At 34.5% G+C, this 72,089-nt stretch overlaps 2 protein-coding genes across 2 annotated transcripts; both read right to left on the bottom strand.

The window, feature by feature from the left end:
• Nucleotides 1-24,712: 24,712 nt before the first annotated feature.
• On the bottom strand, nt 24,713-27,094 carry LOC107909846 (probable methyltransferase At1g27930). Its single transcript, XM_016837529.2, has one exon. The coding sequence runs from the start codon at nt 26,004-26,006 to the stop codon at nt 25,137-25,139; it is 870 nt and encodes a 289-aa protein (XP_016693018.1). The 5' UTR covers nt 26,007-27,094; the 3' UTR covers nt 24,713-25,136.
• An 11,389-nt stretch (nt 27,095-38,483) lies between these two features.
• Nucleotides 38,484-42,109, bottom strand: LOC121214566 (uncharacterized). The gene is made up of 3 exons (XM_041088342.1): nt 41,569-42,109; nt 39,543-39,678; nt 38,484-38,529 (listed from the first exon to the last, which is right to left on the bottom strand). Exons 1-3 carry the CDS (start codon nt 42,035-42,037, stop codon nt 38,484-38,486), a joined length of 651 nt encoding a protein of 216 aa, XP_040944276.1. The 5' UTR covers nt 42,038-42,109.
• Nucleotides 42,110-72,089: the final 29,980 nt, after the last annotated feature.

The raw sequence follows: 72,089 nt of genomic DNA, 5'->3' as shown, positions 1-72,089 counted from the left end.
GTACTTGTCAAGCAACCACTTAAGCCATTTGTTTACAAAGTGCAATCTTTCATCACTAATTATTGCACTCAGAGTCCCAACCCGTGCTTATGTAGGATTCGCATGACTACCTTAGCATCATTCGTTGGGTATGCCTCGGCTTCAACCCACTCAAATACATAGTCGACGGCCATGAGGATATACCTGTTGCCATATAAAGAAGGAAATGGGCCTAGAAAGTTGATGTCCCATATGGAAAATAATTCTACCTCTAAAATGTTTGTCAAGGGCATCTCGTTCCTCCTTGATATGTTTCCAATCCTCTGGCATCTATCACAATTTTTCACAAACGCATAGACATCGTTAAACACTGTAGGCCAATAGAATCCTCCTTGTAAAATCTTTGTTGTAGTGTGGGAACCACCAAAGTGTCCCTCACTTAGAGATGAATGGCAGTGGTAGAAGATCTCATCAATTTTTCTTCCAGCTACATACTTCTTGATTATGTTATCTGCACATTCTTTAAACAAAAACGGATCTTCCCAAAAATAATATCGAGTATCGTGAAGGAATTATTTCCTTTATTGGTATGTCATTTCTCAATGAATTATTTCACATGCTAAATGACTCACATAATCTGAAAACCAAGGATTTCATGAATTCGGCATACCTCAAAGATATACCCATCTAGAAAATTTTTATTAATTGGAACAAGTGAATGAGTTACCTCATTTTGTTCCAATCTTGACAGATGATCAACTAGTTGATTTTCAAAACTTTTTTTTTATCTTGGATCTCAATGTCAAATTCTTGGAGTAAATGTATTCATCAAATTAGCATCGATTTAGCATCTTTCGTCGTATGTAAGTATTTAATGACCACATGATAAGTAAAAACTATAACTTTGGTACCTATAAAATATGAACGAAACTTGTCATAAGCAAAAACTATAACAAAAAGTTCTTTTTCAATTACCATGTAATTAAGCTAGGCTCCTGTTAAGGTTCTGCTTGCATAATAGATAGGGTGAAATATTTTGTTTCTTCTTTAACCCATCACAGCTCCAATAGCAAAATCCTTTGCGTCACACATCAACTCAAAAGGTGAGTTCCAATAATGTGTAACAATTATTGGGGCTGAGATTAATAGACTTTTCAACTTTTCAAAAGCTTCCAAGTATGTTTTGTCAAGCTCAAAAATAATATCTTTCTCTTATAGCAAACACAAAGGCTTATAACTTTTTGAAATGTCTTTTATAAACCTTCGGTAAAATCCGGCATGGCCTAGAAACTCTGAACTCCTTTCACACTAACTGGAGGTGGTAATTTTTCAACTTACACCTTTGTTTTTTCAACTTCAATTCCTCTTTTGGAAATTTTAAGCCCTAAGGCAATTCCCTCCTTAACCATAAAATGACATTTATCCCAATTAAGAACAAGATTTGTCTCATCGCATCTTTTGATTACCTTAGCAAAATTACTCAAACAAACATCGTAAGTATTACCAAAAATAGAAAAATCATCCATGAAAATCTCAACAAAATTTTCAACCATATTAGTAAATATTTCCATCATGCATCTCTGAAATGTAATACATAAACCGAAAGGCATTCGCCTAAAAGCAAATGAACCGTACGGGCAAGTAAAAGTTGTTTTGTGTTGGTCTTCTGGGGATACAATTATTTAGTTATATCCCGAATATCCATCTAATAAAGAATAGAATTCGTTACTTGCCAGTCGATCAACATTTGATCCAAAAAAGGTAGTAGAAAATGGTCTTTCCGAGTTGCTTTATTCAATTTTTTGTAGTCAATTTTCGCATGTGAATATGATATGCGAATTGTGCAAGTATACACGTTAAATCAAGTAATAAAGTGAAAAGTGAGATCGTCTCCACAGGGATCAGATTAGGTATAGAAATGATCAATTTATGATAATGATTAATGTTATGGCAAAGTCGAGTTAAGTACACAGTGGTAAATTAAATTAATAAAGATGAGTGTGAAATATATATTGACTAATATTGTAAAATGCTAAGGCAAAGCAACAGTAAAACTGTAATGATAATTACAAGAATATTTACATGAAAAAAAATGCAAGTGAATAAATAAATAACTAAGACTGCTATGACAATGATGTTGCGTGTAACACCCCTAACCCGTATCCATTGCCAGAACAAGGCTACAGAGCATTACTGTAAAAACGTAACCTAAAAAATCATTTCTAAATATTACAATAATCATAGCATAATCTAATCATACACATGAACATTGTCCCTTAATCGAGCCCTCGAGGCCTTAGAATCACTTTAGAAATGATTCAGGACTAAATCGAGAACATTTGAAAATTTGAGCAAAAAGTTAGAAAAATTCAAGCTGTAAGGGTCACACAGTTGAGACGCATGCCCATGTCTTAAGATGTGTAACATTCGAAATAGGGACACACGACTGTGTTCCAGCCTGTATAACTCCTTGACTTGGGTCACACGGCTAAGCCACACTCCTGTGTGCCAGACCATGTAACTTTCGAAATTGCCTCACATTCCCGTGTGTCAGGCCGTGTTCTAGGCCGTGCAACTACCTGACTTGTAACCTTTAAAACCTATAAGGGACACACGACCGTGTGTCACACAGGACTGAGACACGCGCCCGTGTCTTAGGCTGTGTGGATAAGAAATTGGACAAAATCAAGCCATTTCTTTCTCCCATTCAAGCATGATCCTACAAGTAATATGCACATATAATTAAGGTACCAAAACATAACAAAACATGCATAATAAGACCAATTAAATAGGCTATTTATCCATCCAACCAATGCCATATAGGAACCTCAATCACAATCAAGCACATATACCTAATCATATACATATTTGGCCAAATTCATCCATACATGTCTAGATTAATTCCATGGCAAATTATACCATAATTGACCACATTGAAACTACACCATCACATGAAAAATTGGTCATTCAAAACATGTATCATCTTGACCATAATAACACCAACCATCAATGTATCAAAATACCATAAGTACTTCAACCATAATAACATTTATACATGCCAAAAACAACTAAATCATTAAACACAAGTTCACCTATACATGACATTATAACCTTGACCAAAACATTAAAATCTACTGATACAATCGTTGGATAGTGTGATAGGTCTCCGACGAGCTTCCAAACCAATCAAGCTTCCAATAATCTATAAAACATAGGAAAGAAAACTACGTAAGCATATAATGTTTAGTAAGTTCGTAAATCATGAACATAGCTTACCATTTCAATGCAAAACCTTATAAATTAAACATGAATCAATCCAACATAAGCTTGGCACAAGCCTAAGCATCACCAACAACATAAGTTAGTACTTTATTACATAACTTAACAAAATCATCACATGGTAAGATAGAGTTCATGAGCATTGTACAATTGAATTCACACCTTTCATAAGTATAGTGATACATACTTTGATCATTATAAATTCATACATTTCCATAATTTCATAATATCGTCGATCAAGACACTTACCGTTCCTTCCCTTTACAGTCCTGTTGAACCACTTAAAATAATATCAGATACGCAAGGAGCTCACACAAAGTGTGCTAAACATATGGTTGAAACCATTCCTTTCCTTTTTCCTTTACATCATTGCTCACTCGAGCCATAAATGGGTTTGCTCACACAAGCTCAAGGTCAGAATGTAGCTACACGAAGATGCTCACAGAAGCTGATGAGTATCCGGAAACATTCATAAAACATTCAGGACCAGCATCCGAAACATGGTGACCCTAATCACATGTCATTTGTATCATATAAATTCCTAAGGTTCAAACAGGGCTCGATAGTCGTCGTACATTATTGGATTTCTATAATTTCATAACATGATATATAGCACAATATATAAATATCAAGATAACATTACAATTTTATATAACATACGAACTTACCTCAATTTTAAGGATGTTGTAATAAGATCACTAATCCGAGGCTTGAGCTTTTCCTCGATCTAGATCCGTACAAGGTTTATCTTGATCTAAATAAGCAAATTCAATCTATTTAATACACATACTATTCAATTTAGTCCAAAGTCATACTTTTGCAAATTTACACTTTTTCTCATAATATTTTAACTTCTTTACAATTTAGTCATTAAGCTCGTAAATGGAAATTTATGCAATTTCATCCACATAACATACCAGCTGATTTACCTAAGGACTCATATCAACCCAAACAAATCATCATTTCATAAATTTATCATGCTATTTTACTATTTTTACAACTAAGCCCCTAATTGATAAATTCATCAAAAATCACTTTACAAAAGTTGTTTATTTAACAACAAAGAATCTTAAAAAAGTTTTGCAACTTAGTCACTGGGCTAGCTAGATGAAGCTATACCGACTTCAAAAACATAAGAATCTTAAATAAGGGGATAAAAGCCACTTACATGCAAGCAAAGAGAAGTAGTCGAATGTTCAAAGCCCTAAAATGGTGTTTTTTTCTTGTATTTTCTGTGGTGTTTCTCATCTACGAAGATGATACCTTTGTTTACATTATTTTTACTTCATTTATTCATTAATTTACTTTATTAACCTTTAACTTAAACTATTTAAAACATCAATTTCATGTCCATATTTGTCCATTAAATATAATAATGGTCTAATTACCATTTAAGTCATTTAAATTTAAATTGTCATAGCTATTTGATACTTTTATCTACTAGAACTACTTTTTCACATTTTACGATTGAGTCCTTTTCATGAATTTAAGTATGCAAACATTAAAATTTCTTAACAAAATATTTATACGACACTACTAACATACCGTAGACCTTAAAATAATAAAATAAATATTTTCACATCGAATTTGTGGTCCCGAAACCACTGTTCTTCTTTCACTAAAAATGGCCTGTTACAACTCTCCCCCTAAAGGAATTTTCATCCCCGAAAATCTTACCAGAAAAGAGGTTCGGGTACTGTACTTTCATAGCTTCTTCCGACTTTCAGGTAGCTTCTCCTATACCGTGTCATTGCCAAAGAACTTTCACTAAAGCTATGCTTTTATTTCTCAATTCTTTAATCTCTCGAGCTAGAATTCTAATTGATTCTTCACTATACGTCATATCTAGCTGAATCTCAACGTCAACAGGTCAAATTACATGTGACGTATCTGATTGATACCATCGTAACATCGACACATGAAAGTCATTATGAATCTTTTCTAATTCTGGCGGCAAAGCTAATCTAAAAGTTACAGACCCAATTCTTTCAATAATCTCATACGGCCCAATAAACCGTGAACTTAGGTTTCCTTTATGATCGGATTGAAGAACTTTCTTCCAGGGTGATACTTTCTAAAACAATTTATCACTGACTTGAAATTCAATGTCTTTTCTTTTCAAATCTGTATAAAATTTCTGTCGATCTAAAACTGCTTTCAAACTGTCTCGTATCACTTTAACATTTTCTTTTGTTTCTCATGTCAAATCAACCCTGTGAAGCTTCTTCTCACTGAGCTCAGTCCAATGCAGTGGATTTTGACACTTTCGACAATATAAATCTTCGTGAAGTGCCATCTTTATGCTCGATTGATGACTGTTATTGTATGCGAATTCCACGAACGGTAGGAATCTCTCCCAGTTACCTTCAAACTCTAGAACATAGCATTGAAGCATATCCTCAAGTATCTGAATCACTCATTTAGATTATCCATCAGTCTGTGAATGAAAGGCGGTGCTAAAATGGAAACGAATACCTAGAGCCTCTTCTAACTTACTCCAGAATCGATATGTAAACCGCGGATCTTTATTAGAAATAATAGAACTTAGCACCCCATGCAATCTGAAAATCTCATCAACATATAGCTCTGCTCATCTCTAGAGTGAATAATATGTAAGCAATGGAATGAAATGAACAGATTTCATCAAATAATCAACAACAACCCAAACCACATCTTTCTTTCTCAGAGATAGAGGCATCCCCAATACGAAATCCATCGTGACACATTTTCATTTCCACTCTGGAATCATCACTAGCTATAGAAAACCAGAAGGTACTTGATGTTGAGCTTTAACTTTCTGACAAACTAAACATCTCGATACTAACTCTAAGATCTCACGTTTCATACCTAGCGACTAGTACATTTGTTTCAAATCACTGTACATTTTATTGCTACCAGGATGAATAGACAAGCTACTACTGTGAGCTTCCTGTAAAATTTTTTGAACGAGATTAGAACTTCTCGGAACGCAAATCCTGTCTTTATGTAACAACCCATTTTCAGTGGAATCAAAACAGTGTTTTCGGGACCACAAATCTGAGTCTGAGAGAAAAAATATTTTTATATTATTTCATGGTTTGCATTATGATTGAAATATTTTTTTTAAAATTTCATAAAAAAATTTTATCGATTATATGTCTAATTAGATGGAAAGGACCAAATTGCATAAAATGTAAAAGTTAGGTTCTAGTAGCTCTAGGTGTCAAATAGCTATGGAATTCAAAATTTGAGGTCTTTATATGGCAAATAGACCATTAAGAGGAGTTAGTAGATAAATATGATGATTCAACAATGGAAAATTAAATACAGAAAAGGACTAAATTGAAAAGTAAAAGATAAAAAGATGATACATAATAAAATAAAGAAAAATATCATCATATTATCATCTTTCCTAAAATAAAAATATGGAAACCCTAGCCATGAAAATTGGGTTTTGAGCAAACTTATTTGGCTCAATTAGATCCGGGTAGACCAAAAAAGGAGTTAGAATGAGGAAAAGAGAAGGTATCAGATTAGTAGATTACAAATATACGAACACTTGTCGAGGTAAGTTCTTGTAACTGTATTATACTTTTATATGTTTTAAATTGAATATTATTGTGTGTGATTTGTACAATTGCCATGTATATAAAATTAATCACATTTCCAACAAATATTAAGTCCCGTTTAAATAAATGAAATTCAATGGATACAAGGTTTCCGAATTGGTTGTGGTCCTCCATGTGTTGTAGACACACCACGGCTCAAAAGAGTGTCCCGTTATTAGCTCTTATGAGCATCTCGATATTTGGCTCTCACGAGTTTCTCGTTATATGGTTCTTGCGAGCTTCCCGTTAATAGCAGGCATCCCGATTGGTTGTGATCCTACATTTGTTGTGGACACATCGCAGATCTTATAAGTGTCCCGATATATGGCTCTTCGGGGCTTCCCGTTTAAAGGCTCTTTATGAGCTTCCTAATTAATTGGCTCTTCGGAGCTTCTCGATATTGGCTCGCTTGAACTTCCCGATATACGGTTCAAATGAGCTTCAGCAAATATATCTCGCACTATCCTTCGACTCATTTCAGTATAAGTAACGAACTAAATTTTGGTTATAATGGCATGTATAGGTTGAATTGGGTCATTGATGGCATGTATATGTTTTGGTTGTAACTAGCCACTGGAATGACTTGTGATAGTACAAAGATGTTTTTATAAGTATTAGGTTAATTTGATAAAAATAAAGACTTGGTCATATGTATTGATATGTCATGCACGATACTTGGTATTGGCTTGCTTTGGATGTATTGTATTGGCTTGTGCATGTGTTAAAGTGTTGATGTAGGTGAAAGACAAATTGGGTGAGAAATAAGGCTTGAAAATGGCCTATTTCGTCCACACGGGCAGAGACACAAGCGTGTGTCTTTGCCATGAGTGATACACGGCCTAGCACATGGGCGTGTGGTTTGGCTGTGTGTCCCCTACATCTTTAAAATTTCAAAACAAAATGCTCAAAATTATTCACATGGCCTAGCACACGCCTAATTAATGCAAAGTCAATATGCTCAGATGGCCCAGCACACAGGTGTGTGGCTTGGTCGTGTGACCCAAGTCAGTAACCTCCTTAATTTAGACACCGGCTAGGACATAGTTGTGTGCCCCTATTTCGAATGTCCACACGGCCTGGCCACACAGGGGTGTGTCCCCTGCACCTTGGAAATGTTTTGAAATTTTGCGAAAACTTTTCTAAGTATCCGGTTTAGTCCCGACTTGTTTCTAATGTATAATTCGGGCCGCTAGGGCTCATTTAAGGGACAATACAAATGTATATAATTGATTACTGATATGAATGAAAAATAATATGAGATGTCAGTATTTAATCTGTATGTTCCGGTAATGCTCTGTAACCCTGTTCTGGCAACGGATATAGGTTAAGGGCGCTACACTTTAAAAATACACACTATCATCGGACCCAATCTAAAAGTCTGAATCAGGAGTCATCTCAACCTATTTCCATTTCACTATCAGCACATCCTCACATTTTTTAGCTTCGTTAATTTGTTGTAAAAATATCGGTCTAGCTTTCAGTTCAACTAAAATAGAACCATCATCAATCAACGTCAACTGCGTGTTCAAAGTTGTTAAGGCAAACAGATACATTCTACTCAAAGCATCGACAACAACATTAGCCTTTTTTGGATGATAATTAATAATCAAATCATAGTCTTTTAATAACTCGAGTCATTTACGCTGTCTCAAATTCAAATCTTTTTGTTACATTAAGTATTTCAGAATTTTATGATCCATGAAGATATGACATTTTTCTCCGTACAAATGGTGTCACCAAATCTTCAAAGCAAATACAATGGCTACAAGATATAAATCATGTGTCGGATAATTCTTTTCGTATGGTTTCAACTGTTTAGAGGCATACACTATCACCCTGCCCTCCTGCATCAAAACATAACCTAAACTGTTTAACGATGCATCACTATAAATTACAAATTCATTCCCCGACTCTACCTGAACTACCACTGGTGCTTGGGTTAACAATGCTTTCAACTGATTGAAGCTTTGCTGACATTTCTTAGACCACTCAAACTTAACATCCTTTTGCAACAGTCTCATCAACGGTGTAGGAATCATAGAGATTCCCTTGACGAATCTTCTATAATATCCGGTTAAACCCAGAAAACTTCTAACTTCAGATATATTTCTCGGAGGCTTCCAATCTACAACGGCTGAAATTTTACTCGGATCAAATCTAATGCCCTCAGACGATACAACATGTCCCAGAAATCTGACTTCTTGAAGCCAGAACTCACATTTGCTAAACTTAGTGAATAATTGTCTTTTGTGCAAAGTTTGCAAAACAATTCTCAAAAGTTTGGCAAGCTCTGTCTCATCCCTTAAACAAATCAGAATACCGTCAATGAATACCACAACGAATTTGTCTAAATACAATTTGAAATTTTTATTCATCAAATCCATAAATACTGCACGTGCATTAGTCAATCCAAACGGCATCACAAGAAAATCATAATGTTCATACCTGGTCCTGAACGCGATTTTCGGTCCATCTGAGTCTTTAACTCGTAACTAATAATAATCAGAACGAAGGTCAATCTTTGAAAACACAGTCGCACCTCTCAACTGATCAAACAGATCATTTATACGTGGCAAAGGATATTTATTCTTGATCGTGACTTTTTGAGCTGTCAATAGTCAATACATAATCGCATAGACCCGTCCTTTTTCTTAACAAATAGAATAGGTACACCTAAAGGAGAAACACTGGGTCGAGCAAAACCCCTATCTATCAACTCTTGCAACTGCGCTTTCAACTCTTTCAAATCTATAGGTGTCATTCTATAAGGAGCTATCGATATCACAGATGTTCCTAGCACTAACTCAATAGCAAATTCAACCTCTCTGATCGGCGGTAATTTGGGTAACTCTTCTGGAAACACATTTGAATATTCACATCCCACTGGAACTGATTCTAGTTTCAACTCAGAAACTCTAGAATCAAATATATAAGAAAGATACACTTCACAGCCTTTTCTAACATATTTTTGTTCTGACATAGCCGAAATAATATTAGACATACTATCCAAACTATCTGATTAAATCTGAAGATTTTCATCGTTCTGACATTTTAATATAATAAGCTTTCGTCTACAGTTCACTATGGCGTCATGCAGAGTCAACCAATCCAACCCCAAAATCACGTCAATCTCATTAAAAGGTAGTAGCATCAAATCGGTCGATAAGTTGTAACCCCGAATCATCAAAGGACAGTTTTTACAGACTTTATCAACTAACAGATACTAACCTAGGGGGTTCGTTACTTTAACCATAAATTCAGTAGACTTGAAAGGAAATTTCTTACTTGACACTAGATTCGTCCATACATACGAATGTGTTGTTTCCAAACCAATCCGCAATGCAGTAGCACAGTGTCATGTGGTGGCTGAGAGAGATCGCCTTCAGTCTCCTCTTTCCATCTCTACTTAGCCGCTACCCATTATTGTTTCCTACGGATCTACACACCTAGGGCTTCCTCCTTTGGCTTTTTATAAGCATTTTGTCCTTGGGTAACTCCAACATCCCATGATATCTTCTCTTATTTAGGCCAATTTTTCTGGTATAAGTAGAGTTGGGCTGAGACTGGTATGCGCTGAATGTTGACTCAGTCATCTTCTTGAATTTTCACAGCATACAAGATGGTAAACTGTCCAACCTTTAGCCTTGACAAACCTTCACTCCTTTATTTCTTTTTCCATAACCTGAACCTTCCAAATCACCAAACACAACTCTTTTAAATGCAAATTAAAGTATCTAACATGTAAATATCGTCCAAGCTCCTAATGCAAATGATAAATACTAGGAAAATATCCTAAAATCCCACTAAATGTACCCAATTAGAAGTAATTAACTAAGTCTAAAGGAATGAAATATAACTCTTTTCTAGAGTTATCACACCCCAAAACCTGATTTCTTGCTTGTCCTGAAGCAAAATATGCATGTATGCAGCAGTATTGCCAATGCATGTACCCATCTTGTACTGTCAATCTATTCGAAGATTAGTATATACATCAGTTCTCAGCCATTTTCTCTCGTCAAAAACCTGTTCAAGTTTCAAAGGTTTTATTTAACAAAGGTAATGAAAAAAATTTCTCCTTAAAAACAAGATTTTCTAAGTTTCATGCATGTTCTGGCCATAGCAAATATCTCCTAGCTTACTCAGTACATTTGTTTCCTAAAATCAAGTCACTCTTGCTCTAAGCATACTTTTATAAACCATTTACATTCATTTTTTTTTAAATCAAATATAATTAGTATATTAGGGGATTTAGCATGTCACAAATTTTTTTGACTTGATAATCACAATGGAGCATACACCGAATTACCCTATACTCAATCATGTCACAATTTAAATAGAAATCACTCTTGAAGCTAATGCTATTGGCTTAGAAGAGGGATAGAGCTAACAACTAATTGTTTAGCTACTCAGCCCATTACTACAGCGGAGTGGCCCTAATTTATTAACTTTCTATTACACACTCTTACTTAAACTCACATTTCTAGTCAACAACACGATAAAGCAAACAAAGTGGTGCTGACTTACTCGATAATTCTAAGCATTGGAGTGCCTACTATCCATTATTTATTAATGCCAAGGCAAAATAACTTAATTTGGTTTCAAAAGTCCCTAAGTTTATTAGAAAATACTCACTATAACCAAAAAAAATGAGTATAGAACATCTCATTTTTAGTAATTAATTTTTAAGCAACCAATCCTAAGCTAAATTCACCTAATCCACTGTCACATGTTCTAGGTGTATTGAAGAATATAAGCTCATCATCGAACATCATAAGTGCAAAACATACTCCTCATAGGCAAATAGTACATAATAGTTACATTGTCGTGGAAAGTAGATTCAACTAAACTAAAATGATTATACTAAAATAATCATACATACTAAATATAAAATGCAACCTAAATGCACAACACACCCCCAAACCTAGGGGATGCATTGTCCTCAATGCATGACCAAATATATAAGATAACAACCAAAAGAGAATTTTTTATAACAACTGCCATAGCAAAACCAATGGGTATAAATAGACTTTCAACGAGCTTTAAGCCTAAAATTGCCTCGATTTTAGTTGAAAAACACAGGTTAGCGTGACACGACACCTTAACACCAATTAATTTTGGCTTCAAAGTGCTTGTGTTGCACCATGGCTTATGTATGTCACGACATGACGTTGGTTTTATCCCTTTGGGATGTGTTGAAGTCTTTCTATCGTATGTTTTTGTCCCCACTTAGCTTGTCCTTGTCCTATTGTGTTTAGAACCCTGTTTGCTCCTAATTTTAACATATAATTAAAAATCTAAATCCTAAAATATAACTAACAATAAAAATAACATAAAATAAAATTTAAAATCAAACCAAATTTAAAAGCGAAATCTTTTATTTTTTGGAGTCGAGATGATCTGTATCGCCCTTAAAGAAGAACTTCCATCTAATCCTCGACATTTTGATCCGTCTTTTGTTCCATATCAATAAATTTAAACCAGTACCCTCGATCGATTCCCATGATATCTCCTTATCTTTGATCGGTGCGACATCCACATCCCGAGCCACTTGGTGCTGAATCTGAGCCAACCCCAAATTATTTTTCAAGGTATTATTGTCTCAAGCTTCCTCCCCTCCATGTCGCGAGAAGCTTTGGTTGCCTGAGCTTTATCTTCATCATTGAACAAGAATAAGATAAACTCGTTGGTTTCTTCGACTAGCACCTCCCCGGTTATAGCTAGAAAGTGTATCACTCATCTACACTTTCATTCAGAATCAGTTGTAACTCCTTTACCTCTAATTCTACTGTTACATCTATGTTAATTAGATCAGAGACATCTTCTATTATATTCAATTCATTCTCATCTCCAATTCCAAACTCTTGTTGACTTTAAAGATTTAATTTCGAATGATTTTCGGTAATACATTGGTCCTTTGGATTGGAATTGGGGACATCATGTACGACCTCTTCCAATGGAGTACTTGCCTGGGATTTTGCTGGAAAATTTCCTCTAACTGATTTGACTGTTGTTGGGTCTGCTTTGATTTGGGTTAGAATTCTTGCTCGTGGCTTTCTTGTTCAGATGTATAGTCATACGAATCACAATGAGTTATGACCAGATACTTGGATACCCCTAAAGGTCACGAATTAGCCAGTCGTACTCCTACACATTAGTTGTCAAAGTAAGTTCATAGTATTAAATTGCTTAATTAAATTTCTTTATGTATTTTTACTCCATAATTTAGTAGAAAACTGTTGTACTTCGGTACCATGATTGCACTTTCATGCCCCTGTTGTACTTCGGTACCCCTAATTGCACTTACGTGCCCCTGTTATACTTTGGTACCCCTGAACGCACCTACGTGCCCCTGTTGTATTTTAGTACTCCTCTTACCAATTTCATGTCGTGTTTATGTTTCGGTAACATTAATTAAGTAAAATAAGAGTTCATTCATTTAATGTTAAGTTAAATAAACTACTATGTACTTACTAAGCTTTATAAGCTTATACGTGTTTGTGTGCCATTTTGTAGATTGCTTTTGCTGACTCGGGACGGATCGAAACTTTGACTCACACTATCCATCTTTGTTAGTAGCTTTTGAACTCTTTTGAGATTGTGGCATGTATATGTGGCTATAAGTATATATGTATATGTGTCTAGTTAATTTTGGTATAAAAATGAACTACTAAGTTATGTGTTTGGACCTTTTTCTTCTAAGTTGTATATATGCATCTTTTGAGCTGTTAAAATGATGTGGATGCAATCACTTGTGAATGGTTTAACGATGATCAAATTAAGTTGTTATGCTTGCATTTATGTTTGAATATGTGTTTGAATAAATAAAGATGAAAGACTAGTTTAAAAATGTATGTTATAAAGGTTATGTGATATGTTTGAAATGTGGTGATTTAGTACCTCTTTGGTGTTTGGTTTTAGGTAATTTAAGTGGCATCTGATGACGTAAACTTAAGTTTAAGGTTAGTGAGTACTATGGTAAATTTAAATACATAGTTGTACATGTTTTGATATTGTAATTGAGGTTCCTTTGGGCATATTGGTTGGATGTGTATATGACATATTGGGATTGCTTATTTTGCTTGGTTTTAATGAAATTTGAATGCTTGTATATATGTGCAATTTTGGATGTAGGTACAATACCAAAATGGGTGAGAAAAATGGCTTGTAAAATGACCTATTTTCGTCCACTCAGGCGGAGACACAGGCGTGTGTCTCAGCCGTGTGTGACAAACGGCCAGGTGACACGGTCATGTGTCCCCTGTAGCTTTAAAAGGGTTGCAAGTCAGGCAATTACACGGCTTAGCACTCGGCCTAGCACTCGGGCATGTGAGGTTACTTCGAAGGGTACACGGCCTAGCACATGAGCGTGTGGCTTGGCCGTGTCACCCAAGTCAGTAAGTTACACGGGCACGGACATGGGCTAGGACACAGTCGTGTGTCCCTACTTCGAATGCCCACACAGCCGTGTGACCCTTGCAGTGTTAAAATTTTCAATGTTTTCTGTATAATTCTCTGAGTTTTCGATTTAGTCTTGACTTATTTTTAACACTTATTTAGGGCCTTGAAGGCTTGTTTAAGGGACAATATGCATGTTTTGAATTGGTTTTCAAGTTTTTATTGATATTATTTGAAAATTTTGAAATTTATGCTCATTTAAATTGAAAACTCTGGTAATGCTCCGTAACCCTGTTCTGACGAAGGATACGGGTTAAGGGTGTTAAAAAAACATAATAATAAATACTAAATTGCCTAGAAAACAAACTCCTTAAGTGTAAAAATAGACTAAAATTACTACTACATTTAACGGTAGGTCAATTTGCCACCAAAATTAATCCGATCAAGGATTGATTAAAAATTTTATGAAAATTCAATAATCAATTATTTAATTTAAAAGTGGTCAATTAAATAATTAATCAAATTTAATAATAAAAATTATCTGTTATATATAAGTCAAATATATATTAATCAAATGCACCCAAAAAAATTATTATGAATTTAACTAAAATTAAAATGTAACAATTAAAAAATATAATATGTTTTAAGTTTAGTGTTTTCATTGTGTTATTTTTTATTTTTGTTATGTTTAAAACTTCTTTGAACTAAAAATAAGGAAAAATAACACTATTATTATAGTTTTATCATGTTTTAAACTTATTTGAAGCAAAAGGAAAAAAAATATGTTACAAATTTGGGTTAATTCGAAAATTGATTTAATTAACCTATATTAATTCGGTTTGATTAATTATTTCCAAAAAAAAAAACAATTCATATGGTTAACAGTCAAGAGTTTTAAAACTTAAGTTGATATGGCAAGCAATAGTTTAGTTTGGTTATTAATCAAACCAATTGCCTACAATTTATCCATTTTAGTTAGTTTTTTTCTTTTTGTTTCCTTTTTTTATTTCTTTTATATCTAGTTATCCATCCCTTCATAGTTTGGCTTTGTTTATAAACATGTAATAATTTTCGAGGGAGCATTACTCTATATTGCATTGATACCAATTGTACCAACCAATACATATCATTTCAATTAGTACCAAGTAATATAAGTTTCATTTTAGTTAAATTTTCAACATCTTTAGATTGTTTCAATTTGTATTGTTTAATTTTAGCCAATACTAATTGTACACACATATCACTCTTCATCAAGAGTCATTAAAACTTGATCCCAAAAATAGGCTAAAGAGAGTTACCTATATTAAATTGCTTGAGAATTTATCTAAGGTTATTCAAGACATGGTCTTAGCTCTGATGATCCCGCTTCAAAGGTTATAAATGCCTAACCTTGAAACTGGAGTTGAGTGACTTGATCTTGAAGCTAGAATGATCTCATTTGTGTTTATACAACTAACTTAGAAAGAGTTTGGTCCGATGGTTTTTGAGACTTGATTTTCGATGATTGACTTCTCTTCAAAGGTCGTCAAAACTTAATCTTGAAGCTAAAATTAGTCTCCTTTAATTGAAAAACTAAAATTAGAGAGCGATTATTTTGAGAACTCTTGAGAACTGGCGTAGAGTTCTAAATAAAAATTTGATTCCTTTAGTGACTTCTTTGGAATTTGGGGAGAGCTTTGGCCTTCAAAATCTTCTCCTCGAGCTTTTGAGTCTTATGAACTTCTTAACTTGTATTGAATGGTTTGAAGGTGACCCATTTCTATAGCGCTAAGTATAGACTTCGTCTACAATATAATTTCTATTGATGAAGAAACCACATGGATTATCTCTTCTATTAATTATTTGTCTTATAATTAATTTAAATTAAATTAAGATAAAATAATTTTATTATTATCACTTAATTAATTTATTTTAGTTAAATACAACAAAAATTTTATTATTTATCTATTAATTAATTTAATTAGATATAAAATATTTTTTAAAGAATAAGACGTCTTTATAAAAGAGTTTTAAAAAGATTTAATTTCTTTATTTATATCTTAATTATTTTAATTTAATTAGAAATGTAATACTGGCATATGATGGATTTTGATTGGTCCAAAGTTTACTCCTACGAATCTCTCCTTCAAGACTTGGTCATTGCATAGTCTTTGTTGAATGTAGAAAGTGGGCAAGTCTTGAAACTTGATTTGCATTTGCACATTTGCATTGTGTCAACAAGATTTGTGAACTTCAATGGCCACCATCAATTTTCTTTTTTCATTTGAATTGCAAATAGTAATGAAACTAGGCTACCTATATACCCTAGTATTTTGAAAGATCAAGTCATTCGTAGTTCTTTTTTTCCTTTTGAATGTGTTATTTAGTCTTGTGCTAGTAGTGATATAGCAATTTAAACTTGTTTTTAGGAGCATCACTTTTGGGGATAAAAAGTTTAAGCTTATATTTAAAAGTATCCATTGTCAAATACACAATTTAAACATGTTCTTAGCAGCATTATTTTTTTTGGGTAAATAGTTTAAACTCATGCCCAAGAGTGTCATTTTTATAGTGGCAATTTGAACTCATTTTTAAGAGCAAAATCATTTTTTATGAACAACTTACACTTATCTTCAGGAGTAATATAAAAATTTGGGCTCGTGCTTAGGAGCAACACTTTTTATTTTCCTTTTTGACATGTGACTGGACTTCAATCATGAGCATTTTGAGACTTCAGAAAAATAAAATTGTCTCCACTCCCTTGGAGATCCACCATATTGCTTATGGTTAAAGTTATCGTGATAAGATCAAAAGAATCAGATTTTATTGTTTTGTCTAACATATTGGATTGAGAGACCATGGTAATTAATGTCAAGTTTGATTATGCTTCTTCTTTTTCAAACTTGATTTTTCCTTCTTATTAAATTCACATGATTTTTCTTTCAAAATAAATCACTACTTCTCAAGTTGTTGACTGATCAAGCAATGATATTTGCTATAATTAAGATCATCTGCTCTATTAGCTTCTCCAAGTTGCTTTATTTTGGCAACCAAATCAACTTAGCCTTTAGAAACTCTTAAGTATGCTCAAAATATTAACACTATCAAATGAGTACTCCTTTTCTAGCCTCCCTTTTATTGTGATTTTCCCTTTGTCTTTAGTTTAGGCAGAACCATGTATGATATCCATAGCCATGAATGGACTAATATCTTCATTATTAAGAACAAGTTTTTCCCTTTTTTGGGATTCTTGCTTATGAGGTTCTTGATTTTTAGTAACCATCATACTCAACCCTATGTTGTGAGCTCAAGTATCTAATTCTTTAAAAAACTTAGAGTTGATGCCTTGCAGAATGTAGCATAAACCCTAATTCATACATTGTATGCACATGTCGATTGATGAGAACTTAGACAAGTTTTATTTGCAATTTAAAATTAGATTCCTCCAATGGTAGCTATAATCGTTTATTGACTCATCTTTCCCTTAACATGAGCTTGTAAGGGCATCATGGTGGCAGTTGACCACTTGCATGCGTGCGCGTAAAAACAAACGATTTTGGAAAAAAACTATTTTAAAAAGCAATTTTAACCGCAAGTGTACAGTGCTAGTTGTAATCTTTTTCATGTCAATGGGACACTCAAGTATCCCAAGGATCAAACCCAAAAGATCGCCAAGTGAGTAAATGTCTTTATCAAGTTAATTACAAGTTAAGCAATTACTAATCTAATCGAGTCGAAAATTATTAGTGCAAGTCTAAATAAAATTGTTTATAAACTAAAATTAAAATATTAATTAAACTAAGCTAAACTTTCTTCCTAATGGTTTAGATAAGTAAATAAATAAACGATGGTCGATTAATTAGTTGAGTTCTAATTAAACTAATGAACCTATACCGATTATATTGATTGTCACTCTTAGCTAAGAATCTTTTCTCAGTCTCATCTTAAACTAAAATATACCACCTAATAGTACCTCTCAGTCTTACCTAGGCATATAGATTACCTTTCGATCTCACTACTCGGCACGATTATATAGAACTATCTAAGGATAAACTTTCCTATCGGTTTCATTTAACTAGGTTTTTCGCTAGAGGTGTCAATTCTAACGTATTAAGCATTTCGATATAATCAAACAACCAATAAATCAAGAATAGACATTAACTTAAGCTAACAAATAACCAAACAATCAACCATCCAACAAATTTAGCACATACTCAAACTCAAATTCCAAACAAACATTTTATCAAACATATTGTAAGCATAAAATGAAAGCAAAGGGTTTAAGAAAATGCTCATTCAATTGATGAAGTTCCATTGAAGGCTAAGAGTTTGTCCATCATTGTTTAAAAAATCGTTAACAATAAGCAATAAAGAAAACAACAAAACTAAAATCTAACCTAAAAAGAAAAGAGAAAACCTAAACTAAAAAAGAAAGTAAAAAGAAAAGAAACCTTAACCCTAACCTAAAACTAAGGAAAAAGATGATAGAAAACCTAAGCAAAAAAGTTCCATTTTCATACAGCCAAAGTGGATTTAAATAGCTTATTACAACCTAAAATTTTGAACCAAAATGCCCTTAAGGGCTTAATTTTGATTGGTGTGGGTATTAGACAAAACCTACCTCTGTAGTCATTTTTTTTCGCGTCAGGCAGGATATCGTGATATCGCAGACAATCTCCAAATGGGGGGTTTCCTTGAGGCTTGCATATTGCGATACCCAAAGAAGATGCCGTGCTACCACTGTAGGTGGTCTTCATTCTCGTCATTTCAGGCCTGTCTAAGGTGCTGTGACTTTCAGGCTTCGATGTTGCAATACCACTGCCTTTGGTGATGTTTTCGCTCAAGTTCGGGCTACCAATAAGCTCCTACAACACTCAATCAACCATTAGGGTCTCTAATGGCATAATTGGCCAATTTGGATCATAAAAATGAGAAAAAAAAAGAGGTATTTACACTTATTCAATTCAAAAAACTAAAATTAAGCTAAATTACTAAAAAAACACTTAAATTGCTTAAAAACAAGCTCGTTAAGTGACACGAGAGCCTAATTTGACACATCAAATTATGGCAGATCAACAATTTGATAACTGTTGTAGAATCAAGTAAAAATCTCCTGTTCAATTTGTTATCAACTATCAATCATCTCAATCTCAAGATCAGTGTAGTGATTGAAGTCATTCCTTTTTAATGACCGGATGAACCATTTTACCATGAGATCTACTATAACATCCTGCCCAGTGAAGTCCTAGTGTTCTAATATTTTTTTTATCGAAATTTGGTGTTTAGAACAAGTTCTAAGTGGGTAAGGTATTAACTCTGACTAAGCATGTAAGTCCGTGAGTGCACATTTGGGCGAAGTCTGTGTTAGGCGAGCTTGGTGGTTTGGTAGACTCCTCTATAGAGTATACACCGCCTCATCTATTAGACGAATATGTTAAGTCCTTATCTTGAAAAAACCATTTACTATATCATTATATTATTATTCTAGTTGAACAATTTAGTTAGACAAATAAGAATTGGTTAGAAAAGAACTAAGTTATTGTAGTAAACAAGAGTCACATTTATGATAAGAGAAAAAGTTCTTAGTCATAGGAATCGAGGAATTTTAGTGGGATAATCAAACTTATCCACTAAACTCAGCTTCCGTGTATAATTTTATAAGGTTAGTATTGGCTTCTTAAGCAAGTTTTACATTTTATCTTACACCTATATTTTTTCTACACCTTTCTCTTGGAAAACCTAATACTAGAGACATGCTTAAAGATTTGGGTTCGTTGTATTAAACCAACTTTTTAGTTGTTTAGCACCTGGTAAATATCGATGAAATTTAAGTTATTTTCATGGTTATTTACATGACCTTTGAGCTTCACGCTTTAGTGTCAGTTTTGAGTATAAAGAAGGAAACTTCCTAAACTTGGGTTTTGTGATGATGTTACTTACAAGTTTGTTTAGTTTCTAGTATACAGTGTGATAATTTTAACTATTTATATTATAGCTCAAGACACCCCTGAAGGTTCTCGTGATAAGGGCAAAGGTCCTGCAATTTAATCTTTTGTTTTCTAGTGAGTTATTTTTTACTCCATGTGCATGTAATGCCTTTGTTTATGTTTGGGTTTAAGATAAGTATACATATTCTATGAAGATGAAATATTTGTGCAAAAATGATTGATACATGTTGTAATTGGTTTGGTTTGGTCTGTCTATGTTAAGGATGTAAGAATCTTCCTTCGTGTTTAAGCCACTACCCCTTGCTTTTGAAATGAACGATATGATATGAAACATGAGAAAAAAATTCATGGTTTTTCCTTCAATGAAATGAGCATTGAACTGGCATATCGCAATACATGAAAATGGTCGTGTAGCCTCTGGTAGGGCAAATATTGTTGCAAACTAGATTGGAAAATCATGATAAAGGAAAATGAATGAATGAATGATATGGCTCTGAATATGGACCAGGGTTTATGGCTAAATCAAGGAAGGTGGTCTGTATGATTGCATGGGCATAGTGTACATGCCCAAGGAATAGTGTCCTATGTATAGCCTATCTGTGTTTGGTATTTGCCAATTGACGAACTGTGTGACTATACTAAGTTGGAAAGGTTTACTTGAATTATATGTGACTATTGCAATGTTTCCTTTAGAACTCACTAAGTTCTTTGATTTTACTTAGTTACTTTTCCTTCTCAGGCCTGCTGACAAAGTAAAAGAATCTCTGAAGACTACGCTAAAGGACTATTGTCGCCATGAGACTTCTTATATTTTGTATTATGCATAACATGGGGGTGGTGTCAAGACATTTACATTTAGAATAATGTATTTTTTTTTATCTAAACTCATGATCATGAATCTCTGGTTCCAATGAAATTTTAGTAAAGTATTTATGGTTTTCAAAGTGTATTATCTTATTTATCCTTGGATGAAAAATAATTTATATTTCATGCTAACTTAAACTGTGGTGTAAATTGGTTTACACCAGATACAATTTTTAAAGATAATGGTTTTAAGACAGTGACACATCATTTTTGGATCCTCTTTAAGAATCGAGTTTGGAGTGTTACATCTACATCTATGTGAACGTTATTGTTGGTTTCCACAAAGTGCATAACATGTTGGCATGTATTTCATTTGTCATCGAACTGTTGGAACATTGGAGGTTAATAAAATTTTAACATCCTCAGACAATCAATCTTTTAAGAGTATGACTTTGTGTATGTGTATGAAGGTGGATAAACAACTTTAGATTGATACTTAAAAAATTTCTTTATTAACACTTAAGCTAAGCATAAGAGACTTTCTGCAGTCCTTCGACAAGTTTGGTAGAAATTGCACCAACTTCTTAAAGAGTTTGATATTGAATTTCGCCAACAGGAATTTTGTTATTTTCACTTAATCTTTCAATTTGTGCCATCATTAAAGCAAGTTGATCATCCATTCCATCAATGCTTGTTGAACTTTTGCAAAGAAGCCACATGGTCCACAAGCAAATAGTGTTAGTCGTTGATATTTTTCCTCTAACTTTTGAGTTTGAGAAGACTTGAGTTAGATTGTTGATGAGGTTTTTCTTATAGGCCATTGCAACTTTGATAAATTTAAATCTTTAAAGAAAAGATATGAAAGGCAAAGATTGTGGCATTAGGCACATATAAACTTTGTACACATTTTTTTTCAAAATAATTTGGAAAATTAGAAACAAATAAAATTAATTTTATTATTAAACTTGAAAGTTAAAATCTCGTGTAGTTTCTTGAATGCAAAGAAATGCTTTGGTACTTTTCTTCAACAAAGCTTATATCTAAAGGTCATTTAGACTTTATCTTGGATGAATGTGGTCTACTTCAATGGTTGTTGAAACTTGATCTTGATATTGGGTATGGAGACATGAACAACCTAGCTTAAGTGGTACCCTACTTGTAGGTAAGTGCCTTATATCCCTTAGGTTGGTGGATCAAGTCCCCCGTGTGTAGGTGATTTACATAATTAACTTTACGCATTTACTAACCGTTATCCTGTGAACCTTACAAATTGTATCTCCACCAACCGAGACATTTCCCTTCCATGGACACTTAGGGCTCTTGGCGGAGACGGGAGACAAAATCCCACCAAGTAAAATACTAACCATTATTGAGAGTTCAATCGGTTACTTGGCAAATGACACTTCAAAAACTTTCTTTAGAAGGAATTGGAAGTTCCCTTAACAAATATATATATATACACTTTATTAAGAAACTAAAAATTAAGGTTTTTTTATACAGACTAGAATCACCTATAACTTTTCTCAACCCTTAAATAGAAGGATAAATGCGCTTTAGCGTGGTCGAACTCATATTCTCCTGTATTGACAATAATAACAATGCCAACCGAGCTAAAACTAAAAATGAAGTTATATATATATATGTGTATGTGTGTGTGAAAATAATATAGAGTATAGTTAAATCCTAATGGTGCACCAAAAGGAATTGATATCAACATGTACTAATACTTAGAATACTTCGTGAAACATAAATATGTTCCAAAGACAGGATTAATTAGTTTAGGTGATAGCAGTTAATAAAGGGTCTTTTATGTTTCTAATAATAAACGAAATTGTTATGAACTAGAGTTATGGGTTTATAGTCCTTTATCTAAGCTAAAAAAATTTGTACAAGGAGTATAAATTATTAGTTTTCTTAAGATATTTGTACAAAGTATATCTGATATGGTCATCAGATTGATCCAAAAAGCATGAATCTGAAAACAATGAAACATGACTAATGAATGAACTATCTATCCTAATAATATTCAATCCCTTTGTTTCTAGACCACCCAACTTCAACGGCTGTTTATTTTTTATTATTTTAGTTAATTTTGATGATTAATATTTTAAAAGGAACCAAATTAAATTTTTAAACCGAAATACTAATTAAAACATCTATTTAACCATATTATCCTGACAACATTTGTAGCAATCTTCTTGTATTTTATGCTGACATGATATTATTTATTATATATGTCGCACTAATAAATAATTTAAAAAATACAAAAGTATCTAATATTCAAAAATTATAAAAAGTTCATAATTAAAAAAAAGCCATAAAATACGTTAATTATAATGGAAGTTGTCATTTTTAAAAGTTTAACATTTTAATCATTTTTTTTGTTTTGAAAAACAATTGACTCTTTTAAAATCTCAATAGTCAAATTTAAATTTTTTTCAAAAAAATTGATAACCGAATTTAGTTTTTAATAGACAAAAGATATGCCAAATTAATAATACATGCAAATTTGAAAACTCATGAATTTTGTCATTCTCCTTGTAAAATTCATCGCTATTATCTTTGTCTAAACATAAAACAGATCCAGTCCTTAGAGTTGGTGTGCTATATTTTCTTGGAGATTTTTCAGAGGGCTGTTTTTGTCAATACCTCGTAAGGTTTTCAAACTACATAATATTGGAGATATTTATTATTGCCTGCCTGCCTGCCTGCAATAATCAAGTGGCGTGGCAGAGACCACACATCTTTTTCCCTAAGTCAAAATATGATATTATAATTTAGAAGTGATACAGTAATGACATTTGATGTAAATATAAATAATTATAGATGTAAAATATTTAAATTTTATTTATGAAATAAAAAATATATAATTTAAATTTATTTTATTTTATTATATATACAAATAAATAACAAATAATTGAAATAAAATGGAGATGAAATATACCAAAAAGATTTGCAAATCAAGCAATCCTTTCTTCTCCTCTATAACATTGCATTCAATATCTCAATTTCTCTTTCACTTTATCACCATCATCACTCACATTTATAGCCTCATCAACCACATCCTATGACTTAAGCCTTTAGGCAAGTCTGATTTTTCATTCATCGCCATCATCTCCTTGAAATTTCACAATTCAAAAACTCATTTTAATGTTTGAACAATAGAATTGGATTTAAAGAATTGTCTTTCCCTGGGTCAAATCTCTTGCCACGTCAACATTTCAACCCTTGGATTCTTGTGTGATTATCTCCATTGAAACAAAAGCAATGAACTTTATAATCTATTTCTCTCCACTTCTCGATATGTGATTTTTACTCCTTGTTTCTTCCGCCATTCAAAGTCACAATAAATCTCTTTTTTAACTCTCAAAAATCTCATCATCAAAATGAGAGCCATCCAATCTCTTTCCCTGGTTATTTCTCTTATATTACCCACTATTTTCCCTCCTTTCAACAGATAATTAGATTTGGTGGAGTCTAATGGATTATTTTGGTATGGGATATTTGGAGGAAAATATTAGGGAATTTTTCCCCAAAACTTTTAATGCTACACTTTGAGGTAAGAAATGAGGTATTAGTCTTAGCTTCCATTATTGGGCATCATTTTTTTAATGTAACTAAATCAAGAACAAAAAAAAAACAAAGTTGGCTCGCGAGTTTTGCAACAAGAGGTATTACTTAAGTGATCACATGAAGAACAATAAGAAATATGCTGAAACAAAGGAAAATTGAACAGAAATGTCCATAAACAAAGTTATCTCCAAGAAACATCAAGAGATATATATGACAACTTTTATTACATTTTCAAATGCTCAACACGATGGATGGAAGGAATGACTTTGCTTACAAAACATATTCCAAAGACCACTATGTTACTTTACCAAAATTATCTCATTTACTCAACTAGGACAAGAATTTAAACAGTACGAGGAGAAAAAATAAAGTGAAATGACTTGCCTCACCACTTTAGCAGTGGCAACCCTAAACCATGTCCACCTGTCTTTTAATTATATTAAACGTATATCTCATCATTACAACTCCGGCAATATCGCCGTCCATATTTTCTTTTATCAGGTAGTAGTACAAAGTAAAATTAATATTGAAATATTAATTTTATTAATAACTAAATATAAGATTTGTTTTAATTTTTTTTAAAAGGCGCATTTTAGCAAAACCCGGCACTGTCATCGCTGCTACTGTTAGAAGCTGGTGGAATCTCGAAATGCCAAAGTCTCCCCTCGCTCTTCACCAAGTACTTCCGGCACAAAAATTCCTCGGCAAAAACTTTCTCCACTCGCCGATTAACATCGTGCAAGAACACGTGCGTCACACCCGATCCTTTCCTGTTCCTCGCCATCACAGCCGCCGAGAATATCGCCGCCATCCTCCCTGGTGCCTCCGGGAAGTATCCACGAGGCGCATCGATCATTATCAAATCCCACTCGGTATCGTAAAACTCATCGGGAAACCCCGTTAACGCAAGCCTGCACTTTTCGTTTCCGCGTAAGTAAGCTTTCGACGGGTAACAGCTCGGTTCCGATCGATAATGGATGAGTAGATCGTCAGCTTCCTTGAGCTCCGTACGGTACTTTACCGCGTGAGCTTGGAGGATCGGGGCGTCTTTGAGCACAGACTGAACCCATTTGGGATCCTCTTCCAGGAAAATAGTGTTGCCATTGGGATTGAGGGAGGTCCACATGAGGGAGTCGTAGCCGAGCCCAAAGACGAGGAAATTACAAGGAGAGCGTTTCTTGAGTACGTCAAAGGTTACGGAGATCTCCTTGAAGTTCTGCTGCGGGACTATTGATGAAGTGGCGTAGTGGATGATAGCTTGGAGTTGGACCGGCGAGGAGGAGTATTCCTCTACGGCTATGGATCTGGTTTTGGCGAGCGAACATAGTATGGAGTAATCGGCGGTTTTTATGAAGCTCGAGATAAGTATCGTCCCGGCAATAAAGCCAGCTATGGTAATAGGCATAAACCATCTTTTATCGGCGAGGAAATGCCGATTCTTTGTAGTCTCTTCTCTTTTCATTTCTTGAGTTTTTTTTTTAACTAAAACAACCAAAAAAAGAAAAAGTGGCTTAAGGTCCGGCTGATTGGCTTACTATGGTCATATAGGAGAGGAACAAAGAGACATAAAAGGGCTAACGCGTTTCGCTTTGAAAAAATAAGGTTTGAAAATTAGGATTTTCTTAAAAAAAAGTTAAATATAAAATTAGTATCCAAATTTGTCTATATTTCTTAAATTGGTACTTATAATTTTTTTTTGTTCCTAAATTTTTTTAGGTCAATTATATTAATACTAGAATCTAATATTATTACTTTTTTTGTTGACGTAGCAACATTGACCACTCGTACGGTCCCATGTGTCATTCTCTTTGTACATCTTTTTTCTTTTTCTTTTTTTTTTTTATTTTTCCTTATTTTTTTTCATTTTTTTCTTACCTTGGCTATCACACTGTCTTCTTCATCTCTTGTTCCTCTTTTCTTCATCACGATTCCATTCCTTTTTTTTTCCGTTTCTCCTCCTTTCTATCTTCTCTTCTTCCTCTCCTTATTCCTCTTCTTCTAACCCTAGTTGCTGTCACCATGAGTCGCCACCATCAATGGCCTTTCCGACAAATTCGACCATCAAAACACTTCTCTTTTCCTCGTCTTCTCAAATTTTGCCTTGTATTTTCAAGAAAATCTCTTTAAAGCCAAAAAAAAATCAATGCTTGATCCTTGAGTTTTCTAAACTATACTCTTCGCTTGTTGATGAAAGGCAAAGGAGGCTTCTAATGAGGTTGAGAGCAAGTTGAGGAGTTAAATGAAGCAATAGCAGCGTCGTTGCCAATGCAACAACAAAGAATTGGTTTTCTTGGAGCCTAGTAGAAGTTTTTCAGGTCACAGGTTAACAAATTAAATAGAGGAATTGTCCTTATTGTTCATTAGATCCATAGGATTTTTAGGGTCTTCTAAATTATTGTAGTTTTTTTTGAGTTATTGCTCTCTTTCTAGGTTGTAAATTTCTTATTTTCAAATAATTTTAAATTCTTTTAACTTTTTAGGTTCTTGCTCTTATTTTGGGTTTTTGTTATCATATTAAGTTGTTATTTTTTTCTAATTGAAATGGTTTTGGGTTGAAAATGTTAGGTTATTTGTTTGTTGCTGAGATTGAATTTGAGAATATATTGGGTTCTTTTTTTTGTTTTTGTTTTTTTAAGATTTTGAGTTCTTTGTTTGTTATTTGTTCTTTGATTGTGTTGGATTCTTTATTGTTTGTTATTTGTGTAACATCCCGAGATCGGGTCTAGAAGTTTTAGCCTTGCAAGTGAGAGTTCGTTAGTGCTTCGGCGAACTAGGGAGTTTGCTAAAAAAGTATCGATAAGGAGTTCGCTAGTGTTTCAGTGTTGCAATAAATGCCAAAAAGTTGCGGTAAGGGGGTTTGCCAGATTCATTGAAAGCCAGGTTCGCCAGTCTGTTTGGTGAGCTGGAGTTCGCCAGTCTATTTGGCAAGTTGGAGTTTCTCCAGTTTGTTTAGCAAGCTAGGTGTTAGCTAGGTAAGTTGCGAACTAGGGGTTTGCTAGTCAAAGCTAAAGTCAGACTCAAATTAGGAAACAAATATATTGTGTATCTAGTAATACTCATGAGAATTCTCTTATTGATATTTTGTTGTCAAGTATCTATTTTGAATCAAGTTCGTAGCAACCAAGGTAAGCCTCTATTCTGTTTAGGTTGATTGTTCAGAAAGCTGGGTTCGCTTGCATGTGTGAATTCTATAAGCTTTGTCTGTTTAAGTAATTCGTGTGTTTATGTATTTTGTGAACCAATCCGACCATCTACTAGTAAGGACAAGGGAAAAGCCAAACTTGTTTAGTTTTTCAGTCAAATCAGTGAGTGCTTAAGAATTGCCATGGGTGTGCAAACTTTTATGTTTTTTTTTCTAAAACTTAAGGCTTTCAAACTAAGCTCCAAGAACAAAGTTTTTTTGAAAACTCTATTTTAAGTTCTGAAACTCTATTTTGAAGATAAGTTTTCAAGTCATGTTTTTAAATTTATGTTTTAAAGATTAGTTTTACGTGTGCTCCTATGTGAGCCTATGTTTCAAGATATTCTTTTAAGATACGATTTTATAAATTGTGTTTTTACGCACTTAGGTGCGAGCTCTCTGAACAAGTGTTTTTCAAGCAAGCTCCCTATGCTAGCTCTATGTGATAAGTTTATGTGCATTCTTATTTGCGAGCCCTTATGTTGGATATATTGGAATACCAAAGGATTGTCAGTACTAGCTTTTAAGTTTTGTGACTTTTGGAGTTGAGGCCCTGGCACATTTGGAGAGATAAGGGAATGTCGAGCTGTGCTCCATTCAACAGGACATGTTGGTGTATAGGAGAGTGCATTGCTTCGCGCTACACTTATGAGACATGTTAAGGACTCTTTGAGTTATTCTGAGGCATTATAAAGAGATTCGCATATCCAATAGATTCTAATAAGTGTGGACAAGAACATGTTTTATGTTTCTCAGCCATTCTGATAAGACAAGTGTGTAAGCATGTTTCACGCTATTTGAATATCTTTTTTCAAACAAGTACAAGTTAAGTTTTTAAGTATGATTTTCAGTAGGTATACGCGAAACTGTTTTCAAACTTATATGTTTTTTGACAAGCAGGATCTACGAAATGGTTCTCGCACCTGCATTGCGAACCCAACACGCAACACGACACGCAACATGATTTTTAGACTAAGTCCTTTTTCTATTTTAAACTTTGTGTTTTTAGCACACTTTGCTGATTCCTGATTATTCATTGGGTTCTCAATGAACTCACCCACTCTTCCCTTACTTTGCAAGTAAGTAGGTCGTGGATGGCAAGGGCAAGGTAAATGACTTCGTGAAGCTCATACCTGAATAGATATCGGCGAACCTAGGAAAATAGGTGATAGGGTTTTATTTATGTGGGTTTAGACTTATTACGATTTAATTCAGTTAATGGAACAATTTATTTAAAGGTTTAAGTTTATTTTCATTCTGTGAACCTTAAGTAAAATCGTTGTTATTAATCTCTTCTCAACCTGAATAAAATTTGATGTTTTTTTAATTCTCCTTGCTTGCCAACCATGTTATATTATTTAAGTTTTGCTAAGTATGTAATAGTATTATTATGTGAGCTCATGCCTTGTGATTTTATGTAAACATTATATGTTACTTTGGTATGCGAACCTGTAACACCCCTTACCCGAGACCATCTCCGGAATCGAGTACGAGATGTCATCCAATTTAACTTACCGATTCGGAGCATAAAAATTTGCTTTTAAAATTAAATTCACTGTTCATAACAACACTGTCCACCTGCGCAACTGTCACTAATTTAATTATAACTTGAGTTACGAAACTCAAAATTTAAATCCGTAAATTTTCTGTGAAACTAGACTCATATTCCTACTTACCATAAAAGTTTCAGAATTTTTGACTTAGCACATTAGTACAGTTTATTCATTAAAGTATCCCCTGTTTCACAGCTCGACAGATCTGACCTCTTGGCGCTAAAAATCAAATATCTAATTGTACAGAATTCATATAAGGTTACCATTAATTTATTTTGAAAATAGACTCACTAAGGAATCTAAACATATAAATTATGACCTATAATTATTTCTGTACAATTTATAATGATTTTCTAAAGTTAGAACAGGGGACTTCAAAAAACCATTCTGACCCTGTCTCACTAAAATTTAAATATCTCAAAATATAAAATTCCTTTGCCTACACCGTTTCTTTCATGTAAAAATAGACTTGATAAGCTTTAATTCTATATATCATTCACCCTCTAATTCCATTTCTACTATTTATGGTGATTTTTCACATTCACGTCACTGCTGCTGTCAAAGAAACTGCTTCTTTGAATTAGTTACCATTTAAACATACATAACTCCAAAACATATTCTTTAATAACTACTTCAATAGCTAACATTAGCCATATCATTTGGACATGCTCAAAATGATTAAGACTCTATACATGCCATAGTTTAAACATTTTGAAAAGCACATAATACCGAGATGGTTATGATAGTGTGATACGAGCTCCGACGGTCCACTATTCGATCAAGTTCAAATCACTATAAAACAAAGGAAAGAAAGAGATGTGTAAGCTATAAATAGCTTAGTAAGTTACATGTAAACAATAATTACTCAATTAATAATTAACACTTTTAACATATAACTAATCAAAATATTTCTTAGCAATTTCAATCACTTACACATACACAATCTTACCAATTCACTTGCATATACATTTTCACACTTAACATTTCATATTCACTTTAATTCATTATTAATCCCGTTGAACACTTGGAATATACACGGATACGTAGAGATTTAGCACATAAGTGCCACACTGATATGTAGCCGAAGCTACCACTGATATGTAGCCGAAGCTACCACTGGATGTAGCCAAAGCTACCACTGAAATGTAGCCGAAGCTACCACTGATCAATAACACTGGAAATGTCCACGGGTCTGCTCACACAAGCTGTCAGGTGTCTGCAACACATGCTAGATCACCCAGCACCCGGGACTCACTGTAACACTGTAACACTGGTCTCTAGTGACATGTCACTTGTATCCAATTCTATTCCTAAGTTCAACCGGGAATTTACACTTAACACTTTATTTTCAACACTTTATCACTTGAATAATTCATGAACAACTTTCCTTCCACATTCAATATTAATTCACATATCAAATATAATTCACAATTTATACAAATATAACTATTATTTACATATAACTTACCTCGGATGCAAAACGACTATTTTTGTAATTTAGTCGATAACTTTCTCTTTTCCCCGATCACTTGCACTATTTCTTCTTTCTTGATAATTGAGCTTAGGAAAATCAAAACCCTTAACTATGGTAACCTGAAACTTTCGGCAGCAAGCTTCTGATTTTTTTGAAGAAGATGGACACTTATTTTCTTTTTATTTTGTCTTTTACCCAATTTGGACAAAAATGCCCTTGACCCATTACTTAGATATTTTTCTAGAAATACCCTTTTGTGTCCATAACACTAATTTATGGTCTAATTGCCACATAAACACTTCCAATTTCATGCAATAATTCAATTAAGTCATTTAATCACTAATTAGACACACTTTGCATTTTTCTCAATTTAGTCCTAAAATTTCAATTAAGCACTAAAGTATTAAAATTTCCTATTCATATTTTCACACAATATTTCAATCAATCAGTAACTAATAAAAATTTATAAAATTAAACTATTTCACTTCGGATTTGTGGTTACGAAACCACTATTCTGATTAGGCCCTATTTCGGGCTATCACAATTCTCCCCCCTTAGGGATTTTCGTCCCCGAAAATCTTACCAGTGAATAAGTTGGGATACTGTTTCCTCATAGCCTCCTCGGTTTCCCATGTTGCCTCTTCCACCCCATGTCGTTGCCATAACACTTTCACTAAAGCAATTTCTTTGTTTCTCAACTGTTTCACTTCTCGTGCCAAGATTCGAATCGGTTCTTCTTCGTATGTCATATCCGATCGAATTTCCACTTCAGTCGGTGAAATCACATGTGATGGGTCCGATCGATATCGCCTCAACATAGAAACATGAAACACATTATGAATTCTTTCCAATTCCGGTGGTAAAGACAATCGATAAGCCACTGGACCAATTCTTTCTATCACTTCATACGGACCAATAAATCTTGGACTTAATTTGCCTTTACGGCCAAATCTCAAAATTTTCTTCCATGGAGACACTTTCAAAAATACTTTATCTCCCACTTGAAACTCAATCTCTTTTCTTTTCAAGTCCGCATACGACTTCTGTCGATCCGATGCAGCTTTCAAACAATCACGGATTATCTTCACTTTGTCTTCGGTTTCTTTTACCAAATCGACTCCATGTAACTGATTTTCATTAAGTTCAGTCCAATATAATGGAGTCCGACACTTTCGTCCATACAACGCTTCATAAGGTGCCATTTTTATGCTTGACTGATAACTATTATTATAAGCAAATTCCACCAAAGGTAAATATCTTTCCCAATTACCTTCAAATTCCAAACACAACATCTCAACATGTCTTCGAGTATTTGAATTACTCTTTCAGACTGTCCATCGGTTTGGGGATGGAATGCTGTACTAAAATTCAATTTAGTACCCAATGCCTCTTGTAATTTCTTCCAAAACCTTGAAGTAAATCGTGGATCTCTATCAGATATAATAGACATAGGTACACCATGTAATCGGACTATCTCAGCAATATACAATTCAGCTAACTTATCAAGTGAAAAACTCATTCGCACAGGAATGAAATGAGCCGACTTAGTCAATCGATCAACTATAACCCAAATTGAGTCTTTCTTTTTCGGTGACAATGGCAATCCAGAAACAAAATCCATAGTAATTCTATCCCATTTCCACTCGGGCACCATAATAGGTTGAAATAATCCTGAAGGTACTTGGTGTTCAACTTTTACTTGTTGGCACACTAAACACTTTGTCACATACTCGGAGATATCCCGTTTCATACCCGACCACCAATAAAATTTCTTCAAATCATTGTACATTTTTACACTACCGGGGTGAACTGCCAAATGACTATCATGTGCTTCTTGCAAAATTTTCTGAATTAAATCAACATTTTTCGGAACACATATTCTATCACGAAACATTAAACATCCATCTGAATCAATCTGAAAATCAGAATTATTGTCCACTGCACACTGAGTCTTTCTTCTTTGCAATTCATTATCCACTTTCTGAGCCTCACAAATTTCTTGAAGAAACAATGGTCTAGCTTTTAACTCTGCAAACAATGATCCATCTTCAGTCAATGTTAATCTCGTATTCAAAGCTCTCAAAGCAAAGAGAGACTTTCTGCTCAAAGCATCAGCAACTATATTAGCTTTTCCCGGATGATAATCTATCACAAGTTCATAATCTTTCAACAATTCCAACCATCTTCTTTGCCGCAAATTTAGATCTTTTTGTGTCATAACATATTTCAAACTTTTATGATCTGTAAAAACACGACATTTCTCACCATATAAATAATGACGCCAAATCTTCAAAGCAAAGACAATAGCAGCCAACTCTAAATCATGGGTAGGATAATTTCGTTCATGCGGTTTCAATTGTCGAGAAGCATACGCTACCACCTTTCCTTCTTGCATCAATACACATCCAAGCCCATTTAGTGACGCGTCACTATAAACAACAAATTCCTTTCCTGACTCAGGTTGCACTAACACTGGTGCCTCAGTTAAACACTTCTTTAATTTCTCAAAACTTTGTTGACACTCCTCGGTCCATTCGAACTTAACATCTTTTTGCAACAATTTTGTCATCGGTAAAGCTATCATCGAAAAACCTTCTACAAATCGACGATAATATCCGGCTAAGCCCAGAAAACTCCTAACTTTAGATACATTTCTTGGAGGCTTCCACTCAATTATTGCCGATATCTTATTCGGATCCACTCGAATGCCATCTCCCGAGACAATATGCCCCAAAAATCCAACTTCACTAAGCCAAAATTCACTTTTGCTAAATTTAGCAAACAATTTCTTTTCTCGCAGCGTTTGTAGCACAATTCTTAAATGTTCAGCATGCTCGGCTTCACTTCGGGAATAAATAAGAATATCATCTATAAACACCACAACAAATTTATCCAAATAGGGCCGGAAAATTCGATTCATCAAATCCATAAAAATAGCTGGAGCATTAGTCAGACCAAAAGGCATTACAAGAAATTCATAGTGGCCATATCGGGTTCTGAAAGCAGTCTTTGGCACATCTGACTCTTTAACCCTCAATTGATAATATCCGGATCTCAAATCAATTTTGGAAAACACTGTGGCATCCTTTAACTGATCAAACAAGTCATCTATTCGGGGTAATGGATACTTATTCTTCACTGTCACTTTGTTAAGTTGACGATAATCAATACACAATCTCAATGTCCCATCCTTTTTCTTCACAAATAGCACGGGAGCACCCCACGGAGAGTAACTTGGTCTAACAAATCCTTTATCTGTCAGCTCTTGTAATTGCACTTTTAATTCTTTTAATTCAGTTGGTGCCATTCTGTAGGGAGCAATCGATATTGGAGCAGTACCTGGCATTACTTCAATACCAAACTCTACTTCTCTAATCGGAGGCAAACCTGGCAACTCTTCTGGGAACACATCTACATATTCACATACCACTGGCACTGATTCGATCTTTATTTCAGACACTTTTGTGTTCAACACATAAGCAAGATATGCTTCACAACCATTTTTCAAACATTTCTGAGCAGATATGGCAGAAATCACAATTGGCATCACATTTGACTTATCTGTTTCAACCCGAAGAACTGTACCACTACCACACTTCAACTCAAGAATTTTCTGACTGCAATCTATCTTGGCCTTATGTAATGTCAACCAATCCATTCCCAAAATAACATCAAATTCATCAAATGGCAACAACATTAAGTTGGCAGGGAAACACTGACCTTGTATAATCAAAGGACAATTTTTGCATATTTTATCAACTATCATATGCTTGCCTAAAGGATTCGACACTTTAACCACATACTCAGTCAATTCAACACACAAATTCTTATCAGACACTAAATTCATGCATACATACGAGTGAGTAGAACCAGGATCAATCAATGCAAGAACATTAGTGTCGTAAAGAGAAAATATACCAGTGATCACATCAGGAGAAGATGCTTCCTCTCTAGCTCGGATGGCATAAGCTCTTGCTGGAGCTCCCACTTCAGATCTTACAGTCGTGTCTTTTGTTACGCCTCTACCACTAGTTCCAATCCCCACATTTCTCTGTGGTCTTCCTCTAGTAGTCACACTGCTCGATCTCACATTCTGAAACTTTTCTATCTCTTCTCTTTCCGGACAATCTTTCACAAAATGATCTTGAGATCCACATTTAAAACAAGCTCGGCTGATTAAATAACATTCCCCCAAATGTCGTTTTCCACAATGTTGACATTCCGGTCTAGTAGGTTTAACACTACCTGTACTTGCCATAGAAGTTGCCTGAGCTTTAGAACCTGAATATTGTCTTCCTCGATCTCTTTGAAAATTCACACTAGAAACATTCGATCGAGTATTCATTTCTTTAAACTTCTTCGCTTGAGACTGAAATGGCTTGCCCATTGATCTTTTTCTTTCATCTCTTGCTTCACTTTCCACCTTTCTTTTCTCTTTGCTCAATTCTTCAGCCTTGATAGCTCTTTCAACTAGTACCACTAACTCTTTAATTTCAAGAATTCCCACTAGCAATCGGATATCCTCGTTTAATCCATCTTCAAACCTTTTACACAATGTAGCTTCATTAGATACACACTCTTGGGCATACTTGCTTAATTTGACAAATTCTCGCTCATATTCGGCTACCGTCATGCGCCCTTGTTTCAATTCAAGAAACTCTTTTCTTTTTGATCAATGAAACGCTGACTCACATACTTCTTCCGGAATTCTTCTTGAAAGAAGTCCCATGTAACTTTCTCTTTAGGCACCACTGACACTAAAGTTTTCCACCAATTATAAGCCGAATCCCTCAGCAATGAGATAGCACATTTGAGACTTTCTTCTCGAGTACAAGATAATTCATCCAACACTCTGATAGTATTATCAAGCCAGAACTCTGCTCTTTCAGGATCATCATTTACATTAGCTCGGAACTCTTCGGCTCCATACTTTCGAATTTTGTCCACTGGAGGCTTTGACAATTTTAACACTTCAGTTTGTTGAGGAGCTATGGGAACAGCTTGAGGAATAGGAGGGGCGGAGGAGGTTGAGCATTAGGATTAGTTCTAACAAACTCAGTGTACCAATTGTTCATCATTTGGAGAAAAGCTTCTCGAGCCTCATCTCCTTGACCCTGAGTCTCGAATCGACTTTCAACAGGCACATTACTTTGAGCATCATCAGCTGTATCTCGGTTAGAATCCATTACTATAAAAAAAACATTTTAAGATGTCAGGAGTCGTCACACTATCATTATTCAATTATGGCATGTATAGATAGTCTATTACACTCGCTACGTTAGTCCGAGAATCGACTAAACCGTAGCTCTGATACCACTAAATGTAACACCCCTTACCCGAGACCATCTCCGGAATCGAGTACGAGATGTCATCCAATTTAACTTACCGATTCGGAGCATAAAAATTTGCTTTTAAAATTAAATTCACTGTTCATAACAACACTGTCCACCTGCGCAACTGTCACTAATTTAATTATAACTTGAGTTACGAAACTCAAAATTTAAATCCGTAAATTTTCCGTGAAACTAGACTCATATTCCTACTTACCATAAAAGTTTCAGAATTTTTGACTTAGCACATTAGTACAGTTTATTCATTAAAGTATCCCCTGTTTCACAGCTCGACAGATCTGACCTCTTGGCGCTAAAAATCAAATATCTAATTGTACAGAATTCATATAAGGTTACCATTAATTTATTTTGAAAATAGACTCACTAAGGAATCTAAACATATAAATTATGACCTATAATTATTTCTGTACAATTTATAATGATTTTCTAAAGTTAGAACAGGGGACTTCAAAAACCATTCTGACCCTGTCTCACTAAAATTTAAATATCTCAAAATATAAAATTCCTTTGCCTACACCGTTTCTTTCATGTAAAAATAGACTTGATAAGCTTTAATTCTATATATCATTCACCCTCTAATTCCATTTCTACTATTTATGGTGATTTTTCACATTCACGTCACTGCTGCTGTCAAAGAAACTGCTTCTTTGAATTAGTTACCATTTAAACATACATAACTCCAAAACATATTCTTTAATAACTACTTCAATAGCTAACATTAGCCATATCATTTGGACATGCTCAAAATGATTAAGACTCTATACATGCCATAGTTTAAACATTTTGAAAAGCACATAATACCGAGATGGTTATGATAGTGTGATACGAGCTCCGACGGTCCACTATTCGATCAAGTTCAAATCACTATAAAACAAAGGAAAGAAAGAGATGTGTAAGCTATAAATAGCTTAGTAAGTTACATGTAAACAATAATTACTCAATTAATAATTAACACTTTTAACATATAACTAATCAAAATATTTCTTAGCAATTTCAATCACTTACACATACACAATCTTACCAATTCACTTGCATATACATTTTCACACTTAACATTTCATATTCACTTTAATTCATTATTAATCCCGTTGAACACTTGGAATATACACGGATACGTAGAGATTTAGCACATAAGTGCCACACTGATATGTAGCCGAAGCTACCACTGATATGTAGCCGAAGCTACCACTGGATGTAGCCAAAGCTACCACTGAAATGTAGCCGAAGCTACCACTGATCAATAACACTGGAAATGTCCACGGGTCTGCTCACACAAGCTGTCAGGTGTCTGCAACACATGCTAGATCACCCAGCACCCGGGACTCACTGTAACACTGTAACACTGGTCTCTAGTGACATGTCACTTGTATCCAATTCTATTCCTAAGTTCAACCGGGAATTTACACTTAACACTTTATTTTCAACACTTTATCACTTGAATAATTCATGAACAACTTTCCTTCCACATTCAATATTAATTCACATATCAAATATAATTCACAATTTATACAAATATAACTATTATTTACATATAACTTACCTCGGATGCAAAACGACTATTTTTGTAATTTAGTCGATAACTTTCTCTTTTCCCCGATCACTTGCACTATTTCTTCTTTCTTGATAATTGAGCTTAGGAAAATCAAAACCCTTAACTATGGTAACCTGAAACTTTCGGCAGCAAGCTTCTGATTTTTTTGAAGAAGATGGACACTTATTTTCTTTTTATTTTGTCTTTTACCCAATTTGGACAAAAATGCCCTTGACCCATTACTTAGATATTTTTCTAGAAATACCCTTTTGTGTCCATAACACTAATTTATGGTCTAATTGCCACATAAACACTTCCAATTTCATGCAATAATTCAATTAAGTCATTTAATCACTAATTAGACACACTTTGCATTTTTCTCAATTTAGTCCTAAAATTTCAATTAAGCACTAAAGTATTAAAATTTCCTATCCATATTTTCACACAATATTTCAATCAATCAGTAACTAATAAAAATTTATAAAATTAAACTATTTCACTTCGGATTTGTGGTTACGAAACCACTATTCCGATTAGGCCCTATTTCGGGCTATCACAATTCTCCCCCCTTAGGGATTTTCGTCCCCGAAAATCTTACCAGTGAATAAGTTGGGATACTGTTTCCTCATAGCCTCCTCGGTTTCCCATGTTGCCTCTTCCACCCCATGTCGTTGCCATAACACTTTCACTAAAGCAATTTCTTTGTTTCTCAACTGTTTCACTTCTCGTGCCAAGATTCGAATCGGTTCTTCTTCGTATGTCATATCCGATCGAATTTCCACTTCAGTCGGTGAAATCACATGTGATGGGTCCGATCGATATCGCCTCAACATAGAAACATGAAACACATTATGAATTCTTTCCAATTCCGGTGGTAAACACAATCGATAAGCCACTGGACCAATTCTTTCTATCACTTCATACGGACCAATAAATCTTGGACTTAATTTGCCTTTACGGCCAAATCTCAAAATTTTCTTCCATGGAGACACTTTCAAAAATACTTTATCTCCCACTTGAAACTCAATCTCTTTTCTTTTCAAGTCCGCATACGACTTCTGTCGATCCGATGCAGCTTTCAAACAATCACGGATTATCTTCACTTTGTCTTCGGTTTCTTTTACCAAATCGACTCCATGTAACTGATTTTCATTAAGTTCAGTCCAATATAATGGAGTCCGACACTTTCGTCCATACAACGCTTCATAAGGTGCCATTTTTATGCTTGACTGATAACTATTATTATAAGCAAATTCCACCAAAGGTAAATATCTTTCCCAATTACCTTCAAATTCCAAAACACAACATCTCAACATGTCTTCGAGTATTTGAATTACTCTTTCAGACTGTCCATCGGTTTGGGGATGGAATGCTGTACTAAAATTCAATTTAGTACCCAATGCCTCTTGTAATTTCTTCCAAAACCTTGAAGTAAATCGTGGATCTCTATCAGATATAATAGACATAGGTACACCATGTAATCGGACTATCTCAGCAATATACAATTCAGCTAACTTATCAAGTGAAAAACTCATTCGCACAGGAATGAAATGAGCCGACTTAGTCAATCGATCAACTATAACCCAAATTGAGTCTTTCTTTTTCGGTGACAATGGCAATCCAGAAACAAAATCCATAGTAATTCTATCCCATTTCCACTCGGGCACCATAATAGGTTGAAATAATCCTGAAGGTACTTGGTGTTCAACTTTTACTTGTTGGCACACTAAACACTTTGTCACATACTCGGAGATATCCCGTTTCATACCCGACCACCAATAAAATTTCTTCAAATCATTGTACATTTTTACACTACCGGGGTGAACTGCCAAATGACTATCATGTGCTTCTTGCAAAATTTTCTGAATTAAATCAACATTTTTCGGAACACATATTCTATCACGAAACATTAAACATCCATCTAAATCAATCTGAAAATCAGAATTATTGTCCACTGCACACTGAGTCTTTCTTCTTTGCAATTCATTATCCACTTTCTGAGCCTCACAAATTTCTTGAAGAAACAATGGTCTAGCTTTTAACTCTGCAAACAATGATCCATCTTCAGTCAATGTTAATCTCGTATTCAAAGCTCTCAAAGCAAAGAGAGACTTTCTGCTCAAAGCATCAGCAACTATATTAGCTTTTCCCGGATGATAATCTATCACAAGTTCATAATCTTTCAACAATTCCAACCATCTTCTTTGCCGCAAATTTAGATCTTTTTGTGTCATAACATATTTCAAACTTTTATGATCTGTAAAAACACGACATTTCTCACCATATAAATAATGACGCCAAATCTTCAAAGCAAAGACAATAGCAGCCAACTCTAAATCATGGGTAGGATAATTTCGTTCATGCGGTTTCAATTGTCGAGAAGCATACGCTACCACCTTTCCTTCTTGCATCAATACACATCCAAGCCCATTTAGTGACGCGTCACTATAAACAACAAATTCCTTTCCTGACTCAGGTTGCACTAACACTGGTGCCTCAGTTAAACACTTCTTTAATTTCTCAAAACTTTGTTGACACTCCTCGGTCCATTCGAACTTAACATCTTTTTGCAACAATTTTGTCATCGGTAAAGCTATCATCGAAAAACCTTCTACAAATCGACGATAATATCCGGCTAAGCCCAGAAAACTCCTAACTTTAGATACATTTCTTGGAGGCTTCCACTCAATTATTGCCGATATCTTATTCGGATCCACTCGAATGCCATCTCCCGAGACAATATGCCCCAAAAATCCAACTTCACTAAGCCAAAATTCACTTTTGCTAAATTTAGCAAACAATTTCTTTTCTCGCAGCGTTTGTAGCACAATTCTTAAATGTTCAGCATGCTCGGCTTCACTTCGGGAATAAATAAGAATATCATCTATAAACACCACAACAAATTTATCCAAATAGGGCCGGAAAATTCGATTCATCAAATCCATAAAAATAGCTGGAGCATTAGTCAGACCAAAAGGCATTACAAGAAATTCATAGTGGCCATATCGGGTTCTGAAAGCAGTCTTTGGCACATCTGACTCTTTAACCCTCAATTGATAATATCCGGATCTCAAATCAATTTTGGAAAACACTGTGGCATCCTTTAACTGATCAAACAAGTCATCTATTCGGGGTAATGGATACTTATTCTTCACTGTCACTTTGTTAAGTTGACGATAATCAATACACAATCTCAATGTCCCATCCTTTTTCTTCACAAATAGCACGGGAGCACCCCACGGAGAGTAACTTGGTCTAACAAATCCTTTATCTGTCAGCTCTTGTAATTGCACTTTTAATTCTTTTAATTCAGTTGGTGCCATTCTGTAGGGAGCAATCGATATTGGAGCAGTACCTGGCATTACTTCAATACCAAACTCTACTTCTCTAATCGGAGGCAAACCTGGCAACTCTTCTGGGAACACATCTACATATTCACATACCACTGGCACTGATTCGATCTTTATTTCAGACACTTTTGTGTTCAACACATAAGCAAGATATGCTTCACAACCATTTTTCAAACATTTCTGAGCAGATATGGCAGAAATCACAATTGGCATCACATTTGACTTATCTGTTTCAACCCGAAGAACTGTACCACTACCACACTTCAACTCAAGAATTTTCTGACTGCAATCTATCTTGGCCTTATGTAATGTCAACCAATCCATTCCCAAAATAACATCAAATTCATCAAATGGCAACAACATTAAGTTGGCAGGGAAACACTGACCTTGTATAATCAAAGGACAATTTTTGCATATTTTATCAACTATCATATGCTTGCCTAAAGGATTCGACACTTTAACCACATACTCAGTCAATTCAACACACAAATTCTTATCAGACACTAAATTCATGCATACATACGAGTGAGTAGAACCAGGATCAATCAATGCAAGAACATTAGTGTCGTAAAGAGAAAATATACCAGTGATCACATCAGGAGAAGATGCTTCCTCTCTAGCTCGGATGGCATAAGCTCTTGCTGGAGCTCCCACTTCAGATCTTACAGTCGTGTCTTTTGTTACGCCTCTACCACTAGTTCCAATCCCCACATTTCTCTGTGGTCTTCCTCTAGTAGTCACACTGCTCGATCTCACATTCTGAAACTTTTCTATCTCTTCTCTTTCCGGACAATCTTTCACAAAATGATCTTGAGATCCACATTTAAAACAAGCTCGGCTGATTAAATAACATTCCCCCAAATGTCGTTTTCCACAATGTTGACATTCCGGTCTAGTAGGTTTAACACTACCTGTACTTGCCATAGAAGTTGCCTGAGCTTTAGAACCTGAATATTGTCTTCCTCGATCTCTTTGAAAATTCACACTAGAAACATTCGATCGAGTATTCATTTCTTTAAACTTCTTCGCTTGAGACTGAAATGGCTTGCCCATTGATCTTTTTCTTTCATCTCTTGCTTCACTTTCCACCTTTCTTTTCTCTTTGCTCAATTCTTCAGCCTTGATAGCTCTTTCAACTAGTACCACTAACTCTTTAATTTCAAGAATTCCCACTAGCAATCGGATATCCTCGTTTAATCCATCTTCAAACCTTTTACACAATGTAGCTTCATTAGATACACACTCTTGGGCATACTTGCTTAATTTGACAAATTCTCGCTCATATTCGGCTACCGTCATGCGCCCTTGTTTCAATTCAAGAAACTCTTTTCTTTTTTGATCAATGAAACGCTGACTCACATACTTCTTCCGGAATTCTTCTTGAAAGAAGTCCCATGTAACTTTCTCTTTAGGCACCACTGACACTAAAGTTTTCCACCAATTATAAGCCGAATCCCTCAGCAATGAGATAGCACATTTGAGACTTTCTTCTCGAGTACAAGATAATTCATCCAACACTCTGATAGTATTATCAAGCCAGAACTCTGCTCTTTCAGGATCATCATTTACATTAGCTCGGAACTCTTCGGCTCCATACTTTCGAATTTTGTCCACTGGAGGCTTTGACAATTTTAACACTTCAGTTTGTTGAGGAGCTATGGGAACAGCTTGAGGAATAGGAGGGGCGGAGGAGGTTGAGCATTAGGATTAGTTCTAACAAACTCAGTGTACCAATTGTTCATCATTTGGAGAAAAGCTTCTCGAGCCTCATCTCCTTGACCCTGAGTCTCGAATCGACTTTCAACAGGCACATTACTTTGAGCATCATCAGCTGTATCTCGGTTAGAATCCATTACTATAAAAAAAACATTTTAAGATGTCAGGAGTCGTCACACTATCATTATTCAATTATGGCATGTATAGATAGTCTATTACACTCGCTACGTTAGTCCGAGAATCGACTAAACCGTAGCTCTGATACCACTAAATGTAACACCCCTTACCCGAGACCATCTCCGGAATCGAGTACGAGATGTCATCCAATTTAACTTACCGATTCGGAGCATAAAAATTTGCTTTTAAAATTAAATTCACTGTTCATAACAACACTGTCCACCTGCGCAACTGTCACTAATTTAATTATAACTTGAGTTACGAAACTCAAAATTTAAATCCGTAAATTTTCCGTGAAACTAGACTCATATTCCTACTTACCATAAAAGTTTCAGAATTTTTGACTTAGCACATTAGTACAGTTTATTCATTAAAGTATCCCCTGTTTCACAGCTCGACAGATCTGACCTCTTGGCGCTAAAAATCAAATATCTAATTGTACAGAATTCATATAAGGTTACCATTAATTTATTTTGAAAATAGACTCACTAAGGAATCTAAACATATAAATTATGACCTATAATTATTTCTGTACAATTTATAATGATTTTCTAAAGTTAGAACAGGGGACTTCAAAAAACCATTCTGACCCTGTCTCACTAAAATTTAAATATCTCAAAATATAAAATTCCTTTGCCTACACCGTTTCTTTCATGTAAAAATAGACTTGATAAGCTTTAATTCTATATATCATTCACCCTCTAATTCCATTTCTACTATTTATGGTGATTTTTCACATTCACGTCACTGCTGCTGTCAAAGAAACTGCTTCTTTGAATTAGTTACCATTTAAACATACATAACTCCAAAACATATTCTTTAATAACTACTTCAATAGCTAACATTAGCCATATCATTTGGACATGCTCAAAATGATTAAGACTCTATACATGCCATAGTTTAAACATTTTGAAAAGCACATAATACCGAGATGGTTATGATAGTGTGATACGAGCTCCGACGGTCCACTATTCGATCAAGTTCAAATCACTATAAAACAAAGGAAAGAAAGAGATGTGTAAGCTATAAATAGCTTAGTAAGTTACATGTAAACAATAATTACTCAATTAATAATTAACACTTTTAACATATAACTAATCAAAATATTTCTTAGCAATTTCAATCACTTACACATACACAATCTTACCAATTCACTTGCATATACATTTTCACACTTAACATTTCATATTCACTTTAATTCATTATTAATCCCGTTGAACACTTGGAATATACACGGATACGTAGAGATTTAGCACATAAGTGCCACACTGATATGTAGCCGAAGCTACCACTGATATGTAGCCGAAGCTACCACTGGATGTAGCCAAAGCTACCACTGAAATGTAGCCGAAGCTACCACTGATCAATAACACTGGAAATGTCCACGGGTCTGCTCACACAAGCTGTCAGGTGTCTGCAACACATGCTAGATCACCCAGCACCCGGGACTCACTGTAACACTGTAACACTGGTCTCTAGTGACATGTCACTTGTATCCAATTCTATTCCTAAGTTCAACCGGGAATTTACACTTAACACTTTATTTTCAACACTTTATCACTTGAATAATTCATGAACAACTTTCCTTCCACATTCAATATTAATTCACATATCAAATATAATTCACAATTTATACAAATATAACTATTATTTACATATAACTTACCTCGGATGCAAAACGACTATTTTTGTAATTTAGTCGATAACTTTCTCTTTTCCCCGATCACTTGCACTATTTCTTCTTTCTTGATAATTGAGCTTAGGAAAATCAAAACCCTTAACTATGGTAACCTGAAACTTTCAGCAGCAAGCTTCTGATTTTTTTGAAGAAGATGGACACTTATTTTCTTTTTATTTTGTCTTTTACCCAATTTGGACAAAAATGCCCTTGACCCATTACTTAGATATTTTTCTAGAAATACCCTTTTGTGTCCATAACACTAATTTATGGTCTAATTGCCACATAAACACTTCCAATTTCATGCAATAATTCAATTAAGTCATTTAATCACTAATTAGACACACTTTGCATTTTTCTCAATTTAGTCCTAAAATTTCAATTAAGCACTAAAGTATTAAAATTTCCTATCCATATTTTCACACAATATTTCAATCAATCAGTAACTAATAAAAATTTATAAAATTAAACTATTTCACTTCGGATTTGTGGTTACGAAACCACTATTCCGATTAGGCCCTATTTCGGGCTATCACAGAACCTATGTATGAACTCATGCTTTTATGGTATACAACGAACTCATGTGTTATTCTGTTAGGTGAACCTATGTTGTTTGATGTACGTAAGTCTAAGTCGTGGTGCAACTGTAATAATAGCTTTCATGTACTTGTATCTATTTTTGAAAGTATGTACCCTAAACACCCTGTTTATATCTTGCATGTGAACCCATAAGTCTTTTTATTAGTTGACATGCGAACCCTACCTGTGTATATTTACTAGCTCACATGTTTTATACTTTATGTATGAATTATTTCCGCTGTTGTGCTATAACTTAGCATAATATATAAGTGGTGTGTTGGAGGTTAGGTTGGGAGTTAACGGAGAGTCACTTCGGTGGCTAATGTAGCTCGCCAAATTAGGGTTGAACCTACATGGTTGGCTTTGGGGTGTTACAATTTGCTCTTTGAATGTGTTGGGTTCTTTGTTCATTCTTTGTTCTTTTAAGATGTTGGGTTCTTGTTTTTAAGATTCTGGGTATAAAATCTTTTTTGAGCACTTGATTTTCTATTTGTTGAAGAAGACATATTCGCTTCTTTTCTTCCTTTAAAATATGTTTTATGAACAGATAAAACAAAAGAGATAGAAAACAAAGAGCTTAGGTAGAAAATGAAACAGATGGAGAAAGGAAAATAATGAAAAACGAAAGAGATAAAAGTGAGGTAGAAGACGATGGTGAAAGGAAAAATAATTAAAGGGGGTCCAATTTGCAGCCACAGAGAACGGCATGTGGCGATGCGCAAATGGCTAGAGCTGCCACATTAGCAAAAGAGTAACGACGTTAGGCTCATGTACTAATATAATGGATGGAAAAAAATTTTGGGTACCAATCTGGGATAAAAAATTTATACGTACCAATTTGAGAGAAATAGATAAATTCGAGTAATAATTTTACATTTAACACTCTTGAAAATAAAGTTTTCAAATTTGAACTAATGAACATTTTAATGAAAGAACTTCTGAAGTTTTTTTTTTTCAAATACTTGACTTTTGTAACTTGGACTAATAGTAAAATATATTATACTTTTAAAAAAGACATGAATTTAAATTTTAAAAATAATATTATTAAAAAAGTAATCACAAATATTAAATATAAATAATAAAATAGATGTAAAAAATTTTAAAAATTACAATTTATTGGGTGAAAATTATTGAGATTATTTAACTCACTCAACTATTCGAAATTTTTTATTTAAGTCACTAGATGCTAAGTTTTTTTTTCTTTTAAGTTCGGCTAGTGAGCTCCAAGCAACTATTTGATTATCAGTACGGTAGATCAATACCCTTCGATGAGTAGAAAGCATACATTAGATCCAAGTTAACTTGACTATCAATGTTGGAGATTGAAGAAGAAATCTATTTGAATTTTTGTTCGCAGATTCATAACGTTTAAAACTGTTTCAAAAAAAATTGAACTATAAAAGAAATGAAGAAGGAAAGCTTTCAATTGGTGCAGGTGATGCAAATAGAGAATGTCATACAATAGTATTTTTAGTAGTCTAATAATTTAAATAAAAACTTTCAAATAATTTAATAATTATTTTATAACTTTTTAAAATTAAATAATTTAAATATAAATTTATTAATAATTTAATGAATTTAAGTATAACTTTTGAAGTTGGCACATTACGAGGACTTCCAGTAAAGTCGGTTCTTAGAGATGTCGACTGAAAGTCAAGGTGCGAACTTCCATTTACACTGTAGTACATGACAATGGCAGTAGCAATGAAGAAACATGCTGCAAAATTTTTCATGGTAGCAGCAAGCATGCTGCAAAAATTTAAAACCTGCAGAGAAATAATGGAGACGTACGTAGGTCACGGGTTAATAATTTTTAGTGGTTTTATTATATTCTTTTAGAACATTTTTAGTAGGTATTCAATTTAGTCCCTTAATTATCTTGACGATATAAAGCCACATTCTTTCCATTCTTCCACATTCTTTTCATTCTTCCAACAGCTTCTCTCGTTTTATATTTCTCTCAAATGCTTAATATATATTTACCAATATTTTTTTCTTATTGTAAAATATTAAATGTAGAGATTAGTTGAAAGGTTTGTTTATTGTTGTTAGTATTTTATTATATTGTTTATTTATTTAAAGGTTGATATATTATTTTTTTTATTGTTTATATATTATAGTTTAGGGATAATTACCATGTTAGTATATTATTTTATTAAATGATACTATATTTTTATAATTTATAAAGTGTTTTTAAAATATTAGTTTATTTTTTTTGTTTAGGGTTTAATATATTTTTACATTTTGTACTTTTGTAAATTGTTTCTTTGATTTAAGTTTTTTATGGGTTTTTTTAACAAATTATAAGAATTTTTGAAGGAAATTTTTTATTTTAAATGTTAGTTTATTGTTATAATTTAGATTATTGTTAGTTTGAATTTTATTAGATTGTTATATTGATATAAATTATTTTTAAAGTGATTGAAAAATATATAGTTTATTAGTTATTTAAATGTTATTATATTGTTATATTTTAGTCATTTGTATTTTTTTCTTTTTTTAAAGTTTTTATTTCACTATGCTTGATAAACTGAAAAATTAAATGATGAAAAATAAGCATTGAAAAAATAAGTACTAAAAAATCAAGTATTGAATTTACATTATAAATTTTTTGTATACTACTTAAAATTAATTACTGAGTATAATTAGATTGTTTGATTAAAGATAATGTAATCTTAAATGAAAAAGAATAAAATAAAAAAAATTGAATTTATTCTCTCTCTTTTTTTGTGTGTAAAAACTTGCATAACTAAAAATACCTAACTATACTACAACTATTTTATTATACCAATACACCTCCTAATGTTCTTTCAGAATCTAATTTGCGTTCTCTAGATGGGTCCCACCTTTGAGTGTCAATATACTATTTTGCCCAGCTTACTAAAATCTTAATGGTTTCCATACAGCTCCATGGAACTCAATGGAAAACAAAAAGGTTTCTATTCTTCCATAAACGCCATACTATCAGGCCAAAGAGAGTGGCCTAAGGAACCTCAATCCTTGGCACCTACTCTCGATTTCCCAAATTTTTCCCAACTCACTCTCAAAGATTTCTGGAGAAAAACTTTGGTTGACGATCTTTAGGGACTAAATTCGGCCAAACTTCTTTAGCAGCTTGACACTCACTGAGGACATGCAGGGCATCTTTTATATTATGATGGCAAACTAAACAAGATGCATTTTTGCCAATTCCCCTTCTAGGTTAGTAAGCAACCGTTGCCTGTAAATGAGCCACAGAAAAAAAAACCGTATATGGTGTGGTCCTTGATACTTCCATATGGTCTTCCACCTCTTGTCTCGTGTGTTCCACGTACTTTCTCTTAGCATTTAATAAGCACTTTTAACCAATAAGCCTCCATTCGAAGTTCTTACCCAAAAGATTTTGTCTGACCCCACTAAAGGATGTGGGGGAGGTAAACTCACAATCCTTCTAATGATTTCTTCTGGCAATTTTTCCCTAAATGTTTCAAGATTCCATTCTCCTTCTTCTGACACCATATCCCTAAGTTTACAATCAGTTATTAGTCTATCCATGAGGAGTACATGTAGTATCAATGGCCTTGTATTTGGAACCCAAGCATCTTTCCAACAATGAATCGTCATTCCCGTTCCAACAGCCCAACAAAGATTCTCTTTTAGTAGAGACCAAACCTTCGCAATTGCTCTCCACACTGCTGAATAACTCCCCATTGTAATGCTTTCAGGAATTATCTCTTTTATCCCATATTTTGATCGCAAAACACAAACCCATAGCACATCATCGTTGAAAACAAGTTTAAACCTCAATTTTAATAGAAATGAGGAGTTTTGATCTTCCAGATGCCGGAGACCTAAACCTCCGCATGCACATGATTGACATATTGACCCCTAATCTACTAAAGCCATTTTCCATCCTCTAGTGGTAGATCCCCAAATGAATTGCCTTGCCAGACATTCGATCTCTTCACAAACTCCTTTCGGAATCCGCATGGACTGCATAAAATAATTCGGAATAGAAAGAAGAACTGATTGTGCAAGGGTGAATGTTTCTGCCATGGAGAGCTGTTTCGCATCCCAATTACATAATTTGGATCAAATATTCGCATCCCAATTACATAACTTGGATCAAATCTTCTCAACCAAAAATCGCACCATAGAGTTAGTAATTCTTTTGTGGAATAGCGGAACTCCAAGATACTTTCCTAGTTCTTGAACCTTTTGAAAACCCAACGCCAACTTAATCTGTCACTTAGGTTTTCTCCCACTCCTTTGGAGAAGAACATGTTGGTTTTCCTTGCATTAACATGATGACCTAAGAAACTAAAGAATTGATCATGAATGTTTTTTAGTAACAAGCCATGCTTTATATCTATTTTTAAGAAAAGCACTAGATCGTCTGCAAAAAACAAATTGATAAAGCTGGCATTATTCTTGACAGCCTAATAGGACTCTATTCACCAGAATTTATTGTTGATTGAATGTTATGCCCTAACCACTCCATGCATAGCACAAACAGGTAAGGTGATAGAGGACATCCTTACCTTACTCCTCTTACTGGCTGAAACTTCTCAATAAGCACCCCATTCCATAGGATTTGCATAATAGAGGTTGATATAGCAGACATGATTACTTTCTATAGATAATCTAGTATACCGACTGCTTGCATAGGGCTATCAATGAAATCCCATCTAACTCTATCATATTCTTTTTCCAAATCAATTTTAACTGCCATCCACTTTTTGTTCTTTCCTCGCATAGAGTGAACGACTTCTTGAGCAATGATAATATTAACCGAGATGTTTCTCCCAGCAATGAATCCAACCTACTCTTGTGCAATAATTTTGGGAATGACAATATTAAATCTGTTAGCTATAATTTTCATCACCAACTTATAAAGGATGGTACAGAGCCTGATAGGTCAAAATTGAGAGATTTCTTTAGGTTGTGCCATGTTTGGAATAAGAATAATGAGTGTATTGTTTAGTCAGTAGTCTATAGGTTGTCTATTGAACACTCCTTTGACCCAGTCACAAATTGCACTCCCAATACTATCCCATTGATTCTGAAAGAAAAACGCATGGTATCCATCACTTCTAGGGGCTTTTAATGGTGTTATATCAAAAAGTGTCGTTATGATTTCATTGTTTGAGACCTTTTTCCCTAAAAATTCTTTGTCACTCTATTTCATTTAAGAAAAGCAATGCTGGGGTAACTCCTCCATCCTACTTGGCTTTTCCCTATACAACTTCTGAAAGTAGCTAAATGCTTCTAATTGTATTTCATCTGGTTCATATAACCAATCCCCATTATTATTACATAAAACATTAATACGATTAACCTTCCTTCTGTATATTGTTCTACTATGGAAGAATTTGGAGTTTCTATCCCTAAGTTTGAGACAGTCACACCTAGACTTTTGCTTCCAAAGTATTTCCTCGTGAGTAAACACTACTTCAAGCTCCTCTCTAATGCCCATCTCCTTCCTATATAAGGCGTCTGAATTCGGCTTCTTTAGCTCCTTTTGAACCCAACTCAAGGATTTTAAAAGTTTTTGTTTTTGAACCCCACTATGCCCATATACATTTTTATTCCACTCTGTAAGTCTTATGGTGAGTTTTCCTAAGGTGTCACACATATCTCCATTATACCTCCAAAATTTCTTAATGGTACCTGAAAACTTTTGATGCTGTGTCCAACTGGCCAAAAACATAAAAGGACATCCTTTAGGTAAGTTTAGATTGGGACATAAGTTTATGAGAAGAGGCTGGTGATCTGATTTAATCCTCACTAAATGTGTGAACAAACACATTCGAAAATTTTGAACCAATGTCGTATTCCCCAACATTTGATTCAATCTCTCTAAGACCCCTTTCCCATTACAAAGTGAAAGAAGGACCTAGATACCCCAAATCATGTAAGTCGTTGGACTCAACAAAATCACCAAAATAAAGACAACATCTTCTTATGGAATCACCGTCTTTTTTATTATCAGCGGAAAGAATAGCGTTAAAGTCCCCTACTGCCATCCAATGGGTCGACTCAGTAAACCTTTGTTAATATAACAGACTATAACAGATTCCATACGAACACCACAGTAAACTTTTGTTAATATAAACTGGGTATGATTTTGAATAACTTTCAAATGAATCGTTTCTTTCCAACCAATCCAAATACCACCAGAAAATCCCCTTGCTTCAACTCGATGTGAAAAATGAAACCCTGACTTTGCAATTATTTTATCCGCCTTTTCACCACTAACCTTTGGCTCAAAAATGCTAATAATATCAGGTTTTTACTCCCCACTATATTCTTTAAAAGTGCGAGGGAATTTCACATTCGCACATCCTTGATAACTCCAAACAAATATTCATAAGTTTGAATTCATCATCATTAATTTTAAATAAATAAATTTGAGGAGCAATAAGACAAGCCCAATTTAATGTTGCGGATTTTTCGGCCTCTTGAATTTGCCCTTGACTCTTCACTAATCTTTCTCACCATTTCTTGATGAAACTGATCCTTTAATAACTCAACTATATTATTGACTGATTCAATTAAAGGAACTCTATTTGTTTTCAATTTAAAGGGATTGCCTTTGTCCCTTATTATCTTTTTAAGTTTTTGACTATTTTTGGTTTCATTTAATTATTCCCCTCCATTGTGCAGAGCTAAGGAATCGCCTCGATAACCCAGCCCTTCTTTTTGAGTTTTACACAAATCCTTCTCCTTTATGTCGAAACCGTTTTTTAAAAACAAAAAATTTAGTTGTCGACTTTAAAAGCAAAACTGGAGTCGCCACCAATCCTTTATTAAGGTGTGATCGGGTCACCTTAAAAATAATTTTGGTCTACGAATTTTGAGAAAACGAGTTCGGGAGTCGGTTACGCACGAGGAAGGGTTAGCACCCTCGTGACGCCCAAGATCGGTACCAAATTGATCATTTAATGTCTTAGTGTCGAAGGTTAAAAAGATTTAAAAAACAGCTTGAATGATGGAATTTGAAAAAGGATACTCAATTGTTCAAGTCATGTAAAGAAATCGAGTCCCAATACGTTAGGGTAAATTTCCTCATAATCCCCGAACTTTGAATATCACTGTTATTTTATGTGAAAATCTTCATTTTGAGAAAGTAACATGCCACACCCAATACGTTAGGGCGCAACAAGTTAAGTTCCCAAAAATGATTTTTATACTCATGCATTTTGAATAAAGAATATTCTCGGTTATTTAAGATTAACAAAGAAAATCAGAACCCAATACGTTAGGGCTCAATTTCCCTCGAAAATCCCAAACTTCGAATATTGCTTTTATTCAAAAAAAAACCTTTGAATCAAGAAAATAACCTCGATGTATGGTTAAAACCAAACTATATTTTCAAAAAGGGTATGTTAAAGAATTAATGTACAATATGATACAAATACTTTAATTTAGAGCATATATGACTAAATATTTACAAATATATATATACGAGTACAATATACAAGTAAACTTGCAAACATTTGTACACATATATTTAACACGCATATACAAAGATACATATAAAGAAGGACAAGGAATGAGATATATAAAACAAAAAAACATATAAAAATTTCTAAAATATGTACGTATAAATGTATATGAAAATTATGAAAATAAGATTTTTAAAAAAATACAAAAATATGTATATGTGTATATATTTACAAAAAAAGTATAAGTATATGTATAAAATATAAAGTATATAAAAGTTTTAAAAAAATATAAAAATATATATATAAAAAAACGTATGAATAAAAGATATGCATGTATTCATAAAAGCTTAATATATATATATTAAAAATATGCATATATACTATATATAAAAAATATGCGTATGTACTATATGAAAAAAATGTATATATATTATGTAAAAGCCCTGCGTGACTGAATATAGTAATAAGAATAATGACAATAGTAACACAAAAAAAAATTGTATAATATAATTATAATAATAACATGAAAAATAAGATAGCTAAAAAATGGGCCAAATTGAATGAAAAACGAAGAAGGTGGGGCGGATTTGAAATAAATTTGAAGATAGGACTAAATTGAATGCGCGCACAACAGTGGAGGATAGAAAGGGACATTATTCCCGCCTTCCAGAACGCTGCACAGCGAGGGACCAAATTGAAACAGAAATAAGGTGTGCGGTAAAATTTAAAAGACTTAGAAAATCTAATTAAAAACACTGCGAAAATAAGGGGGACCAAACGCGTAATTAGACCATTTAAGGTCAGAACGCGCGGACCCCTCTCTCCCCAAACGGTGCTATTTTGTTTCTGCTTTTTAAATGAAAATTCTTTTAATATAAAAAAAAATAAAATAGTAACCCTCATTAAAAAAACAAAAAAAAGAGCAAATGCTCTGCTAGGGTTTTTGAACCCATTTTTGCACCGCCACCACTAGGTCGTCCCTTGGCCTCCGACGGCACCCAGGCTTCCGATTGCGATGGAGAGGGGACACCGCGACAGCACCAGGTAAGATCCTTTCTCCTTCTTTCCCTTTTTATTATAAATAAAAAAAATAAAAAATAAAATAAAAAGAAAAATAAAAAAATAGTCTCGATTCACCTTCGAAAAAAAAGAAAATCTTTGTAATCTCAGTCCTTCTCTCTATTTCCGTATGTCTAAACTGTAATCCCCCCTTTTTTACACTATCATCATTCAGTTTTATAGCCGAATCCTAGAGAAATAACAAAAAAACAAAATAAATCCCTTGATTCTTGCTATATTTTGCTATCTATTGTTTGTGATCTGTTGCAGATTCGTAGGAGACGTGTATGGCGTGCGTGGAGAGGGCCATCTCCGAGTCTTGCGGCTACTGGGCACTCGCTGGAGGCATGGAGGCTACTGCGGCTAGGTTGAGTGGTGCTAGGGTTTCTGCTTTCAATGTTTTTGGGCTGGGGTTTGATTTAGGGTAACTTGGTTTGGGCTATGTCAATGGGTTATTGGGCCGTGTAAAATGTAGGCATGTATTTTTCTGTTTTGGTTTAGGGCTAATTGGGCCTGCTACAGCTGTCCCTCTTTGCTCATTGTCGTGTAACGGTAACAGAGCAAAGACTACAAGGCCCAATTATGCTCGGTCCTACTGAACCTCAACTTCTTCAATGCTTCTCTTCTTTAAGAAGCTTCATTCCTTTCTACTGCATCTTCTGAGGTATAGGAACTAGCGCTTCGATCCACTCCATTGCAATGTCAGGGAGATAGGGTTCATACGTTGTAACTTTTCAAAAGAACAAAGTTTGGCATCTTGGATCTACTCCTCTGCAACTTCAGGGAGATAAGACTTATAGCTTCAATTTGTTCTGCTACAACTTAAAGATAAGTCTAATGCGATCTACTCTACTGCAACTTCAGAGAGATGAGATCTGCGGTTTTAATCCACTTCATCGTAACTTTAAGAAGATAGGAATACTGGCTTCAATGTACTCCACTGTAACCTCAGGGAGGTAAAATCTGCCATCATTGATCTGCTCCACTACTGCTTAGGGATATGTAATCTTTAATCTATTCCACTGCTGCCCAGGGATATAGAATTACTGGCTTCAATGTACTCCACTGCAACCTCAGGGAGGTAAAATTCACCATCTTTGATCTGCTCCACTACTGCTTGGGGAGACAAGATCTGAAATCCTCAATCTATTCCACTGCTGCCCAGGGAAGTAGAATTACTGGCTTCAATGTACTTCACTGTAACCACAGGGAGGTAAAATTCACCATCTTTGATCTGCTCCACTACTGCTTAGGGAGACAAGATCTGAAATCTTCAATCTATTCCGCTACTACCCAGGGAAGTAGAATTATTGGCTTCAATGTACTCCACTGTAACCACAGGGAGGTAAAATTCACCATCTTTGATCTGCTCCACTACTGCTTAGGGAGACAAGATCTGAAATCTTCAATCTATTCCACTACTGCCCAAGGAAGTAGAATTACTGGCTTCAATGTACTCCACTGTAACCACAGGGAGGTAAAATTCACCATCTTTGATCTGCTCCACTACTGCTTAGGGAGACAAGATCTGAAATTTTCAATCTATTCCGCTGCTGCCCAGGGAGGTAAAATCTGCCATCTTTTATTTGCTCCGCTACTGCTTAGGGAGACAAGATTTGAAATCTTCAATCTATTCCGCTACTGCCTAGGGAAGTAGAATTACTGGCTTCAATATACTCCACTGTAACCACAGGGAGGTAAAATCTGTCATCTTTGATCTGCTCCACTACTGCTTAGGGAGACAAGATCTGAAATATTCAATCTATTCCGCTGCTGCCCAGGGAAGTAGAATTATTGGCTTCAATGTACTCCACTGTAACCACAAGGAGGTAAAATTCGCCATCTTTGATCTGCTCCACTACAACCGAGGGAGGCAAGGCTGGTATCTTCGATCTGCTTTGCTGTCAATGCAGGAAGGCAAGATCTGCTATTTTCACCGATCTGTTCTCTGGAGGACATGACCTGTATGATAAACCTAATTATGCCTAATGATTAGGATGGCATGATCAAAATGAATCAAATGCTCCTAACTAGGCATGTACGAATGACATTTGAATGAATACAGAATGCAATGAAAATGATATTTTAACGCTTGAGTTATTATTACTCCAAGTTTATTAAGGTTTCATCACTAATTTGCTATAACACCTTTTGCTCGGCTGGTGTCTCTAAAGAAACACTTGACCAGATTGCCCCTCACTGTAAACCTTCAAGTTTGATCCACTGGGATGCAAAATATGTACCATCTTTCTCCCGTTGTAACCCAAGAGTAAAAGATTTGATCTTTTCTCAATCCTCTACTATCACAATTCAAGGATACAGGATGTGAAACTCTTTGGTCTCCTATACCATTCCAAGAGTGTCATACCGAATGCTCATGCACAAATGAAGAATTCTTCCCCAAGAACAAATTTTACTTATTATTCGGTGAACATTGCTTGCTTGTTCATTGAAGCTTTGTCACCAACACGACATCTTGCCATTTTGTTCAATCAATACTTTAAACAAGAAAATTCAAAAGGATAGTCTTAGTTTAGACTCTTCCTTATCAGATTTCCAACCTGGTGCGTTCTAAACAATAGTCCTGTTTCAGGTTCCTGTATTATTTAGAAACTTCTAGAGTAATATGCAAAACTTCCCTTGTGAAAGTTTTATTATTCTATTAACCATTATTCTAATGCAACATGCTCGCCAAAAAGATCATGGATAAGAATAGAGTTGGTTCTGAGCACAGCTCGAAATGAATAAATTGCCAAGGATAATAAAGCTGGATAACAAAAAAATTGACTTAGGAATGCATATCTTGAAAATGAATGAAGTGTTCCAAGAATAACAAAAAAATAGTATAAGGATTAGGTGCCCCAAATATCGCAGCTTGAACTTTTCTGTACAGATTTTTTAAAGACCATTCTGAGTTTAACATGTGTTTAGGAGTACTTTGTCAATGCCCCAAAATGTCGCCTACCCTTTCCTGTTGATTTAGGTATAGCAAGACCACTGCATGCCCCTATTCTGATCAGTATTTGAGCTGCTCTGAAAATTTCAAACGCCATTTTGGTCAACATTTGAGCCGCCCTTTTTGGGTTTTCAACTCAAATCCCCTTTGGTCTAAGGCGCCCTTTGCGGGTTTTCACCTTAGCCTCTCCATTTTCTTTTTTCATTTTTCATTTTCATCTTTTCATTTTTCACATCACTTTTTTTTTGGACTCAAACTTCCATTTGCGGGTTTTTACCTTGGTCCTCTCCTTCTTTAAGCGGAGAATTTCCTGACTGAATCTGAGTTACAGGACTTTACAGGTTTATCATCCATCTCGCTCAAAATCAAAGCTCCTTTGGAAAAAAATCTTCTCTATAATCATAAGGTTCCTCCTAATTTGGCATCCGTTTCCCTCCATAATATTTTTTGTAGATGGTGGATCTTCAACATTTGGTCACCCTCGTGGAATTCTCTAGGATGAACCTTTTGTTATAGGCTCGCATCATTCATTTCTTGGTACATCTGACCCTGATGAATAGCTTTTAATCTTCTTCCTTCTATCAAGTTCAATTGATCACATTGTGATCGGATCTATTCTGCTTCATCCAACTTGCTCAGCCAATACCCGGAGAGAGAAAGAATTTCAACTTCAATGAAAAAATTGTGATAAATTGAAAAGACTGGCATTGCCTCGGTAGAGTTTTCACTGCACCATTCATGATATTCACCTTGAACATACTATAAATTTCTGACATCGTGCTCTCGTTCAGATTGTAATGACAGCGCTTAAACCGGGCACATCCTAGTATGACCATACGAAGACACCTTTGAATGCTTGAAGTAACTCAACAACGTCTTACTTTGTTTTTTCCGGTCATGCATGTTCCCTCAAGGTCACAGTCTCTATTGTCTCCTCATGAGGTAAAATTTCCTTCCTGCTCTACCATCTTTAATAAGTCCAGAAATAAGCTACAATCCATGTCATCTTCAAAGTTATAAGATCCCTCTAAACACATGTCTCACTCAAAAGGAGATTCTGGGTCTGTAACAATGTCACTCATGTCATTGATATTTGGGGACCCATAGTGGGTACCAAAGAATATACAAAAGAATGTATGAATAATATGAATGAATGAATGAATGGTTTAGCAGAAAAAATCCAAAAGAACGACGAAAACGTAAAGACTGAAAGAACATTTGCTCAAAGATGATTGCAATAATGTATTCATTAAAATAATAATATTTAGACGTGAGCCTATCTCACAAAGAAATTCTTATTGCTTTTAGGCTGAAAGCAACAAGTGTGTTCTGAACATTACTCTAACAAACTCTAAATACTACAGGGTTGCTTCTGTAGTCCAATTATTTAGAACACTCCCAGGTTTACAAGAGCGAATATTTGACAATGTCCCTTTTTCAGTTGTTTCTTGTATAGGTCACTGATGTGAACACCTCCCAACACCTCCTCATATTCTGCATCCACCCTATTGTCAATCCTGATTAGGAAGCGGATTTTTTTGCACTAGATGAGTCATCAAGCTTGACAACACCCATGTTGATGAGTTTTTCGACTAGCTTTTTAAAGGTAATGCAATTCTCGATTGAGTGCCCTGTAATTCCCGCATGGTAATCACATTGTGCGTTCGCATCATACCACTTGGGATACAGAGGTTGTGGGGGTTTTAATTAGGAAGGAGAAACAACGTGTGCATCGAATAAGCTTTGGTACAGCTCCTTATGCGACATCGGAATTGGCGTAAACTGGAGCTTCTCAGTACCTGGTTTCACTCCAGATTCCTGTCTCAATGAACTTTGTTGACTAGCAACCCCCTTTCCTGGATGACTTACAGTAACTGATTTAGAGTAACTTGTGTTGTTCACCTCATTTTCTCTTCTCCTCGAGGCTGACCACTTGCTACTCTCTTCTGTCTCAATTTTCCCGCTTCTTATAGCATTTTCGATCATTTCACCATTCATAACTATGTCAAAAAAGCTTTTTGTGGCACTTCCTAACATATGTGTAATGAACGGGGCTTTCAATGTATTTATAAAAAACATCGTCATTTCTTTCTCTAAGAGCGGTGGATGAACTTGGACTACGACTTCCCTCCATCTTTGTGCGTACTGCCTAAAGCTTTCGCTCGGCTTCTTCTCTATGTTTTGAAGGGTAATTCTATCAGGAGCCATGTCTGTCACATGACTATACTGTTTCATGAATGCTTGTGCCAAGTCCCTCCGTGAACCAATCGTGGTACGACTCAATTGGTTGTACCATTTAGATGCTACCCCTGAAAGGCTATCCTGGAAACAATGTATCAATAGCTGGTCATTGTTAACGTATCTAGCCATTCGCCTGCAGAACATGGTGATATGAGCTTCTGGGCAAGTTATCCCATTGTACTTCTCGAATTCCGGCATCTTAAACTTGTGAGGGAGTACCAGATCTGGAACTAAGCTTAGCTCTTTGGCGTCAATCTCGCGATAGCTTTCAGTGTCTTCCATCGCCTTGAATTTCTCCTCTATCCATTTGCACATTTCCTCTAACTACCTTGGTAACTCCTCATTTATTCTTTCCTTTTCAGCCATTTCATTGAAGTCAGGAATGGCAGAGTTAATAGGGTAGTTTCGGGGTTAGAGCCCAATCTAGCTTGAAAATTTGAAGCACTGGCCTGGGACTGCTGAGGCTTGATTGTGACAGTGGGTTTGTGCGGATATTCAGCTTGAGTTCGAACATGTGGAGGAGTAAAGCCTGGAGGACAGAGTGGTTCATTACCCACTTTGACATCAGCCATGGGACCCTTTCCCTTATCACCTCCTCCAGTCAACAGTTTGGTTAGCTTCGCCATAATATCATCTTGGGATTCTTGCATCTTCTCTGACATATCCGGTTGCATCTTATCTAACCGCTCCTGCACCTGTAGCTGAAGTCGGTCTTGCATCTCCTGTGAGAACCCAGTTTGACTCTAATCGGAATAGTGGTTTCAAGACCACAAATCCGAATTAGAAAAATATTTAAATATTATTTTGTGTGTTTATTTTGTATGCAATTAATTGTGTGAAATTTTTGTGTTTTAATTTTGTCGTTTAAGTGTCTGATTTAATAAAAGGGCTTAATCGCGTAAAATGAAAATTTAAGGGTTAATTATTAAAACACCTAATTGTTGTTGTCTTTATAATTTAGAGGTTTTATTATGCAATTAGCCCACAATGTAAGTTAGTGGGTGGCAAAGGACTAATGTAACCTTATTATATATGTTTTATATATATATATATTAGTAAAGGTTAATATAGTAAAATAACAATAAGGTTAATATATGTTTAATATAACAAATCAAAATGCCATGGTCTTCATCTTTTGGCCGAATTGGAGAGAAAATAAAAAGGGGTTTAAAGCTTGTTTCATTCGGCACTTTCAAGCTTTGATTAAGGTAGGGATTTTGTTCGGTTTTTGATGATTTTTATGTTTTTGAGATCGTTGCTTCGATTACTATTTGACCCATGCTTGAATTTTTGATTTTAATGAATGTTTTGAGCTATGCCATTGATGAATGCTTGAGTTTTATGATGTTAGTAGGTGAAATATGAAATATATTTGTTAGATTAATATATTTTGTATTGGAATTTTTAGTGAAATTGAGTAAATAAGTAAATAGGGCTAAATTGTGAAATTAAATTTTTGGGGGACTAAAGTGTGAAATAAATGCAATGTGTGGACTTGTATGAGAACCATGAATATTCGGCCCTTGTGTGGTATGGGCAAATTTTGTGTAAATTGTGTTTTATGTAATAATGAGTAAATTGCAAAAAGTGTAAATATTAGGGGCAAAATAGTAATTTGCCAAATTATGTGTTTTTGGATTAAAATTGAATGTGTTAATAAATAAATTATCTTATTTTGAATATATTTAGATCGAGAACCAAAGAAATCGGAGTTAGATCGGGGAAAAGCCAAATTAGTCGAGTAATCGTCCGATTTCGATTTTCCATCGTCCGAGGTAAGTCTATTAGCAATTTAATGTTATTAACTCAACATATATATATATGTGTGTATATTTATTATATAATTGATGAGCTATAATTAAAAGTATATAAATTGAATTTAGTTAATATAAGCATTTATATATGTAAATTAGAAGTTCGAATAAGTATGTATATATAATTATAAGTTTTTGGAGTTAAGTGAAAGTATGGATGTTATATTTGTATTTATAATGTTCGAATATATATATATGTATATATATATAAATAAGTTTTTGAATTTAGTTGAATTGTGAATGTTATAAAAATATTAATAGGGTTCGAATAAGCATGTATAAGTTATTGTATTGAAATTAGATATGAAGTTATATATATGAGCATGAGGTTCTATTGTGTATGAATATATATATATAAGTTCATGAGTTGAATTATAAGTATAAATTATATATAAATGTCTATGAGGTGCAAATATGTATGTATACATATGTATAATTTTTGTATTGAATTGAAGGTATGAAATTATTAGCTTAGATTATTTATAATATATTTGAATGTATGATATGTTTTCTTTGAAGTGAATTTAATGCCATAAAATGTGTATGTATCTAAGTAATTCGAATGTTAAATGTATATTACTTCGGGTATATTATAAATTTAATAGTATGATATTAGTAGTAGGATTCAAGTTATAAAGTTATATACATAAATTTGTTAGGTTGAATCATGAAGATATTGAGCTGGATTTGGTGTTTGAATTTCATGTACCTATGTGGTTCAAAGATATAGGTTATAAATTTTGAGCTGAATTTTTATGTATAGATTTATATACATATATAGTTCGAATATGAATTACAGCTTCTTTGAACTGAAATTATTGTTGTGAATTATACAAGTATGTTTTAAGTGCATGATTGTTACGTAGAATTGAATATAATTCAATTCCAACGGAGAAACGACTATCGGATTTATTGCCAGTGAAATTATTCAGACTATACGTCTAGCAGGCTAAGTGCCGGTGAATTGAATCGGACTATACGTCCAGCAGGCTAAGTGCCGGTGAGTTGAATCAGGCTACAAGCCTAGCAGGCTAAGTGCCGGTGAACTGAATCAGGCTATAGGCCTAGCAGGCTAAGTGCCGGTGAACGGAATTAAACTATAAGCCTATCAGGTGAAGTGCCAGTGAATCTGTTTAAATTAAGTGATTCTATGCATTGGGTATAAATATATATGATTTTGTTTATATGAAATGGATAAATTTATGAACATTATTTCAAGGTGGTTGATGAGTATATAATCATTCGAATCCTTGTGAATAGTGAGTATGTATATATATCGGTTATCATGAAATTGTTGGATATAAATATATGTGTGTATATATGTATGCATTCGGCATAGGTGGGTATAAGTGTATATGTGCATTCGGCACTTATAGTTGATAAGTATAAAAATTTTGCTCTTGATATATGTAATTGAACAATTATATATAAATGGATCTGATGAAGCGTGAACAATAAGTACTCTAGTAATCAGTATATGCAGTTAATGATTATGTTAGTAACTTGATTATATGCATATAATGTATATACCCTTGTCCACTTATGTATATTAGTTAAATATACATTCTTTTAGATTTAAACAAAATGACTTAATATAGCAATGATTGGTTAGTAAATATATTTGATATTTGTGATTTCAATAAATTTACTTAAAGAATTATGTGATTCTTTTATATGTATTTTTAGATATGCTATAGACTTACTAAGCTATAAAAGCTTACTTTGATTGTTTTTGTCCATTTGATTTTATAGATTTGGGAGACGCGTTACGAGCTCGGGGATCATCAGCATAGTCTATCACACTATCGACTTCTTTTGGTATTTTGTTAAATATTTAAACTTGATCTTATGACAGGTATAGGTTTGAGTACGATGTTGATTAGATTTTGATTGTAAATTATAAATAGCTATGCGAAAATGATTTAATTTTCATGTTTGAGATCAGTTTGGTTTTTAAAATGGTTGTGTTTGTTCGGTAATGCCTCGTAACCCTAATTCGGCGATGGATACGGGTTAGGGGTGTTACATTTTATTGGTATCAGAGCTACGGTTTAGTCGATTCTCGAACTAACGTAGTGTGTATGAGTCTAGCTATACATGCCATAATTTTTATACTGAGATAGTGTGATGACTGCTGACATCTAAAAATGTGTTTTCGTATAGTAATGGATCCCGAACGAGCCGTAGCCGATGATGTTGAGAGTATAGCGCCTGCTCCCGCGTAAGGGACAGAGCCGGTAGATTCTCGACCGACCTCGAGTAACCAGGAGGGAGAGGCTAAACAAGCCTTTTACCAAATGATGAATGACTGGTTTACTCAATATGTCCAAACAAATCCGGTTGTACAACGACCTCCATCCCCGACTAATCCATCTTCGGTTCCTGTTATACCTCAAGTAAGTGATCTGATGAGATTACTTAAACCTCCTGTTGATAAAATTCGAAAACACGGGGCCGAAGAGTTCAGAGCTACTATGATGATGACGCTGAGCGAGCTGAATTCTGGCTAGATAATACTATTTGAGTATTTGATGAGTTATCTTGCACCCCTGACGAATGCTTGAAATGTGCCATATCCTTGCTACGAGACACTGCATATCACTGGTGGAATACACTAGTATCGGTGGTTCCGAAAGAGCGAGTGACCTGGAAATTCTTTCAGACTGAGTTCCGTAAGAAATATATTAGCCAGAGATTTATTGATCAGAAACGTAAGGAATTTCTTGAATTGAAACAGGGTCGGATGACAATGACAGAATATGAGCGGAAATTTGTGAGACTCAGTAGATATGCTCGAGAGTGTGTTTCGACTGAAGCTATTATGTGTAAAAGATTTGAAGATGGGCTGAATGAAGATGTTAAACTGTTAGTGGGCATACTTGAGATAAAGGAGTTCGTAGTACTTGTTGAACGAGCTTGTAAAGCTGAGGAGCTCGGGAAAGAGAAGAGGAAAGCTGACTATGAAGCTCGAGATTCCCGTAAACGATCATTTAGTAAATCGTTCCAGTCGACCTCAAGGAAATCCAGAGAGGATCATAGCCGATCTAAAGCTACTGCAGGGTTTCCTAAGTATGATCGAGATCGACCCCCTGTGAGTTCACGAGCTACTTCAGTTGCTAGCGTTGGTAGAGTTCGAAAAAATATATCAGAGTGCAAGCATTGTGGGAAATGGCATCCTGGAGATTGCAGATTACATGATCGGTCTTGCTTCAAGTGTGGTTCAATGGATCATTTCATTCGAGAGTGTCCGATGGTAGCTGATCAAAATACTGTGCAGAATACCAGACCGAGTAATGTGTCAGTACGGGGTAGACCGCCAAGGCATTTGGGTAATGCAAGTGGTAGTCAGAGAGGGACAAAGGACACAACAGTTCGATCTGAGGCTCGTGCACCTGCCAGAGCATATGCTATCCGTGCTCGAGAGGAGGCTTCTTCTCCAGATGTTATTACTGGTACTTTCATTCTTTATGATACTAATGTTATTGCGTTGATTGATCCTGGTTCGACTCATTCTTATGTGTGTGAGACCTTAGTATTCAGTAAGACTTTACCTGTTGAGTCTACTGAGTTTGTAATTAAAGTATCAAACCCCCTGGGCCGGTGTGTGTTGGTTGACAAAGTGTGCAAGAATTGTCCGTTGATGATTCGAGATTTATGTTTTCCCGCTGATTTGATGTTGTTGCCATTCGACGAGTTTGATATAATTTTGGGTATGGATTGGTTAACTCTGCATGATGCTATTGTAAACTGCAAACGGAAAACTATTGATCTACGGTGTCGGAATGATGAGATTATTCGGATTGAATCTAATGATCTGAATGGTTTACCAGCAATAATATCCTCGACGTCGGCTCAGAAGTATGTGAGAAAAGGTTGTGAAGCTTATCTTGCATTTGTTCTTGATAATAAAGTGACCGAAAAGAAGATTGAATCTGTACCAGTAGTGTGTGAGTATTCAGACGTGTTTCCTGAAGAATTACCAGGTTTGCCACCTATTCGAGAGGTAGAGTTTGGTATTGAGTTAGTACCAGGGACGACTCCAATTTCAATTGCTCCATACCGTATGGCACCGACCGAATTAAAAGAATTGAAAGTACAGTTGCAAGAGTTGACTGATAAAAGTTTCGCACGACTGAGTTTCTCTCCTTGGGGTGCACCAGTTCTGTTTGTGAAAAAGAAAGACGGAACGATGAGAATGTGTATTGATTACCAGCAGCTCAATAAGGTGACTATAAAGAATAAATATCCGTTGCCACGTATTGACAATTTGTTCGATCAGCTAAAAGGGGCTTCAGTGTTTTCGAAGAGAGATTTGAGATCAGGTTACTATCAGTTGCGAGTTAAAGACTCTGATGCGCCAAAAACAGCTTTTCGAACGAGGTACGGACATTACGAGTTCCTGGTTATGGCTTTTGGACTTACTAATGCACCTGCTGTTTTCATGGATTTGATGAATCGGATCTTTAGACAGTATCTGGATCGATTTGTGGTAGTATTTATAAATGACATTTTGATCTACTCTCGTGACGAAACTGAGCATGCCGAACATCTAAGACTTGTGTTACAAACTTTGCGAAATAAGCATTTGTATGAAAAATTTAATAAATGTGAGTTCTGGTTACGTGAAGTCAGTTTTCTGGGCCATGTTGTATCAGCATCGGGTATTTGGGTTGATCCGAGTAAAATTTCAGCTATACTTGATTGGAAACTTCCGAGGAATGTCTCAAAAGTTTGAAGCTTTCTGGGGCTCGCTGGTTATTATAGACGGTTCGTGAAAGGGTTCTCTATGATTGCAACCCCGATGACACAGTTATTACAAAAAGACGTTAAGTTCGAGTGGTCAGAAAAGTGTCAGAAAAGTTTTGATCAGTTGAAAGTTCTTTTGACCGAAGCTCCAGTCTTAGTTCAGCCAGAATCGGGTAAAGAGTTTGTTATTTATAGTGATGCATCTTTAAATGGTTTGGGCTGTGTTTTGATGCAGGAAGGCAAAGTTGTAGCCTATGCCTCGAGGCAATTAAAGCCGCATGAAAAGAACTATCCAACGCACGATCTGGAATTAGCCGCTATTGCATTTGCGTTGAAAATATGGCGCCACTATCTATTTGGTGAAAAATGTCATGTTTATTCCGATCACAAAAGCCTGAAGTATTTGATGACTCAGAAGGATCTGAATTTGAGACAGCGCCGATGGTTAGAATTGCTAAAAGATTACGAGCTTGTGATTGACTATCATCCGAGAAAGGCTAATGTTGTTGCTGATGCCATAAGTCGAAAATCACTGTTTGCTTTGCGTGCAATGAACGCGCATATGGCTATGTCTGATGATGGAGCGATAGTAGCTGAGTTGAAAGCAAAACCGTTATTTGTTTAACAGATTTGTGAAGCCCAGAAAGTCGATGATGATTTACTTGCAAAACGAGCTCAGTGTGACTTAAATGTTGATTCAGAGTTTCTAGTTGATGCTGAGAATTGTTTGAGACTCAAAAACCGATTATGTGTTCCGAAAAATCCAGAGTTAATTCAGATGATTTTGAATGAAGCCCATAATGGATGATTTTCTATTCATCCGGGTCGCACAAAAATGTATAACGATCTGAAACAGCATTATTGGTGGCATGGTATGAAACGAGACATTTCTGACTTTGTTTCGAAATGTTTAATATGCCAGCAAGTAAAAGCCGAGCATCAGGTACCTTCTGGATTGCTTCAGCCGATCATGATACCTGAATGGAAATGGGATCGAATTACGATGGATTTTGTATCCGGTTTACCGTTGACGTCGAGCAAGAAAGATGCAATTTGGGTTATTGTTGATAGGTTGACAAAATCGGCTCACTTTGTTCCGGTTCGTATTGATTATTCACTTGTTAAACTTGTTGAATTGTACATTTCTCAGATTGTGAGGTTGCACGGAGTACCTGTTTCTATTATTTCGGACAGAGACCCGAGATTTACATCGCGATTTTGGAAGAAATTACAAGATGCTTTAGGTACGAAGCTACATTTTAGCACAGCTTTTCATCCACAAACAGATGGTCAATCTGAGCGAATCATTCAGATACTTGAGGATATGTTGAGATGTTGCATTCTCGAGTTTGAAGGTACGTGGGAACGATACTTACCTTTGATTGAATTTGCTTATAATAATAGCTTTCAATCTAGTATCAAAATGGCACCTTACGAGGCTTTGTACGGTCGTAAATGTCATTGTATTGGACCGAGCTCAGTGAAAATAAGATACACGGGGTTGATTTGATTAAAGAGACTGAACAGAAAGTGAAAGTGATTCGGAATAGTCTGAAATCAGCATCGGATCGTCAGAAATCTTATGCGGATTTGAAAAGAAAGGATATAGAATTTCAGATCGGAGATAAAGTGTTTTTGGAAGTCTCACCGTGGAAGAAAATACTCAGATCCGGTCGTAAAGGCAAGTTGAGTCTGAGATTTATTGGACCGTATGAGATTATAGAGCGTGTTGGACCGGTTGCTTATAGATTGACGTTACCGCCTGAGTTAGAAAAGATTCATAATGTATTCCATGTTTCGATGCTCCGTAGATACCGATCTGATCCTTCACATGTGATTAGTCCAATGGAGATTGAAATTAACTCTGATATGTCATATAAAGAAGAACCGATTAGCATTCTGGCTCGTGAGATCAAAGAGTTACGAAATAAGAAAATTCCGTTAGTTATAGTATTGTGGCATAAACACGGAGTCGAAGAAGCAACTTGGGAGTCAGAAGATACAATGAAAGAGCGTTATCCAAACCTATTCACTGGTAAGATTTTCGGGGATGAAAATCCCTAAGGGGGGAGAGTTGTAACAACTCGGTTTGACTCTAATCGGAATAGTGGTTTCGGGACCACAAATCCGAATTAGAAAAATATTTTAATATTATTTTGTGTGTTTATTTTGTATGCAATTAATTGTGTGAAATTTTTGTGTTTTAATTTTGTCGTTTAAGTGTCCGATTTAATAAAAGGGCTTAATCGCGTAAAATGAAAATTTAAGGGTTAATTATTAAAACACCTAATTGTTGTTGTCTTTATAATTTAGAGGTTTTATTATGCAATTAGCCCACTATGTAAGTTAGTGGGTGGCAGAGGACTAATGTAACCTTATTATATATGTTTTATATATATATTAGTAAAGGTTAATATAGTAAAATAATAATAAGGTTAATATATGTTTAATATAACAAATCAAAATGCCATGGTCTTCATCTTTTGGCCGAATTGGAGAGAAAATAAAAAGGGGTTTAAAGCTTGTTTCATTCGGCACTTTCAAGCTTTGATTAAGGTAGGGATTTTGTTCGGTTTTTGATGATTTTTATGTTTTTGAGATCGTTGCTTCGATTACTATTTGACCCATGCTTGAATTTTTGATTTTGATGAATATTTTGAGCTATGCCATTGATGAATGCTTGAGTTTTATGATGTTAGTAGGTGAAATATGAAATATATTTGTTAGATTAATATATTTTGTATTGGAATTTTTAGTGAAATTGAGTAAATAGGGCTAAATTGTGAAATTAAATTTTTGGGGGACTAAAGTGTGAAATAAATGCAATGTGTGGACTTGTATGAGAACCATGAATATTCGGCCCTTGTGTGGTATGGGCAAATTTTGTGTAAATTGTGTTTTATGTAATAATGAGTAAATTGCAAAAAGTGTAAATATTAGGGGCAAAATAGTAATTTGCCAAATTATGTGTTTTTGGATTAAAATTGAATGTGTTAATAAATAAATTATCTTATTTTGAATATATTTAGATCGAGAACCAAAGAAATCGGAGTTAGATCGGGGAAAAGCCAAATTAGTCGAGTAATCGTCCGATTTCGATTTTCCATCGTCCGAGGTAAGTCTATTAGCAATTTAATGTTATTAACTCAACATATATATATGTGTGTATATTTATTATATAATTGATGAGCTATAATTAAAAGTATATAAATTGAATTTAGTTAATATAAGCATTTATATATGTAAATAAGAAGTTCGAATAAGTATGTATATATAATTATAAGTTTTTGGAGTTAAGTGAAAGTATGGATGTTATATTTGTATTTATAATGTTCGAATATATATATATGTATATATATAAATAAGTTTTTGAATTTAGTTGAATTGTGAATGTTATAAAAATATTAATAGGGTTCGAATAAGCATGTATAAGTTATTGTATTGAAATTAGATATGAAGTTATATATATGAGCATGAGGTTCGATTGTGTATGAATATATATATATATATAAGTTCATGAGTTGAATTATAAGTATAAATTATATATAAATGTCTATGAGGTGCAAATATGTATGTATACATATGTATAATTTTTGTATTGAATTGAAGGTATGAAATTATTAGCTTAGATTATTTATAATATATTTGAATGTATGATATGTTTTCTTTGAAGTGAATTTAATGCCATAAAATGTGTATGTATCTAAGTAATTCGAATGTTAAATGTATATTACTTCGGGTATATTATAAATTTAATAGTATGATATTAGTAGTAGGATTCAAGTTATAAAGTTATATACATAAATTTGTTAGGTTGAATCATGAAGATATTGAGCTGGATTTAGTGTTTGAATTTCATGTACCTATGCGGTTCAAAGATATAGGTTATAAATTTTGAGCTGAATTTTTATGTATAGATTTATATACATATATAGTTCGAATATGAATTACAGCTTCTTTGAACTGAAATTATTGTTGTGAATTATACAAGTATCTTTTAAGTGCATGATTGTTACGTAGAATTGAATATAATTCAATTCCAACGGAGAAACGACTATCAGATTTATTGCCAGTGAAATTATTCAGACTATACGTCTAGCAGGCTAAGTGCCGGTGAATTGAATCGGACTATACGTCCAGCAGGCTAAGTGCCGGTGAGTTGAATCAGGCTACAAGCCTAGCAGGCTAAGTGCCGATGAACTGAATCAGGCTATAGGCCTAGCAGGCTAAGTGCCGGTGAACGGAATTAAACTATAAGCCTATCAGGTGAAGTGCCAGTGAATCTGTTTAAATTAAGTGATTCTATGCATTGGGTATAAATATATATGATTTTGTTTATATGAAATGGATAAATTTATGAACATTATTTCAAGGTGGTTGATGAGTATATAATCATTCGAATCCTTGTGAATAGTGAGTATGTATATATATATCGGTTATCATGAAATTGTTGGATATAAATATATGTGTGTATATATGTATGCATTCGGCATAGGTGGGTATAAGTGTATATGTGCATTCGGCACTTATAGTTGATAAGTATAAAAATTTTGCTCTTGATATATGTAATTGAACAATTATATATAAATGGATCTGATGAAGCGCGAACAATAAGTACTCTAGTAATCAGTATATGCAGTTAATGATTATGTTAGTAACTTGATTATATGCATATAATGTATATACCCTTGTCCACTTATGTATATTAGTTAAATATACATTCTTTTAGATTTAAACAAAATGACTTAATATAGCAATGATTGGTTAGTAAATATATTTGATATTTGTGATTTCAATAAATTTACTTAAAGAATTATGTGATTCTTTTATATGTATTTTTAGATATGCTATAGACTTACTAAGCTATAAAAGCTTACTTTGATTGTTTTTGTCCATTTGATTTTATAGATTTGGGAGACGCGTTACGAGCTCGGGGATCATCAGCATAGTCTATCACACTATCGACTTCTTTTGGTATTTTGTTAAATATTTAAACTTGATCTTATGGCATGTATAGGTTTGAGTACGATGTTGGTTAGATTTTGATTGTAAATTATAAATAGCTATGCGAAAGTGATTTAATTTTCATGTTTGAGATCAGTTTGGTTTTTAAAATGGTTGTGTTTGTTCGGTAATGCCTCGTAACCCTAATTCGGCGACGGATACGGGTTAGGGGTGTTACATCTCCTTCTGACACTGTTCGAGTTTTTCCAATCTCTGATCCATATCTTTAAGCTTTGCTCGAGTGCCTAATGGTGCTTGGTTGGTTGGTTGGTTTTCCAGGTTAACTGAGCAGGGATTTTAATTAATTAGGATCATTTAAAGGTGTCTAATGCATATATTGTAATGAAATGCAAATGCATGAAATGAATGCAAAAAGAGACGTTGATTCATGTTCAATTCTTTACTAGAAAGTTTTACTAGAAAACAAATCTCTTTTCATAAAGCGGATATATATATACGACTTTACCTTCGTACTCCAAGCTAAGGCATCGACCATTCGGATATTAAGATGCACCTCGCGAATTCGAACTCCTTTTTGTTTGATCTAGGTCGTAACTCCTTGCTCACTCACGCTCATTAGCTTCTTTAAGAGGTTGGGACCTTTGATGACTTTGAATAATCTTTGACAATTTGAATTCTCAAGCCACGTAGCAAATTCGTATACTCCTCTTGTTAGACCTTTCGTGTCACATTTTCTTAGACTGTACTCAGACAACTGTATTATCTTCCACCTTATCAAGAAACCCGTTTTCCATGGTGAGCTCTCTATTAACAACCAAACGTGAATCAACACCTCTTTTCTATAATGAAATGCCATGCAGTCTAAATGCTATGCAGTCAAAGTGAAACACAAAAAAGTCAGTATTATGTACAAACAATCAAAACACTTATTCAAGTGTCCACCAGGGTTCTGTGTAGTTCTACCTAGGGCAAGTTCCTAAAGCTCACTATATGAGGTTTGGCTTCTAGAGTAAAGGTACCCGAACCAGCAAATTCCTCGATCCTCACCCATTATAGGCTCATGTGGATCGAGTTCAGTTCAGGGGGATACATTTCCCTATGGCTGCACGGAGATGAAAATCTCACGAAGACATAGGTACGGATGTATCCCGAAAGTGGTCCACTACCCTGCACGGAGGTGAAAACCTCACGAAGGACTAGTTTCTCGCTCCCACTTAAAGGGGTAAAACTGACCAACTTATGAAATGAAAAATGCAAATATAAATTAGTCGACTCAAACCAATCATGCAAACATATCATAATGAATGCGAGGGGAAATCATGATTTTAAAATAAAATTTGATTTTTCGATCACAAGACAAACAAATAACCAATTTATGGCTCGACTCTCTAGTGTCCCCAGCGAAGTCGCCAAGCTGTCGAAACCGTTTTTTAAAAACAAAAAATTTAGTTGTCGACTTTAAAAACAAAACTGGAGTCGCCACCGATCCTTTATTAAGGTGTGATCGGGTCACCTTAAAAATAATTTTGGTCTACGAATTTTGAGAAAATGAGTTCGGGAGTCGGTTACGCACGAGGAAGGGTTAGCACCCTCGTGACGCCCAAGATCGGTACCAAATTGATCATTTAATGTCTTAGTGTCGAAGGTTAAAAAGATTTAAAAAACAGCTTGAATGATGGAATTTGAAAAAGGATAATCAATTGTTCAAGTCATGTAAAGAAATCGAGTCCCAATACGTTAGGGTACA

The sequence above is a fragment of the Gossypium hirsutum genome, chromosome D02 (assembly GCF_007990345.1).
Source record: "Gossypium hirsutum isolate 1008001.06 chromosome D02, Gossypium_hirsutum_v2.1, whole genome shotgun sequence".
Taxonomy (NCBI): Eukaryota; Viridiplantae; Streptophyta; class Magnoliopsida; order Malvales; family Malvaceae; genus Gossypium; species Gossypium hirsutum.
The sequence above is the reverse complement of the archived record's forward strand: the minus strand, read 5'-3'. Positions and strand labels throughout refer to the sequence as shown.

Excerpts from the sequence above, each read along its gene's own strand:
- LOC107909846 (XM_016837529.2), bottom strand. The coding sequence starts at position 26,006 with ATGAAAAGAGAAGAGACTACAAAGAATCGGCATTTCCTCGCCGATAAA.
- LOC121214566 (XM_041088342.1), bottom strand. The coding sequence starts at position 42,037 with ATGGGCAAGCCATTTCAGTCTCAAGCGAAGAAGTTTAAAGAAATGAAT. Across the intron at positions 39,679-41,568 it reads TTCTCCTGATGTGATCACTG|AGTTAAAAGCTAGACCATTG; the intron begins GTATATTTTCTC and ends CATTGTTTGCAG. Across the intron at positions 38,530-39,542 it reads GATTTAGATGGATGTTTAAT|TGGCTTATCGATTGTGTTTA; the intron begins GTTTCGTGATAG and ends GAATTGGTCCAG.